Source organism: Puma concolor, chromosome D2 (genome assembly GCF_028749965.1).
Source record: "Puma concolor isolate L17-30 chromosome D2, mPumCon1.1.hap2, whole genome shotgun sequence".
Lineage (NCBI taxonomy): Eukaryota > Metazoa > Chordata > Mammalia > Carnivora > Felidae > Puma > Puma concolor.
The window spans coordinates 33,612,815-33,675,589 of NC_141677.1; the positions used below are offsets into that span (position 1 = coordinate 33,612,815).

A 62,775-nucleotide genomic window follows, 5' to 3' on the forward strand; every position below is an offset into this window, starting at 1 on the left:
AGGTTTTAGAGTTTGGATGTCATAGTTTTACATCGATGCTTTGAATGAAGGCTCCCAGGTTCCAGAAATACAGCAATAATGAGCAAAATATGTTGGTAAAAATTAAAAAGCTCCCTTTCCCAAAAAAAGACAAAGTCACAATCAAAAACATGATCAACGTTTGTGCGGTGCAGAAATGGAATGAAAACCCCAAGCTGTGAGAGGGGCAGAAGCCCTGGGGTCAGAGGCAGAAGCCAGCAAAGCTGGTGAGAAGCTGCACTTTGGGGGGCAGGACGCAATGGGGCACAGGCATGACTTTTCCTCCAGGACCCAAAGGAGAACCCTCTCTGCACAGGAACCTGTGTCTGACCTCCCCCATATAAGCTCGGAGCAGGCCCCCAAAATGCCCACCTAAGTTCCAGACTGTGGGCTCAGAGGGCAAAGCCTGAGACAGGCATGGTGAGCAGGAGAGATAGAAGAAAGAAAACAGAAACATGAACCAGCTTCTCACTTGCAATTGACCTCGAAACTAACCTTCCAAATCCTAGTCCATTGTGCTAACCATTATTCTATGGGACCCTAACATTCCAAATCAAGTGAAGACATTTAATGTTAAGAAAACGGACAAACTCAACAATAAGGAGTAAACTCACTGCAGACGAATTTGAAAAAATTCTTTAAAAGAAGTATGTTTAGGCTCCTTAGAGGTCAATGCAGGAATCAATTCTTAAAAAAGAATAAGCAATTATGAAGCCTAAGTGGGAAGAAATGAAACAAGAACAGTGAACATAAAAATATATATTTCTAAAAATCAACAAGTTACGGAGCACCTGGGTGGCTCAGTGAGTTAAGTATTCGACTTCGGCTCAGGTCATGATCTCACAGTTCCTGAGTTTGAGCCCTGCATCAGGCTCTCTGCTGTCAGTGCAGAGCCTGCTTGGGACTCTCTGTTCCCCCCTCTCTCTGCCTCTCTCTCTTAAAAAAAAATAAAACGTGGGCGCCTGGGTGGCGCAGTTGGTTAAGCGTCCGACTTCAGCCAGGTCACGATCTCGCGGTCCGTGAGTTCGAGCCCCGCATCGGGCTCTGGGCTGATGGCTCGGAGCCTGGAGCCTGTTTCCGATGCTGTGTCTCCCTCTCTCTCTGCCCCTCCCCCGTTCATGCTCTGTTTCTCTCTGTCCCAAAAATAAATAAAAAACATTGAAAATAAATAAATAAAACGTTAAAACAATTTTAAAAATCAACGAGTAGGACTACATCAAACTATCTCCACAGCAAAAAAAAAAAAAAGAAAAAAGAAAAAAGAAAAAAGAACAAAATTAAAAGGCAACCTATCAAATGGGAGACAATATTTGCAAACCCTATAAGGGGTTAACATTCAACATATGTAAAGAATTCATGCAACTCAATAGTAAAAAACCCAAACAATCCAATTAAAAAATAGGCAGAGGAACTGAATAGACATGTCTCCAAAAAAGACATCCAAATGGCCAACAGGTACATGAAAAGATGTTCAACATCACAGATCAGCAGGGAAATGAAAATCAAAACCACAGTGAGAATTCACCTCCCACCTGTTAGAATGGCTATCATCAAGAAGACAACGGGTCATTTGTTTTGTTTCTTAAATTCCACGAGTGAGATCATAGGGTATTTATCTTTCTCTAACTTATTTCACTTTGCACTGTATTCTCTAGATCCATCCATGTCATTGCAAATGGCAAGATTTCATTCTTTTTATGGTTGAGTAATATTCCATTGTATGGTCGTAGAGGGAAAAAGGAGAGAGGCAAACCAAGAAACAGACTGTTAATTCTCGAGAACAAACTGATGGTTACCAGAGAGGATGGAGGTGCGGGGGGAGGGGGGGGCAGGGGAATGGGTGAAACAGGTGATGGGGATTAAGGAGTGCAGTTGTGATGAGCACCAGGTGTTATATGGAAGTGTTGAATTACTAAATTGTGCACCTGAAACTGATATTACACTGTATGTTAGCTGGAATTTAAAATTTTTTTTTCAATGTTTTTATTTATTTTTGGGACAGGGAGAGACAGAGCATGAATGGGGGAGGGGCAGAGAGAGAGGGAGACACAGCATCGGAAACAGGCTCCAGGCTCCGAGCCATCAGCCCAGAGCCTGACGCGGGGCTCGAACTCACGGACCATGAGATCGTGACCTGGCTGAAGTCGGACGCTTAACCGACTGCGCCACCCAGGCGCCCCTGTTAGCTGGAATTTAAATAAAAATTAAAAAAAAAAAACAGAAAACAACAGATAACAGATATTGGTGATGATGTGGTCAAAAGGGAGCCCTGGTGCACTCTTGGTGGGAATGTAAATTGATTTGGCCACTATGGAAAACAGTATGGAGGTTCCTCAAAAAATTAAAAATAGAATTCCCATGTGACCCAGACATTCTTCTCCTGGGTATGTTTCTAAAGGAAATGAGAAGGGGATCTTGAAGAGATCTCTGCACGCCCACGTTCACTATTCACAATAGGCAAGATATGGAAACAATCTAAGTGTCTGTCACTGGACGAATGGATAAGGAAGAGATACAATTGAATATCATCTATATTATAATGCAATATATTATATATTATGATACAGCATATGTTTATATCCATAGGTATGCACACGATGGAATATTATTCAGCTATGAGAAAGTAGGAAGTCCTGCTCTTTGTAACAACACGGATGCAATTTGAAGATATGATGCTGAGCAAGACAAGTCAGACAGAGAGAGACAAATACTGTGTGATATTACTTATATGTGGAACCTAAAAAAGCCAAGCTTGTAAAACCGGAGAGTGGAATGGTAGTCACCAGGGGTTGGGGGGCAGGAATTGGGGAATTGTTGGTTGAGGGTACAAACTTGGAGCCAGTAGGTAAATAAGTCCTAGAGACCTAATGAACACCATAAGGATGAGAGTCAACAACACTGTATTATAAACTTCAAAGCTGCTAAGAGACTAGATCATAATTGTTTGCACCACAGAAAAGAAATGATAATTATGTGACATGATAGAAATGTTAGCTAACACTACAGTGGCAATCATATTGCAATGTATAAATGTATCAAATTAACACATTGTATACCTTAAACTTATACGTTATATGTCAATTATATCTCTATAAATTTTTTAAATATCTTTAAAGTAAAAAATACATCATTGAACTTAATAGAATGGATACACTCCTATGGGACACAGCTGTTTAGCTCAGAGAAACTCACCCTGAATGGAGCAGAGAGATAAGTAATATAAGCATCAACTTACTGGTTGCATAATATTCCATCATGTGTGAGTTCAGCAAATTTTCAGGATATAAGATCAACCCACAAAAATCAATAACATTTCTATACACTAACAATAAACATGCAGAAACCTAAAATTAAAAAACCCAATACCATTTACTGTAGCTTCAGGAAAATAAAACATTTAGGTATTCACTTAACAAAACACATGTAGGATCTTTATTGAAAATGACAAAATCCTGGTGAAAGAAATAAAAGATCTAAATAAATGAAAAACATACCATGTTCATGAATTGGAAGATTCACAGAGTAAAAATGTCAATTCTTCCCACACTGATCCGTAGGTTTACATTTCCTATCAAAATCCCAAACAAGATCTTTGTAGACATAGACAAACTTATTCTAACTTTATTTAGAATATATTTTATTTAGAATAAATTTATTTGGAATATATCTTTATTTAGAACTTTTTTCTAAACTTATATGCAAATACGCAGGTCCTAGAATAACTAAAACAATCTTTTTAAAAATATTTTTTTAATGTTTATTTATTTTTGACAGCGTGAGCAGGGGAGGGGCAGAGAGAAAGGGAGACACGGAATCCGAAGCAGGCTCCAGGCTCCGAGCTTTCAGCACAGAGCCCGATGCGGGGCTCGAACTCACAAACCGCGAGATCATGACCTGAACTGAAGTTGCAGGCTCAGCCGACTGAGCCACCCAGGCACCCCTAAAACAATCTTGACAAAGAAGAATGAAGTAGGAAGAATGGCTCTATCAAATATTAGGTCTACCTGTATAGCTTCAGCAATAAAGACTATGTGGTATTGGTGGAAGGAGAGATTCTTAGGTCAATGGAACAGAAGGGAGGACCCAGAAACAGACCTACACAAATACATCCAACTGATTTTTCACAAAGGCACAGAAGCAATTTGATGGAGGAAAGAAACTTTTCAACAGGTAGTGCTACAGCAATTGGACATCCGTATAGACAAAAATAGGAACCTCGACCTAAACCTTGCACCTTGTACAAAAATTAACTGAAGGGGCGTCTGGGTGGCTCAGTCAGTTGAGCATCTGACTCTTGATTTCAGCTTGGGTCACGATCCTAAGGTCACGGGATCGAGCCCCACGTCAGGCTCTACACTGAGTGGAGCCTGCTTAAGATTTTCTCTCTCTCCCTGCCTCTGTCCCTCTCTGCCCCCCGCCTCTAAAATAAACAAAAAGTGAAAAAATATTAAAAATTAACTCAAGGGCACCTGGGTGGCTCTTGATCTCAGGTCAGGTCATGATCTCACGGTTCCTGAGTTTGAGTCCCATATTAGGCTCTGCACTGACAGCACAGAGCCTGCTTGGGATTTTGTCTCTCCCTCTCTCTGCCCCTTCCCTGCTTGCACTCTCTCTCTCTCAAAATAAATAAATAAATGACATTAAGTCGAAACTGATCATAGACTTCGATGTAAAACATAAAACTCCAAAACTCTTAAGAAAAGCTTTAGGATCTGGGTCACCTCAGGTGGCTCAGTTAAGTGTTCAACTCTTGATTTCTGCTCAGGTCATGATCTCATGGTTTGTGGGATGGAGCCTCACATCAGGATCCATGCTAAAAGTGCAGAGCCTGCTTGGGATTCTCTCTCTCTCTCTCTCTCTCTCTCTCTCTCTCTCTCTCTCTGCTAGTCCCCTGCTTGCACACACATGCACACACACACTCACACATGCACTCTCTCAAAATAAATAAAGAAAAAAAAAGAGAAAAACTTCAGGATCTGTAAGTAGGCAAGGAGTTCTTAAACTTGACACCAAAATCATGAGCCATAAAAGGAAAAATTGACAAATTGGACCTCGTCAAAACAAACTGTGTGGACCTCCTTTGGATCTTGGTTTGAACAAACAGTAAACAATTATGAAAGAAGGGAGAAATTTGAACGCTGGTTTGATAGTTGATAATATTAAGGACACGGCTAAAAGGATATTTAGGATTTGGTTAAAATTCTGGGTGGGATATTAGAATAATGATTTTTTTTAAAAAGAGTTTTGATCTTTTTGAGGTGCATGATAAAATACCTGCCGATGAAATAATGTAAAGTCTGGGATTTTATTTTAAATAATTGGGGGAATGGAAAAGGGACAAGTTAAAAGCAGTTGGCCATGAGATGATAATTCTTGAGACTGAGTAATTGGTAGACTGTATATCATTCACTCTACGTCTATATACGTTAGTAATTTTCCATAATAAATAACGGAAATATTAAAAAAAATTATAGAAATGTTGTGGCGATAACCTTTCTCCCCTGCTTTCCTTGTAGCATAATTCCTAAGTTTTTTGAGGGACACATGGCCTCCTAGAAGTAAGGATTTTTCTTGTCTTTCCTGAAATCCCTTACAGCTAGGAATGCACTGCTGAGGGATGATTAAGCTCTAACCAATGGAAAGTAAGTGGATACGTGAGGTGTAAATTCACAGAGGAACTTTTTTGCTTCTTCTTCCTTCATGATAACTAGAATGCAGACATGATGGCTAGTCTCAAGCAGCCATATTGGAGCATGAGGTCAAAGCTACTCGATGAGAATAGCAGAACTGGATAGAAGTAGCCTAAATCCCTGATAATTACAGAGGTGTCACATTAGCCTAGACAGCTTGTCTCTGGACTTTGTTTATATAAGGTTTATGTATAAAACTTCTATCTGGCTGCTATAATTTTTGGTTTCTGTCACTCAAGGTTGCATCTAATGCTATTTGATTTAGTTATCACCCTCAAAGACAAAGTAAACGTGACACCTTTACTTAACTATTCGTTAAGTTGGGACATTCAGATGAACTTTCAAGTTTTTGCTATTCTAAATAGTGTAATGTGAAACTCTTTCTGCAAAAAACTCTAAGTCTATGTGTTTGTGCTCATATATTTTATTATTTTCCTGGGAAAGATTTCTGGTCTTGGAATTTTAGGGTCAAAGAATGTCAACATATTAATATCCCTCAATACACACTGCCAAGTCGCTTTCTGAAATTATATTCCTGCCAGTTGAGTATACGAATACCCATCTCATGGTCTCTGCACTTTCTCCAAAGCCCTCAAGCAGGTGAGGTATGGCCGGGAGTTAAGACTCTAAGGTGATGGGAAATGGTGAAACATATCTGGATGGCTTTCTTGTTTCTTGTTTAGGGTAAGAACTTATAAAAGAGGAAAAATTGAGTTAACGGTAGAACATATTTTTTTGAAGACAGGGATGAGGACCAAAGAATGAAACTAGCCATCATTTGTTTAACACCTACTATGTACCAGGTCCTGTTTGGGCCTTGACATAAAATAATCTCAAGACAGCTCTGCAAGGTAGATGTTTTATTATTTCCATTTCACAGAGGAAACAACTGAGGTTTGGAGCTGTTAAGTAAATTGCTCAGTGTCTTGTGGCTGCTAAGTAGAAAAACAGGGTTTCAAAAAAGCCTGTGCCCTGCCTCTTGGAGAGGCGCTGATCTCAGGGAAGGACAGACATTCCCAAATTAACCCCAGTTGCCCTCTGCAAAATATGAGAATATGAGGACTACCCTATTCAGGCCTGTTTCTCTTTGTCCCACCCACCCCAAGGTGTGAGCCTTCCCCACCCCTAAACCCACCCCCCACCCGCCCACTGTCCAAGGTTCTCAGGTGTGGGGGCCATGGTTTCTCGGAGGGTGGGAGGCTGCACCAATTGAGTGAAAGAGTGGCTTTGAGCAAATTACCCAACTTCCCTCTGCCTTCAAGCGGAGGATGAAGGTGTTGTCTTTGAAGGGGCTTGGGAAACCCATTTGGAAGCTATGATAACAGCTGACAGTTATTCAACACCTACCAAGTGCCTGGCACTTCGCCTAACCTGAGATTTTTTTTTTCCCCCTGAAAGGCCAGTAAAAGTACTGAGGATTCCCTCTGTCACCAAGGCGTGTGGGCCACCTGGGACCACCAGTGGTTAAGAACATAGTTCTGACCTCCCCTGAGCAGAACCTCAGTCCAGGCTCATGGTTCCCTGGTTGGGCGATCTGGGCTGGTTATTGTCCCTGTCTTAGCTTCAATGTTCTCATCTGCAGGGACTCTGAGGGCTGCACAGATACTGAGACGGTTAAGGAGATAACACAGGCAGAGAACTCAGAAGAGGGCTTGGCATATGGAAAGCCTGGGGAAGGTTAGCTTGCACGTATGGCAAGAATGCACTGCCAATCTCGTCTCCTCTGGGAGGTGGCAGAGGGTGGACGGTGACCCCCTGCCAGGTCCCGTAGGGCACCAGGGCCAGAGCTCCAGAGCAACGGGAGTCTCTGGGCCCCAGCCCCTATGCCCTGTCGTGAGGCAGGAGGCCGCTCACGCTGGTACCCCGAACAGCCTCCTGGTGACTTGACCCAGAGACGGGTTGGGGGTGGAGGGCTGGGGAGGCAAAGCCAGGAACCCAGAAATCTATCACCCTCAAAGACACAGAAACAGCCCTTTGCTGTTTTGATGGAAAAGAAAAGAAATCCTCCTTTGTCTATGCCTACCCCCTGCAGAGAGCTGCAGTCACAGACCCAGGGCTGGTCAGTTCCCTCCTGGTCTCTTGAGACCCTGTCCTGGGAGGAATGACCCTCCCCCCAGCCCCGCATCTCCTCTCAGGGCACTTTGCATCCCAGTAACAGAAACCTCCTCACCGTCCAGCAGCGATAGCCTACTAGGCTTTAACCGACTGCCAAACAACAAAAATAACCCCCAAACGAAAAGCACAACTGTTATGTATGAAGCCTTATCCTCGGATCCAGCTTTAAATAATAATCATAGTAATAACTACAGCTACTGTTTATTTTACTTGGTTAGAAGGACGTTCCACTAAATTCAATGCTCACAACAACCCTGGGGGGTAGGGTAATATTATTATCCCCATTTCACAGATGGGAAAGCTGAGTCACAGAGAAGTTAAGCCACTTGCCCAAGGTGACAGATCAGAGGGAGAATTGTATAAAGGCCCCTCCCCCACCCAGCAGGCCTCTCAGGATTGCTGAGGGTCTCTGTGTTCTCTCTGTCCTCCGGGTGCCGTGTGGCCGTCTTCGTGCCCACCCCTTGCCTGGGTGTCTCCACTCTCACGGGTGGGTCTGGGGGCCTTCCAGCTGGCCACAGGAAGCAGCATTCTGAGCGCATTTCTGACTTAGAAAATCCCACCTCACCTTTCGGGCACCCGGCTGGCTCAGTCGATAGAGCATGTGACTCTTGATCTCGGGTGGTGAGTTGAAGCCTTGTTGGGCATAGAGCGTACACACATACATACATACAGGTATTACCTAAGAAGGAATCTGACGTGGCACTCAGAGACTGTAGAGCTGGGCAGATCTCAGCCAGCCGAGGACACGGGATCTCATTGTCCTCCCTTCTCCTGCCGCCCCTCAATAAGATGATTTCAACAAGAAGATCCCAGGGCGCCTGGCTGACTCAGTCGGTTAAGTGTCCGACTTCAGCTCAGGTCATGATCTCACGGTTCGTGGGTTCAAGCCCCGCGTTGGGTTCTGTGCTGACAGCTCGGAGCCTGGAGCCCGCTTCGGATTCTGTGTCTCCCTCGCTCTCTGTCCTTCCCCCACTTGTGCTCTGTTTCTCTCTGTCTCAAAAATAAACAAACATACACTGGGTGTTGTACGGAAACCACTTTGACGATAGATTATATTAAATAAATTAAAAAACATAAAATTTTTTTTTAAAAAAGAAAGAAAATCCTGCCCTGCTTTTCAAATAAACATGGTGTAATATTGTTCTTCTGGGACTATTTCAGTGGCGTACATAATAAATATTTTTTCTTAAAACAATAACAACAAAAAAGAAAGAAAGAAGGAAAGAAAGGAAGGAAGGAAGGAAGGAAGGAAGGAAGGAAGGAAGAAAGAGAAAAAGAAAAAAAGAAAATCCTGTCCCAGACAGCGAGCCTGAACATCCGGCTCTGGTTACCTTTTCGTGTTTACCGTGAGGCCCAACAAAGGCTCCTTGTGCAGGTCCCCAGGTGGCAGGTCTGTAAGGACGCGGGTTAGGACCGTGGCTGTTTATTCCAGCACCGGGCTTCCTCTCTCGGAGGTGAGGAAGTTGCTGTCACAGACCTTGTGGAAACTGATGCCATCCCCCGCTTCTTCTCCCGTTCACTGGCCCTACTTTCAGCCAGGGTGCCCAGCTCTACCCGACAACTTGCGACCTACACACACACACACACACACACACACACACACACCTGCAGACCCCTCCCCACACACACATACACAGCCTTCCAGGAAAGCAGAGGAGTCTTTGAATAGCCTCATGGGGTTCCTGCACATCCAAGGTGGTTTGCAAAATTGTAGCGTGTGTGTAGAGTGCAAGTAATTGCGAGATGTAATTTGTGGGGCCCAGTGCAAAATGAAAATGTGGGACTCAGTGCTCAAAAAGTTTTATGCATTTCATGATGGCAACAGCAAAACATTAAGCGAAGCACAGGTCCCTTCTGAACACAGGTGCCGTCTGAACACAGGACACACACCCAGGAAGTGGGCCCTGTGCACACGGGTGCACTGTGTTTCTACTGCAGGCACTTTTCTGATCAGAAGGCTCAGGGCTTTCGTTACAATCTCGAAGGGGTCTGCGACTCTCTAGATGTTAAGAACTGTTTGGTAGCTAAGTGCCTGAGTTAGGCAGGCCTGGGATTGAGTCTCTGGTGCATCACTTACTAGCTGTGGGCCCTGGACCAAATTTCTTACCCTCACTAGACCTGTTTCCTCTTCTGTAAAAAGGGGGTTTTAAGAACACCTAGCTCACAGGGTTATTAGGAGGATAGGAGAGGCAGGATAAAGAGATTAGCACAGAGCCTGGCACGTTAGTATGCAGTCAACTAATTAACTACTAGTTAATTCTACTCTGCTCATTGTGTTCAATGTCACATTCTTCTAAGGCCCGACCTTAGCAAGCTGTGCCTTCCACGGTGTTCCCAGCAGGCCCGGCACAGAGCCTGGCAGGCACTCTCAGGGACTCGAGCTTGTGTTTCTGTCAACTGGCCTGGTGTCTTGGCTGGCCTTACCCCCAGGCCTTGCTCTATTGGCTGACCTGACTGGTTTGGTCTGCAGCGTCCAGGCGACATATTCTTGTAGCGAGCGGACAGATTCCAAGAGGATCTCATCGATTTTGAACACAGCGTCATGCTTGACAGAGCCTTCTCCCAAAGTGGGGTACCCGGGAGAGAGTTCTTAAGAAGTCTCTCCTGGCCCATGGTGGCCCATGTGTCCCCTCTGGCACCCATGACGTGGCTCCTTAGGGGCCTCCGTGCTGCCTAATCAGTTATCTCCATTGTGCCTGGCCAGTATCATAGGAAGAAGAGCCCCTGTGATCCAGTCGTCTCCTCCCTCCTTGCCCCGCAGCCTGATGGCCCAACCCCTCCTCACCTCTTTTGAGTGGAGAGGAAGCTGGGAACACAGCAGGGGCCGCGACTAGCTGCGTGGCACGGGGTGATCTCAGAGAAGTCTGGAACCTCTCCGGGTCTCTTTCCCCACATTTGTGATAGGAGGATGGAGCATCTTCATTCCTGCCCTGGAGGAGCCTCCCCCATACATCCAGGGAGGCTTTTCAGTGTGCACATGTGCATCTTTGCACTGATGAAAAGTGGAAACCCCCAAATGTCCATCTGGAGGGGGTGGTGAATAAGTGGTCGTTAAGTCATATTATGAATGTTATCCGGCTGCTCTTAAAAGCCACGTGGGTTGACACAGAAAGGTGTCCAGGATGTATTTTTAAGTGGAAAATGAACACTGCAAAATGATACAGACAGTGTAAATCATTTACGTAAAAATAAAGTATGCGTTCTCTAAACACACTTGTGCACCAAGGAAGGTGTAGAAAGATATATTTCAAATTAATCATAAAGGCTGCCTTTGAGGAGGGAGGCAACTGAACGTGTGGTCAAGAAAGACTTAAACTCCACCCCACTGGAGCCCTGGACCCAGGTCCTGCAAGCCCGTCCCAGCTGCCAGCCTCGCCCAGATAGGATGGAATTTCCAATCCCAGGGCCAAGGCCATGCTGCACTGCTGGCATCCTGGGTGGGAATTCTGAGTAGCTTGTGAGTAACCAACTTCCCACCATTGTTCCAACTAACATTTATTAACTCCCCAGCAAGGGCCAGGCACAGCCCGCACCCACCCTCCCGGCAATGGGGTGGATGTGAGAGCCAGGCAATCGACTGCCAAGGACCGTGTGGGGTCTGAGATTTTACTTGCAAGTCAGCAGTCCGTCGGCCAGTTCCATGAATGCTGGCAGAAGACACAAGACTTCTCGGACAGAGACAAAGGACTTATTACTACAGACAAACAGGTGACTGGAGTTCTGTGTTCTCATTGGTTCTTTCCGCCCCCTTGTCTCATGAGCCAATGGGGAGGTGAGCCCAGGTGAAGGCTGCACCCACAGTGGGTTTGGGTCACAGCTGAGGAACCCTGAGATTAGGAAACCCCCAGTTTTAGAAAGGGGCCTCTAGCAAAACTGCCCAATCTTTGCCCTTTCAGGAGACATTGTTTTTATTATCCTGGATGGCAAAGAAATCTTCCCCTTGCCCTAGAGGGAGACACTAGGTTTATCTCCCAAAGCTGTTTGCTAAATAACTTGAAAAAATAGTCCAAAGCAAAAGCTGTCACAAGACTTCCAGAAATTACAGAGGCTCTCTGGAGAATTGTCTCCCAATACTGACAGACTGGGTAAGTGTGGCTCTGAGAAGTTGAGTCACTTCCCCAGGGTCACACAGCTAGGATGTAGCAGAGCCTGGGTTATACCAGGTACTGACTGCAAAGCCCTTGCTTTTTCCTCTCTGCCTCCCAAATGGGCTGCTGGTGTAGGCTGGGAACCAAAGAACCACAGACAATATTGCTTCAGAGGGAAAATCCATTCTGAGTTCCCAACAAGCACCTCTAGGAGAATTGTGGGAACAGAGCCTGTCTGTGGCTCGAGGGCCAAGCACTGCCCAAAGGGGCCTGACCTGACTCCCACAAGGGATGAGAAGAGAAAATTCCTCCCATGCTGCCCCTGGGTGATGTCAGAGAGGAACTGGAAATAAGGAATGAGCTGGAGACAGGATAAATGGCCTTTTCTTTTGCAGATGGGAAAAATGTCATGTCATTCCCCGTTTACTTAAATGTGAAATTTATTTATGGAGCAAAAAGGTTGGTGTTGGCTTTCAGTGCCCAATCAGGAAATGGTCTGGGCCTGTTTTTGTCTCCTCCAGCACCTTGTCCCCCTGTGACCCAGTCTGATTTTTCAGAATTGAAGGCTGGTCCTGTTCCTGGTTCTCAGGCCTCCCTTGGCCCACCTTCTAGTCTCTGGAGCCCACTCCTCCTTGTCCGGAGAATGGGCAGAGGAGATGCCTCATATCTCCTTCATTGATAAAAAGGAACTAATAGTAATAATAATCATAATAGCTTCTTACTTGGTGAATTGCTCATATGTGCATCTCTGAGGTGTTAGGGTTCTTATTTACAGATAGGGAAACTGGGGTTCAAGGACATTAGTAAAGTCGGCCACCATAGACACCCTTGAAGAGTGTCTGCCTCCTGTCACAAAGCTCCTTCCGAATTCCTCCTGGCCACCAAGAAAGACATACGTCCAACAGCTGCTCCTTTGAGTTCTGTCTGAAGTTTTTTCACAGTTGCATGGGGTTTATAAAATGAGAGGCTTGGTCAGGGCTGAAGTTGGGGTCATTTCCTATAGATAGCAAACCTCCTTCCCCAGGAGCTGCTCTACGCGAGGGCTTTTCACAACACTGTTTGCCGCATTTTAACCTCACGGCACCCATGAGAGAAGAGAACTTTGTCTCCATTTTATAGATGGGGAAACTGAGGTACTGGGAGTCTTGCGTAGCCAGGCCTCATGGCTGGTGGGAATCAGAGATGGCACTAGGAGACAAGTTCCCCTCCAGGCCCAGCTTCTTGTCCCCACACCATAAAGCCTCTGAACCGGCACATTGTGATACGGCCTCAGTTTCCTCCTCTACAAGGACAATACTGGGCTCCTTGTCATCTGAGATTCTTAGGGGTTTTAAATTCCCTTCAACTGAACTCTGTGCTCCTAGTTTGGCAAGGCCCAGAGAGGACCAATGCTAAGTTGGGGTCACCAGTGAGCCTCGGAAGGGTCAGGAGAAGGTCTGAGCCCCGTGCCTACAGGCCAGTGCTCTGTCACCAGCCCCTTACGGCACAGGCCACTGCAGGGAGGTGGTGGTGGTGGGTAGGCTGAGGCCCTGTCTCAGGGAGGGGGCTGAGGACCGTGTTCTCCCCCTGAGCAAGTCCCAAATAAGCTCCTATGGCAGACAGGGAAATTACAGGGTGGGGTGGTGGTGGGGAGGCTGGGGCGGGGCTGGAGGGCAGAAGAACAGGGAGGAGCAGGCCTGACACCCACCCTTTCCTGCCAGGGGACAGCTGGAGCTGTGGAGACAAACACCAGGCAACAAGGTGTGCCTAGAGGACCTCAGGGAGGCCCGGGCCTTCACCTCAGGAAAATTCTACCTGAGCCGAAGCTGGGGAACGGCGGGATGAGAGTGACTCAGAGGCTGTCTCTCACCCCCCCCCACCCCACCGGCAGGGTGATGGCTGTTGTCTCCTCCTTCTAGAACTTTCCTGCCCCCTTTGGGTCTCAGTTGAAAGTCACCTTCTCAGGAAGGCCTGTGTAAAACAGCCCCCTCCCTACTCCTGCCCGCTGGGTGTTCTTCATGCCTAGTGACTAGTGGGTATCTGCTTTATTTCGGATTCATCATGTGAGCCCATAGAGTCTAGGCCTTGTTTGATTCCAGGCCCGCCACTCAGCCCACAGCACGGGCTGGCACGCAACGGGTTCTCGGTCCCTGTGAGTGGGCCCCAGAACCATCATCAGGGTTCACCTGCTCATTCGATGGCATAACAGGAGAGTGACAGGGACTGGTCCTGTGTTTCTGAAAGGCAGCAGAGAAGCAAAGCAAGGACTTCCAGAATGGGACCCGGGTTTAAAGAGAGCCCAGTTGGGACCAGACACCTCCCCACCCCCCGGGCCCACCAGGCTAGCCAAACTGACCCTAGCCTGACATCCCCTACCCTCACTCAATCACACCCAGAGCGGGGAGATAGTCTCTTGTAGGGAAAGCACACAGGTGATGAGCAACTATTTCCACCCCATGGTAGGAAGGTGGCTCGCCCTCGCCCCAGCCCAACTAAGGGCTGGAAGCGGGGAGGCTCTCGGAATCCCACACGGAGACTGGGAGTTACTGTGAGGAGGAGAGGCTGTCATTTGGTGACCCGGAAGCATAAGCGGAGTACTCGGGGGAGCTTGGCCTGTGTCCCTCTCAGCTGGAGGTGCTGGCAAAGGGAGACGCTGCTTCTGGAAGGCAGGAACCCCAGATTAGCTGTATCGGCAGGTCCTGAAGGATGTGCACTGCACGTTAGAGGCGGGGCCTGGTGCCACATGAAAATGCCTTGCTCAGAGATTATGAAGCAATGTTAGCATCAACATGCTAAGTCATGTTACCGTGTACCTTTAATATGATGTCATGGGAGGGGCATTTAAGACTATGGTCTGTCCCCATTCCACGAGGGACGGCTTCCCCAGAGGTATCTGTGAAGCAGGAATTGGGAAGAGAGAAGCCGGTGGCCAATAACAGTTGGAAATGACGTTTGGCTTTATCAGAGTTCCAAAAAATGCAAATGAAAGCAGCAATGAGATACTAATTTTTACCCACAAACAGAGCAGAATTTAAAACAAAGCCACAATAGCAGTGGCACTGAGGGGGTCTGGGACTTGGCAGCTGAACTTTGCCATGAGCGTGTTGCATCACCTTTGTGGAAAACAATCTGACATTTTCTTCTAAAATAAGAAAAACACAACGTATTTTATAGCCCCGCAGTGCCAACGCTGACAAGTTTCCTATGGGAAGAAAAGCAGCCACCGAAAGGGTACATGAAAAAGAGTGGTTTTACAATATTGTTTGAAACAATGAGACCACTGCCCCCCTAGGGGTCTGCGTGACCACTGGTAGACTCCTACAGTCGCGGATCGTGCAGGTGTTACAACAAACCGTGGATGGCAGCAGCCCTACTATCTGGAGGCCTGTGAGCATATTGCTAAATTTATTTTTATTTATTTATTTTTTTAAACTTTTTTTTAAAGTTTATTTCTTTAAAAAATTTTTTTTAACGTTTATTTATTTTTGAGAGACAGACAGAGACAGAGCACGAACGGGGGTGGGGGGCAAAGAGAGAGGGAGACACAGAATCTGAAGCAGGCTCCAGGCTCCGAGCTTCAGCACAGAGCCTGACGTGGGGCTCGAACTCATGAACCGTGAGATCATGACCTGAGCTGAAGTTGGACACTTGCCGACTGAGCCACCCAGGTGCCCCTAATGCTTATTTCTTTTTTGAGAGAGAGACAGAGAGAGTGACAGAGCGTGAGCAGGAGAGGGACAGAGAGAGCGAAACACAGAATCCAAAGCAGGCTCCAGGCTCCGAGCTGTCAGCACAGAGTCCTACGTGGGGCATGAACCCATGAACCATGAGATCATGACCTGAGCCAAAGTCGGATGCTCAACTGACTGAGCCACTCAGACGCCCTGAAAGTTTTCTATATTACAAATAAAGAAGAATCCCATCCCTGCTTGCCTCAGATAGCTAATATGAAAAAAAAAATGCTTTGAAAGATGAGAATTACCATATAAGCATTGTCCAACCTGTACTCTGATAGCACTTTGTGCCTTTCATCTGGGGACTTACTATCTCTTACGTGGAAAGCAGTGACAAAGTCTACAAACTTCTTAAAAAGTGGGGACCCTAAAGTAAACCTTTTTCTTCTATGCTTTCAATCATTGTACATGTCATGTTAACAGATTCTGAGGAAAAACTGATGAAAAAAATAGCCATTCCATGTGCTATTCAGTTTTTATTCTTTTTTTTTTTTTAAATGTTTTGATGTTTATTTATTTTTGAGAGAGACTGAGTAGGGGAAGGGCAGAGAGAGGGGGAGACACAGAATCTTTTTTTTTTTTTTAATTTTTTTGTTTATTTATTTTTTGAGAGAGAGAGACAGGGTGTGAGCAGGGGAGGGGCAGAGAGAGAGAGCAAGACGCAGAATCCGAAGCAGGCTCTGAGCTCTGAGCTGTCAGCACAGAGCCTGATGCAGGGCTCAAACTCACAAGCTGTGAGATCATGACCTGAGCCAAAGTCAGATGCTTAACCCACTGAGCCACCCAGGCACCCCTATTCAGTTTTTATTCTTGATTCGCTAAGTCCAAATATTTTTTTTTTAATTTTTAATGTTTTATTTATTTTTGAGAGAGTACGAGTGGGGGAGGGACAGAGAGAAGGAGACAGAATCCGAAGCAGGCTCCAGGCTCTGAGCTGTCAGCACAGAGCCCGACGCAGGGCCTGAAGCCACAAATCACAAGATCATGATCTGAGCCGAAGTCGGATGCTTAACCACCTGAGCCACCCAGGCGCCCCGGTTTTTTGTTTTTGTTTTTAAATTTATTGTCAAGTTAGCTCACGCACAGTGAAGTCTTGGCTTCAGGAGTAGATTCCCGTGATTCATCACTTACATAGAACACCCAGTGCTCACTCCAACAAGTGCCCTCCTCAATGCCCATCACCCACCTCCTCCACCCCCTCAACCCCTCACCCCCATCAAACCTCAGTTTGCATTTAAGAGTCTCTTGTGGTTTGCCTCCCTCCCTCTCTTTGTAACTTATTTTTCCTTCCCTTCCCCCATGGTCTTCTGTTAAGTTTCTCAAATACCACATACAAGTGAAATCACATGATAATCTCTCTTTCTCTGCCTGACTTATTTCACTTAGCATAATACCCTCCAGTTCCATCCGTTTGGTTGAAAATGGCAGCTACTCCCAGATGAAAAAGAGTGTCTTATTTTTTTTTTTTAAACAAACAATAGCAAGGCCCTAGCCGTGTAGATGTAAGGACCCCAGGGGGGTTTTGAGAGGGCCCCGGGGCTGATGTGGGAATTGGGGGGCAGGGGGAGTTCCTTATGCTCTTTTCTCCAGCTTTGCATGGACTCACCACATAAATGAGCAGATCACTCTTCTAATGACCAAAATTAATAAAGAGAAAAAACCTTTTTAAAGGAAAAATGATTAAAAAAAAAAAAGAAGGAAGCAAGTGCCTCAGAGACCGAAGGCCCCAGCCTCTAGCACTGCATGCTGCGACCCGTCCTGCCCCTCCGGGGGCTGCACTATCAGGCGACCTGGGAGCCGCACCTGCCGGCCACCTCCCTGGCCACACGGCCCTGGCATCCTCCCTCCAACTCCAGCAGCCGTGCTCCACTGGCCACAAAGGCCCCTTTCTCTGCTGGCTGTTTGGGTTGGTCCCTGCCCACCTCCACGGGCAGCCTCCGCACGCGGCTGGCCTGCTGTTGAAGGCTCGCTTTATGGACACAGAGATTCGCCAGCCTGTGTACCAGGTCCCTGGAAGCCAGCTGTTGCCACCCTCCTGCCATCTTCCCACCCCACAACCCCCGCCCGGGCTCTGCCGAGCCCCGGCTCCAGGAGGGAACACACGGCCCCTGTTCTTCCTCAGCCCAAGACATAAATCACTGCTCCTCAGGCTGGGCAGCGGAGGCCGGGTCCCCAGCAGCCTGCATCACAGGCGTCCTTGACACCCTGCTGGCTGGAACCCACACCAGCGCCTCCCCTCCACTTGGCCCCTCTCTGAGCCCTGAGTGACACTGGGCCAGGATCCCCCAGGCTACACCCTGGCCACGGCAGGGAGCCCTTCCAACTCTCGGATCTGCAGACACTGCGTGTATTTAAACATGCCCTGCCTTGTTCCAGAGAAGGTATAAAATCTCCACAGAGTCCTGGAACACGCAGCCAGCATAAATGAGGACGGGACCAAGATGCCCCTAATGATTTCGCTGCAGAGATTTTCAGAGTAGTTTGTAACAGTGGAACATTAGAAGACGCCTACATGCCCAACAATAGGGGATTAGTAAAATAAATTACGATATGGCCACACAGCTGAACGTTATGGACCCACAAAAATTAAAATTACACCTATAGAATCTAATTTGCTTACAAATAGTTTATTTATTGATAGAAACTAATGCCAAATTTGTAAGGATATGCCATATTGTTCTAATAAGGGGACTAGAAATCTCATGAGCTTCTTTTTTTTTTTTCTTCAAGGTTTTAGTTTTAAGTAATCTCTACGCCCAACATGGGGCTCAAACTCACAACCCTGAGATCAAGAGTAGCACGCTTTGCTGACTGAGCCAGCCAGACACTCCCTCATTAGCTTGTTGAAATGACTATGGTCTCTAAGAAAGAGTCACCGTCCCATTGAAGGGTATATAATGCCATGATTAGATATATACATTGTATGTAAACTGTGCAAGTTATAAAGTCCCACTTTTACACGTGTGTGTGTGTGTGTGTGTGTGTGTGTGTGTAATCTGGCAGGCTATACCACAAAATGCAGTTTCTTTATCTCCAGGTAATAGAGTTGTAACTGATTTTTTTCCCTTTGTTTTTCTACCAGCACGATCTATACTCTTGTCACGGTGAACCACAGCTTTGGCCATCCATTTTCTAGAAACCAAAGCGAAAACAGAAATGCGGTCAATTACTAATGGCTAGTGTCCACTGAAGAAAGCTCATGGCCGCTTTTGGCCTTAAAAAGGGTAGTGAGTTCTCTGGAGAGGTGGGATGGGTGTGGGGGGACGTCGGTTTATGAAGAGGGTGTGAGGTGTCCCCTCCTGCTCCTTGAGGACAGGATGCAGGTCAGTCTTGATGTGGGGCTAAGGGCCTGCGGGTACCAGGTGGTCTGTCCAGGGAAATTCCCCGCAGTCCTGCTCTGCAGGCCCCACTCAGGAAGGGAGCTGACATCTCCCCTTACAGAGCAGGAGGGAGACAGGGGGTCAGAAGCTCTCCCTGTTCTCTCACAAGAAAAAGCAGTGACACATCCCAAAGAGCCAGCAATGGTGACAAATAGACTGTGCAGGGGTTACTGCAATCAGAATGCACGGAAAGCCATTCCCTCGACCCAAGATGAGGCAGATCTTACTACCCACCCGGGGGGGACAGGGAGTGCCCTGCCAAGGGAGCAGAGATCGTTAGCAGACAAGAGGCTCCGGTTGTCAATAAATTTTAACGGTGAGGAGTTCCTAACATTGAGGAGCTCCTGACAGGCACTCCGAGGTTCCCAGCACATTCAGAGGGAGAGTCTGGTAGAGAGAGGGAGGCTGTCAGGCTGTCAGCTCCCGTCGAGGTTCTCCAGCGGAGGCAAAACTGAAATTACAATAACAAATAACAATAACAACAGCAGTAAAAACATGATACGCTACGGTAATCGTCACAAAACCAACAACATGGTTACCTATTGCTGAGTAACAACTCACCCCAGAACTCAGTGGCCTAAAGCAAAAACAATCATTATATTATCTGCCATGATTTCTGTGGGCCAGGAACTCAAGGAAGGTTCAGTTGGGTGATTCTGGCTCAGGCTCTCATGACTCTGTATTCAGGTGGAGGCTCATGTTGGAACAACATGTGACAGGGATGGCCAAGCCTCTCTCGCCATGTGGTCTTGGGCATCTACAAGTGATCTCTTCCAGTGTGATAGTTTGGGCATCCTGACAGCATGGTGGCCTCAGGATGGTGACCCTACTTACCTGGCGGCACAGGGCTTCAAGCCCGAGTGTTCTGGCTAGCCAGGTTGCACCTGTATCGTGTTTTACAGGCCAGTGTTGGAAGTCATCAGAATTGCTTCTATTGAATTCCATTGGTTATGAGCAAGTCAGAGACCCATCAGATTCAAGGAAAGGACAGAGACTTTATCTCTCAATGGGGGCAATGTCAAGGTGACCCAGTGGCATGTGGTTTGGGAGATGCGGTTGCAACCATCTTGGGAAGATAGAATCTTTCACACAGAGCCATCACCAATTTCTGGGGCAGGCAAGGACAGACTGAGGAAGATGGAAACCCTGTGACTTTCGGCCTTGGTACTTGTGACATTGATACTCCTAGACTACCTTTCATTTACACAGAATTCAGCCATTTCAGGCCTCAGTTGACCCACAAACACTTTGAGCTATGATGGCACAGGGGCACTGAGTGCCAGCCAGGAGATGGACTTTCGCAGTGGCCATCTTTGAGTTTTGGGTAATTATTTGAATACACTATTGAGTTTTACCCATATTGTCTGATTCTTGAAAAATGAGTGGAAAAGAGAAAAGTAAACCTGCCAATGGGAATGATGAAAAATGTGTGGGGTCCCACACTAGGACCATCTCATTGGCATGAGTTGGATGGAGATTGGTCTTAAGCCAGTTGACCATGAGTTTTCTCGTGAAGAAAGAGAACAACAGAAACAGAAGAACAAAATAAAAGAACATGTACTACTAAGGTGTTCTTGGATGAAATGACACAATGCCTAAGATTTGCTTTGAAATACTCCAGCAAACAAACAAAAAGGGCATATGGGGGTCAGGGGAAGATTAGTCGTGAGTTGCTAACTATTGAAGCATGGAGGTTCATTATACCATTTCCTCCATTTTTGTGAATCTTTGAATATTTCTTTTTTTTTTTTTAATTTGTTTAACATTTATTTATTTTTGAAAGACAGAGAGAGACAGAGTGAGCGGGGGAGGGGCAGAGAGAGAAGGAAACACAGAATCCGAACCAGGCTCCATGCCCTAAGCAAGCTGTCAGCACAGAGCCTGACACGGGGCTTGAACCCACAAACTGTAAGATCATGACCTGGGCCGAAGTTGGACGCTTAACCAACTGAGCCACCCAGGTGCCCCTGAATATTTCTTTTAAAAAAATTTTTTTTAATGTTTATTCATTTTTGAGAAAGAGAACAAGCCGGAGAGGGGCAGAGATAGAGGGAGACACAGAATCTGAAGCAGGCTCCAGGCTCCGAGCTGTCAGCATAGAGTCTGACATGGGGCTTGAACTCACAAACCGTGAGATCAGGACCCGAGTCAAAGTTGGACACTTAATCGACTGAGCCATAATAAAAAGTAAAAATAAATTTATATTAAATATCGGAAATGTATCATTATTGCATCTAAAAGTCAAACTCTAATTAGGTGTAATTAAATTCCTGGAAATGCCCCCTCTCCATAACCATTATACACTCACCTTGTGATTTTAATAAGGATTACCAGGGTCACATTTACAGACAAGTCAGTAACCATCTGGACTGATATACTTAATTCCATTGTACAAACAATGCAGAATTTTCCTTTCAAGCAAAGTGTATTACAGGGGCGCCTGGGTGGCTCAGTCGGTTGAGGGTCCGACTCGATTTCGGCTCAGGTCATGACCCCAGGGTCATGGAATTGAGCCCAGTGTCAGGCTACATGCTGGGCATAGGGCCTGTTTAAGATTCTCTCTCTCTCTCTCTCTCTGTGTCTCTCTCTCCCTCTGCCTGTCCCCTGCTTATGCACATGTGGTCTCTCTCTAAAAAATTTAAAAATGAAAAAAATAAGAATATATTATATATGTGCAACAACAGAAATAATCCTAACCCCTGAATTCAGAGCTCTTGAAGCAATGAGGACATGTTAGCAGAGACAGCAGGCATTGGCAGCGGGAGCAGGAATATTTTGTATGCTTTAGAATTTTTTTGCCATGTGCGTGTGTCAATTTTTTAAAGTTAATTGGTTTATTTAGAATAAAGAACAATTTAAAGTTAATTGGTTTATTTAGACTAAAGCTGTTGAACATGTACTATCTGGCTGTTCCTCTGTTTTTCCTATAGTATATCTTTGGATGTCCCTTTGAACTTGTTTTGTCTGCCAAGAGAGCAAATACAAGCAAGAGCTAGCAGGCGTCAAAGATGGAGATAAAGACGGAAGAGTACGTTTGCGATGCAGTGACCTCTGGCATCGAGCTTAATCTCACGCTACCCCCACCCTCACGTCTCCTCCCCCTGCCCACCCCTCCCCTTGATAACCCCCCATGGTTAGATTTCATCTCCTGGACGGTTCCCAGACCCGGCTGGAAGACGCAGGCCTAATGCAATGACTGGCACGCCATCTGGTGGCTTATTCAAGAAGTGCAACTAGACCCTGTTTTCTGAGCAAGCTCACAGAAGTCAAGTTGGAGTATACACCAGAGGTCACAGACGTGCTGCGGAGACCGAACCTGACTTACAGATGTGCTATGATTGTATACATGTGTGGGTCACGGTGCTTAAAAACATTTTAAGGGGCGCCTGGGTGGCTCACTCGGTTGAGCGTCCGGCTTCGTCTCCGGTAATCTCGCGGTTTGAGAGTTCAAGTCTCGCATCTGGCTCTCTGCTGTCAGCGCAGAGCCCCCTTCAGATCCTCTGTCCCCCTTTAGATCCTCTGTCCCTCCCTCCCTCTGCCCTTCCCCTGCTCGCACATTCTCTCTCTCAGAAATAAATTTTAAAACTTTCAAAAAAACCACATTTTGAATATGTTGCCAGCATTTAAAAATGTAGGGGCGCCTGGGTGGCTCAGTTGGTTGACTTCGGCTCTGGTCATGATCTCATAGTTTGTGAGTTCGAGCCCCACATCGGGCTTGCCACTGTCCGTGCAGAGCCCTCTTTGGATCCTCCGTCCCCCTTTCTCTGCCCCTTCCCTGCTCATGCTCTTTCTCAAAGATAAATAAACATTAAAAAAAAATCTAGATGTTTTACATAAAAAACCCAGATCTCTGGCTTCTTTTGAAAATTGGATCTGATGATGACCGGGGCTGAGGCCTGTGCTTTCCAGTTACCTGTCCAGCCTCTACTGCACCCACTTTGGCCTGTGCTGAGTTTGTCCTACACAGGATCCCTGCAGTGTGTCGACTAGTTCTGCCACGCATTTGTGTCCGCCCAGGACCTCGGAAGGTGACCTTATTTGGAAATAGATTCGTTGCAGATGTAATGAGTTAAGAGTCTTGAGATAAAATCATTCTGGATTTAGAGTGGGCTCTGGTGTCCTTGTAAGAGGAAGAGAGGACGCAAAGAGGCACAGAGGAGAACTCCACGCGGCAACGGAAGCAGAGGTGACAGTGAGGCACCTGTGAGCCCAGGAATGCCAGTCTTGCCGACGGCCCCTGGAAGCTAGGAGAGAGGCCTGGCCTGGCTTCCCTCAGGGCCTCCGGAAGTAAGTAGCCCCACCGACACCTTCATTTTGGACTTTTGGTCTCCAGAACTGTGGGAGAGTAAGTTTCTGTTGATTTAAGCTCCCCAGTTTGGGGTGATTTGTTACGGCAGCCCTGGGAGACTATACACCACGTCCCTGAGGTCCTCAGCTTTCCACAGTGTCCCCCCCCCCCCCCTTCCACAAACAGACCTGTGCTTGAAAGCTCCTGGGACGGAGAGCTCACGACGTCCCATCTATGTGATGGACTGCTTGTTGGAAACTCCTTTCTGGCGTTGTGGGATCTGGGGAGGCTTCATGGAAGAGGCAGCATGTGAACTGGGCCTTAAAGGATGAATATGATCAAAACAAGGGGAAACAGGTGCGGTGGCACGTGTTCCAGGTGGCGGGGACGCAGCAGGCCCAGGAGTATGGGCCGTATATGCAAACATTCACTCAAACTCTTCTAGGAGTATTTACTCGCTAAGCAGCGAGTAGTGGAATGGAGGTGAGTTGCAACGGGGACGTGTGGCTGGGTGAGGTCAGTAGGTTGGAATTGGTGGTGGGTCTGAATCCTTAAAAATCCTGGCCTCCTGGGGCACCCGGGTGGCTCAGTCTGTCAAGTGACCGACTCTTGGTTTGGGCTCAGGTCATGATCTCGTGGTTCGTGAGTTCGAGCTCTGCATCGGGCTCTGCACTGACAGTGTGGAGCGTGCGTGGGGTTCTCTCTCTCTCTCCTCTCTGTCCCTCCCCCGCTTGTGGTCTCTCTCTTTCTCTCTCTCAAAGTAAATAAATAAACAAACATTAAAAAAAAAATCCTGTCCTCCCAAGTGGAGGATGGGACATTTATCCACATCCCTAGGTTTTTCCTTCAAGCTAAACTACTCTCCCCTCCTCTTGCGTAAAAGACTGTTGGGTTGGCTCCTTTCCAGGAAGCTTCCCTGCGTCACTTCCTCTGGTAGTGGTAGAGCCGTGTGCCAGGCACAAGGGCGGTCATGTGATCCTGGCCCGGCCAATCACAGCACTCCAACCGCCTGGTAGGGTTAGGGATCCAGTGCAAGTCCTGTGCTGGGACTGCTGTATACAGTCTGGGAGTGGGCAGCTTTTTCTCTGCTCGAGCAGCACGTTCTCTGCCGCGTGGAGAATGCCCATCACGGGCCAGAGAGAATGAGGCCAACAGGTTGAAAAGAAACAGAGTGAACCGGGGGTGACAGATGACCAGTGTCCGGCGTTCGTTAACCTCACAGTTGCCATGCCCGGGCTCTGGTTCCTAGACATCTTCCTCCATTTCCAAGGGCTGTGCCAATATCCACCCCCTTCATGAGGACTAATCCGTTCCTTCTCTGTCTAGGTTAGTCTGCATTAGGTTTCTGTCACTTGCAACCAAATTGTCCTGGACGATATGGTTCTGTTTCCAAAACCCTGCTGCTGCTGGCCAAACAGCCAAAGAGAACTGAGGAAGATGGTGCCCCTCCAGAGCAGCGGCCCCATTGCAGTTCAGCGAGGTTGCCCCTGTGCACTTTCCCGTGGGCCTGTGAGCACTTGGTGCTGTTAGCGTTCAATTGACATTGAAAAGCACAGGGGTGTGGATCCAAGTAAAATACAGATAAGGGCAGGGAAGATAAGGAATGGAAGCCTCTCTGATATTTCTGCCCCCAAAGACACATTTGCACCCTTAGAGATTCATTCCTTTGAATGCATCTTTTGAAATATAAGTAGAAGCTGGGAGAGAAGTTTAGGAGGCAGAAAGTAGGCCAATTTGCCCAAAACTCAATATGCCTGAGATGAATGCACCAAATTTACTCAATTAAAGAAATTACCAAAGACTTGTTTCCTTTAACTAAATATAACGTTTTCAGCAATTCATGTAAAATGTTGACATTCTGGTTTCCAACAAGAAACAGTTGGGATACATTGGCTTGGAGTCAGTTTGCAGAATGGTTCTCCAGGGAAGGATAAAATTGTTCAAGCAAACAAAGGGAAGTGAATCCCCGATGGTGATGGGCAGGACCAGGAGTGATGATAAATATTTTGGACAATGGTGACGTCAGGGCTGAATTGGAACAAGATCATTCATCCAGTCGTTCATTTATTTAACACGTATGTCCCAGTTACCTGCCCTGTGCCAGGCCCAGGAGTCAGGATACAGCTGTGACAAGGCCTCCAGGGAATCATCAGGGTGATGCAGTGCCGTGTTCCAGGACAAGACATAGGCCTGCACAGGGCCAGGGAGGAACAGAGGTGGCTTACCCTCCATGTCTGAGGAGGTGGGAGGGAGACATGATGTCTGATCTGGGTTTTGAAGGATGTGTAGGGGCTTCGCAGGCAAAGAAGAACGGAGAACATTTTCAGGTTGGGGTGGAGCCTACACTGAGGCTCGGAGGCACAGGAGATGGGGAGGAAGGGGAAGAAGATGCTAGTGAGGAGTGTGGAGGCCAAATCACCAGGCTTTCAAAGAGCCAAATAGAAATGGACTCTTACCCTGTGGCCAATGAGGAGCCACTGAGGGTTTTATCAGAGGGAGGCAGTGATTCTGTCTCCATGGCAGCCATGACAAAGACGGACTGGGAGTGCCAGAAAGGAGGGGGCTAGAAGACAAAGCTGGAGGCTGCTGCAGGTGTCCCAGTGACAGAAGAACAGGGCTGAGGTGGAATTTATTCATTCAGCAAGTTATTTATCGGCCGTCATCTGGCGAGAGACAGGTGCTAGCCCAGGTGGTCCTTGCCGGGGGTCCGGCGGTGGTGAGGCAGGAGAAGAGCCTTCCAGACAGAGGGAACAGAACGTGGGGGGCCTGAAGTGGGGAAGATTTAGGCTCCATAAGTGTTTGTTGAATGAACGACTGTTTGGAAGGGGGGAAAAGGGTGGCACGAGGCGGGTGGTGCCGGGGATGGGTCGGGCGGCAGAGAAGCGGAAAAGCTGGTGGCTGAGGGGAGCAGAGCAGCGGAGACCATGGTCAAGACTGTTTTTCAGACAACAACTTAGTGAAGACGCACACGGCACTTTAAAAGAAATGAAACAGAGGCGCGCCTGGGTGACGCGGTCAGTTGAGCGTCCGACTCTTGGCTTCGGCTCAGGCCATGATCTCGCGGTTTGTGGGTTCGAGCCCCGCGTCGGGCTCTGGGCTGACAGCTCGGAGCCTGGAGCCTGCTTTGGATTCTGTGTCTCCCTCTCCCTCTCTCTCTGCCGCTCCCCTACGCATACTCTCTCTCTCAAAAATAAATAAACATTAAAAAAATTTTTTTTAAATGTTCTTTCTGTGGTTGAGGCCAAAAAGCTTGAAACCCTCAAAATTAGGATGTAGATTTGGCTCTTGTATCAGAGACCAAAAATAACTCTGGCTTAAACAAAATAAACAGTTACGTCTCTTTCCATAACAGTCAGGCCCCGGGCCGTCCCGGGCTGGACTGTGACTCCAGGGTGCCGGGGGGCCCCAGCTCCTGCCTCCTGGCTGCGGCCCAGACAAGATGGAGCCACCTCGTCCATGTTCCAGCCCGTGGGGAGAGGAAGGAGGAGAGGGGAGGGCGTGGCCTTGTCTCTTGAAGGCCACAACCAGGACGTGGCTCCGATCACTTCTGCTCACATCCCGCTGTTTACCATGGAGTCCCCTGGCCACGGGGAGCTGCAAGGGAGCTGCGAAGGGTGGTCTTCGTCTGGCACCTGGGCGCCCCGCTAGAAATGGAGGGTTGTGTTAGGAGAGAAAGGGAGAGGGGGCGTGGGGTCCTCCGGCAGCTTCCTCTCCAGCCTGTGTTTGAAGAACTGCCGGGGATCCGTGGGGTTTGGGGTCTGTTGCCTAGGCGGGAAGGCCCTCTTCCTCACCTTATGACACCCCCCTGGATGCCAGTGGCTCCCAGAGATGCCCAGGCTCTCCAGACCCTGCAGACGGAAGGAGAGGACTCAGGGCGTGCAGCCCACTGGGCGGGGCCTGGTGGCAAGCAAGCCCTCAGGGAACGAACAAACGAAAGTCATCTGCATCTCCCCTCCTGGCTTAGCCCCATTAACAGTGAGTGTCACGGTCCCCAGGAGCCCAGGCTAGGTAGGAGTTTACAAATACCCTTCACCCAGCAACCTCTCTCTTCTGCAGGATCCTGAGAAAGAAGAGATTAACTATGACACCGAGTGACCCGAGAAAGTCCCTGGGTCAGGGTCCCCAGGACCACTCCCGGTGTGATTTGCTAGGAGGACTCACAGCTAAGACCCGTCACGGTGCAAAGATACAGAGCAACATCGGCGCAGGACAAAGGCTACGGGAAACCAAGCAAAAGCTTCCCAGGGTCCTCGTCCCACTGAGTCACACAGGACACGCTTAACTCCTCCAGCGACGTGTCGCAACAGTGTGTGTGAAACATCGTCTGCTAGAGAAGCTCATTAGAGACCCAGAGCCCAGGGTGTTTCCTGGGGGCTGGTCACATAGGTAACCCCTGCCTAGATGTACCAGATTCTCCGCGGGAGAGCAGGGCTTTCGCATCAGCCATGTTGTTTGCACAAACGATTTAGGCGCAGCCAGCCCTTCTCAGAGAATCGTGGGAGCATTCCCAAAATCCAAGTTCCCAGACCCCAGCCAAGGGCCAGCCTCGTGAGCAGGCCTTTCAAAGGATGGCAGTCTCAGGCCTGCTGCACTAACCCTGTTCCACACACTTGCCAAAGAAGGTGGGATTTGACCTGGGGGAGTCAAGGGGCCACACAGAGAGGAGGAAACCCTGCCAGGTTGACCCCACCTACCTCTCCAGCCTTCCTCTGAACCTTTTCCTGAGCCCCGGTCATCCTACACAGATCTGAGCAGTGGCGACCCCCTTTGTACAGGCACGCGCCTGCCGTGATGCTATTGTCACACAGGCCCTGTCACCCTCTCACTGAGTCTGCAACCCCGGGACAGCACCTTCCTGCACCGCAAGAATCACATTCCGGCTGTATTCTTGTGTACGAGACTGCCTTCTCAGCTTACTTCTCTCTGTTTCTTCTTTCCCATCCCTCCCCACTCCCTCTCTCCACGCTGTGATAAACAGAGCCTTGCAAGCAGGGGCGGGGGTGGGGGGCGCTGATAAAGTCAGCTGCGTGGACTTCCCATCTCCATGGGTCAAGGATGGTGAGGCTCTGGGGCAGGAATAGACCAGATGAGCTCCGACATATCCTGGGGATTGATTGCAGGATTCTCTGAGCTGGAGAAACTCAAATTCAACGCGGCCACTGAAATCCCGAGCAAGGAAGGCTCTGGAGCCTGGCATGTGGGCGGAGAGAACAGATGAGGAGCAGAACCAAAGAGACCCAGTCAGGTGGAGTCCCGGCCATGCCGGGCGTCAGGTGGCAGGGAAGGGCGAGGGAGGAGCCCAGCACCTTTCTGGGGTGCCGGCTCACTGCTGAGGGACAGGACCTCAGCTGGTGTGCGAGTGAACAGGAGCCCTTAGCCCTGGCCTGGCTGATGTGGGCCCCTCCCAGCTAGTTCTGAGGGTCCTTGGGGAGACATACTCTATGTTGGCAGCTGGTTGCTTCCAAGCCCTGGGCTGGGCCCCCCCGGGCAAGGTAAATCCTGGAGGGGCCGGCTGGGGCTGGCTGCCTGGCACGGGTTAGGGTCAGAGGGGAGGCCCGGGGGAGGGGGGAGGGAAGGCTGTCCAGCTCGGGGTGGAGTTTCTGCTGGTGTCTGTCATTGACTATAAATGTATCTGAGAGGATTCGGTGCAGGGAGGGCTCCCCTCTCCCATAGGGCCAGGGAAGCAAATGTTCAGGGAAGCCTGGAAGGAGACTACCCACCTCTCATTGCACGGCAGGAATCAGGAAGGGATGGGAGGAGGGGGCAGACGCCCGGCCCCTTGGCTCAGTCCAGCCTTCCCTAGAGGCCAGTCCTCTCACAGGGAGAAGCATTGAGGCTGCCCAGCCTTCTAGAGAAGCGGCACAAAGAGTCACATCAGGTGACAGCCTAGAGCATGGCTGGCGGTGACAGGCGGCCTGGGTTCAAGTCCCGACTTGGCCACTCACTCAGCCTCAACTGGTGGCTGAGCCTCACCATCATTAAGGGGGGGGGGGGGGGGCAGCAGCGAGACGACTTGTCACAGATGGTCGTGTGACTGGTTTCCTCATCCATAAGACGATGAGGGATGTTGTAGGCTCAGGTGAAATCCTATACGTGGAGACTGTGGCCTGGCCCGGGCCTGAGGTTAACGTCTGTTCTGGCCACTTGCTGAGGTGCTGTCAGTGACTGAGTCCTGGCCTCGTCCCCCGTGGCTGTCGCGCGGCAGTGTGCTCAGGCCAAAGGGATGGTGCTCGGCTTTTCCAGCCTGTTTCCCCAACTATAGGGAGTGTCATGTCCCAAAGTCTGGCCATAGCCCTCCAAAATTCCAAGCAACATCCCCCTGCCTGGACATCAAGCACCTTCAGATATCACCAAAAGAAGCACTTCGTCATTTGAGCCCTAAAAAGATGGCTGCCATTCCTTATATTCCTCATTCCTTCTTCAGCGTTCTTTTTAAAGCGCAGTTAATTTTGCTTTGCAAATGTGTGAGCCCTCGGGGTTAATTACAGCAACCGTGGAATGTTCCAGAGAGAGAGAAAGAAAACGCTGAACCTTACAGAAACTGACTTTTGGATTCATGCCTTTGCATTCTTCCACAGAATCACAAGACTGGGAGATGTTGTCATCTTACAGATGGGGAAACTGAGGCTCAAAGGGAGGTGCTGGGAGGCAGAGCCAGGCAACATCCACGTGGCCTCACTTCTTCCGGACTTCTTCCCTGACACCCACGCTGCCACCCATATTCACCCAGGACACGGCTTGTTACAGTGACATGTGGGGGCTGTCAGCCGGGCCTGGGGTGACATCGTGACCCCATACACCAGGGTCACTCCCCAGAGGGGTAGTTGTTTGCTGTATAACATGGGGGTGGGTGTGTAACAATATCTACCTCTCAGGGTCGTGGGCAGGATTAGACATGATGGAAAAAGCATGTTGATGGGAACATAGAAACATTTGTGTTTTTTTCTCCTCTCCACCTGTTTTGCTCAAAATAAATTTAAAAAATTTTTAAAGTTAGGTTTTTGGGGTTTTTTTTAATCGTGTTTGTTTGCTTTTTTTTTTTTTTTTTTTGTCTCTGTGCCCCCGCAAAGGTGTGAGAGCAGCCGCTGGCTCAGGATCCAGTAGGCCGGTGGGGGAGGCTGCTTCTGCTCCTTGGTACCTGTATGGGATTGTGTGCAGTTTGTCTTTCCCCTTTTAGATTTGTTCTCAGGCCCAGGTCATGCACCAGAGAGCAGTAAATCCACAGTCCCTGTCCCCATTAGTACTGAGCCACGCGCCCTGGGGACCCGGGTTGCTGGGACATGGTGACAATGGATGTCAGAAGCTAGGGCCCTGGGCCTCTATTGCCCCATGGCCTGAATAAATGTGGTCATGAGTGCAGACACCAGTATTCCCCTGAAGGTTGAGGATAATCACTCGGGAGGCTTCCCACAGGAGGGACACAGCACCCTCGGCAGGCTGAGGGTTCCTCACGGACTCGGTACCAAGGCGTGGCTTGGGGATGACAAAATGTTGAATAAACCAATAAAACAGAAGGCCTTCTGCCCTTGAAGTGGCCCATAGGCCTCCCCCTGCCCCCGTCCAGAGATGGGGGCCCAGCTCTGGCTCCTCATAGGCTTATTTCCGTCCTGGCCTCCTGCACATCCTGTCTTCACCCAAGGGACATGCTTCTGTCTGCTTAGCCATCTGGCTGCACAGGAGCACCACCTGGGACTCTTAAAATACACTGACGCCCTAACCCAGAACAACAAAATCAGTCTTTGCAGGTGGGGCCTGGGAGCCTAGACTTCCCCCAAATGATTCTAATGTGCAGCCAGGAGTAAGCGACTAGATCATTCCCACCCATCTGGGGGCCTAGCCGAAGTCCCATTCCTCCAGGAAAGTCTTCCTGAACTTACCCCGTGCAGGTGACTCTCCTCTGAGCACCTCACTCACATGAGCAGTAGTCACCTGATGCTGGTGGCAGCCTGCTTTGCATCAGCGGGAGGTAGCAAACAGAATCCAAGCTTTGCCTGTCACTAGCTGTACGTTGGTTATTACCGAACCTCTCTGAGACTTACCTTCCTCATCTGCAAAATGGGCCTTAATAACAGTACCTACCTCATAGGCTGATAGGAGACGCTTCCACTGATGGATGCCAACCTCCGGCCCTCCCCCGCCCCATGGTTCCTCTATTTCTAAAAGAACAGGCACTCACAAGCCCAGCCAGTGAACCGTTCCCAGAGACCTCTGTCCCCATTCTCCATCCTGCATGCTGGGAGCGGCCCCTTGGCAAGACGCCTCCTTCCTTACATCCTTCCAGGAGGACTCCTGAGCCTCCAAGGCTGACCTTGCAGGTAGCTGTGAGAAACAACGAGAGGCATGGTCTCCCACCCCTAGAAGATAGTTCCCTTGCCTTAGGATCTGTTCCAGCCAGCCAGGCCGAGCCTGCCCCGGCTGTGGGCTGGCACTGGGCAGTGGGGGAGGTTAACTAGACCTCACGCAGGGTTTCCACTGGTTAGAAAGCACTTCCACAGGTTATGAAGAGTCATCCTTGTGAGACGAGCTCTTCTCTCTGTCTGCCAGACGACTTGCCGAAGGTCATGGTTAGCAAGTTCTAGGGCTAGACAGAGTTGAGAGTGTCAAGAGATTGGGAACAGTACAAATGTCCCAAAATAGGGAAATGATTAAATTCATCACGTACATCCATGTCATGGAACACCATGCCACTATTAAAGTCAGGTCTTCAAATAATTTCAATGATGTGGGGAAAGGTTCATAATAAGTTAATGGAAAATGCAGGACATAGGGTTTGGTCTCCACTCTGTGGTCTAGATGTGTTTATTGGCATATATACAAATATACTGCGTGGATATTTGCAACAAGACCAAAAATCCTTCTAAGTTGATCTCGGTTCTCCCCTCACATCAGGCCCCCCTCTCCTGGCCCCCCCTCTCTGGGGTCTCACACATGACGGTGAATAAGGGAAGCATGCTGACCGTCAGTCTGTAGGCTGCGACCGCATCTGTGAATGTCATTCTTGTGAAAAATGACGCCAAGGGGAAGAGTAATCAGAACATCGCCAGTGGGTGGTGTTTATAAAGTTTTTATTTTCTGTTTTCTTAAAAATAACATTTGATTTCCTTTATGCATGTGTGGGGTGTACTTGTTTCCTTAGGCTGAGTAATAGGCAGATAGAGACAACACGAGGCGGGGTCCCCAAGTGGAGGGGGTGCTGGGGGTGAGGGGCTGGGGACACAGGGGAAAGGGAGAGGGTGGGGTGACTCACGGGACGCTTGAGTGCCCATCAATGCACACACACGGTCTAACACTTTGTTTTTCGATTTTTTTAAGACATCTAAAATTACTGAAAGATACGATTTCAGCACTTAAATATACAGACGGAAATCCAAGCACTTGAACACAATTCTTAACTCTAAGCTCAGTTATTGCACATAACACAATTTAAGTAGGCTTCAGGCTATAAAGCAGTTTGCTCTGCTTGGGACTTCCTCGGGATGTCTCCCATCTCTTTTTGTGCCCCCAGTGTCTCTTCCCTGTGCCCCCCCCCCCACCCCGCCAGCCCACAGCCTCACAATGGTGCTGGGTGCCAGTACATTAGCCATTCGTCTTCCCCAAGGGCTGAGGTGAGGCTTTGGTGAAATGGAAGGTTCCGGCGTGGGTCCCATGGACTCCACCCACTCAGAGGTGAAGCTGGAAGCAGACAGAGCTCATGAAAGGTACGGGGGTGGCCACTGACACCAGGGGGACAGCGTGGGGAAGGAAGTGTGACCACTGACCACATGTTGGTCACAGCACCAGCAGGACAATCGGGGGCAGTCATGATGCCCCATGGTGCCCTCATCAACTTCACCTTCCTCTTCCTCCTTCCTGAGCTCGGACGCCATGCCTCCTTCCCCATCACCCTGAACCCTCTGAGTGGTCTCTCAAGGCACATTTGTTCTCTCCAACTCCAACTCCCCCATCTTAGGTGTTCCTATCTCTCCCAGCGCCCACGGGTGAGGACGCCTGGGGTGGCCAAGGGCAGCTCCAGGGCCAGGCAAGAAACTGCTCTTAAATTTTGACTGAGCTCTTTTCAACAGAGCCCTAACGCCACTGCCCGCCTAACCTAGGGGAGAGAGGATATCCCAGTAGAAGGACATGGGAGGGGCCGGTAGCAGGCAGCTCGGTCAAGGGCATGAGTCCGAGGAGCCAAGGAAGGGCCACCTTGCAACCTTGTTCACGAGAAGACCTACAGCTTGTGTGATAAGTCACTTGGAGGCTGTCGACCCACTGGGAACAAGCTGCTTTGTCTAGCTTTGGGGGGCCTCAGTCTCAGAGAGTGGGGTGAAAAGCAGTGTGGGGGCTTCAGAGACAGGGCAAGGCGGGACCCCTGAGTCCCACCAGGGTCTAGTTCAGCGCCTTTTGCTTTCTTTCTACAACATATTTACAAGGTCATAAGAAACGTGCACAATCAGAAGACCCAGAGACAGAGAGAGCACGTGCCCCGAGGAGGGGAGGGCAACAGTGAGACAGGGGTGCCCCTTCCTCCCCACCCGTCCCCACCGGGGAACGCCCCAGCCTCCTCAACAGCCACTCCCAGCAACAGTTCTGGAAGCCTCAGCTGGGGCAGAGGGAAGAGACAGACAGACTCCATGCCTAGCGAGAGCTCTGGGAAGCTTCAAGTAGCTCCGAGTGAGAGAGGGGTGGCCTGCTCAGAGGGCAGAGGGCAGTTCCCTGAACTGAGCCGGGGCCAGAGGGAGAAGGTGGGAGGACAGGGAGGGGGCTAGGGAGACGGGATGCGGGGCGGGGGTGGGGGTGGGGGCTGGCTCTGGAACAGCGTGACACCTTCACGACCAGAATCGTGCTGCTGTGCTGTGGAATGAGAAGCGGGGTTCATGGGGCTAACTGCAGTTTCACTATTTTCCCCAAGAGAAAACTTGGAAGATGTCGATTCCGGGGTGCAGTAAAAGGGGCAGACTAGGTGAGGTTCTTCCATGAGGTCCGACAGACACAGCAGATGCTGCAGAAGCTGGCAGGCACAGGCTGGAGCCTTGCCCAGGGAGCCATGCCGGGGGGACACCACACCTGCTGCCCGCCCAGCACACAGGCACCCCTCCTCACCTCCCAGGCCCCCAGGGACGGCCCCTAGACTCTCGTACACACACACACACACACACACACACACACACACTGTGCTCACTGCACACAGAAGGGCATGAGAGGCCCAGATCCAGGTTGGAAATTCTTCAACAAAGGTGTTAAGGAATTTGCTTCAACAGGGAGAACGGGACAGATTAGAACAAAACATGGTTTCATCATGCCATGGGGCATGGTTTCATCCATCCGGGCTCCCACCTGATACGGAGATTTGGGGGGACAGGGAGGCATGGCTTCAGATTCTGGTTGCCCCAGTCCTATCCCCTCTGACTTCACAACCTCTGAACACTTCAGAGCTCGGAGAAGCCCCTCCACTAGAGCAGCCTCAGGGGACCCTCAGAACGGTCAGAGGGTAACCCCTGGTGCTGGGAGGAGAGGGGATGGAAATGGGCCTGGCGCCTCTGTCTTAAGGAGAGATAGAGAAAAGTCATGGCAAGTGGAACTTTTCTCTGCTTCTCCTTCCCCAGGTCTCAGGAACGCCCTTTCCACTGGCCTGGATGGGAGAGGAGCATTTATTAAGGGGGCAGAGAGGAGGTGGGTGCACACCTGGCCAAGACCCGGCCTCTTCACCTGCTGCCTGATCCTCAGGCTCCCGGAGCGGACCGGGGGCACAACGCCAGGCGGAACCCACCTGCGTAACCACTGCCCACCGCCTCCAAGGGAGCAGCCCAGACCAGGCCCCCACCTGAGGCTCACGGAGAGGGGCCCAGCTGCTCCGGGGTTTGGCTCTCAGGGCTACCCTGCCTCCACTTCTCAGAGCTCCTGCCAGATCTGCAAAGGCAGACTCACCCTGGGCCCCTTTTCCTTCCTCCTCACTCTGCTCCCCGCCCAGCAGCTTGGCGAGGCCACCCCCTGCCCCTGCCTCTCCGCCTCAGCCACCCTCGGTCACTCAGGCTTGGATTAGGAGAGGGGAGTTTCTCCAGAGCCAGGGAACCCGGTGAAGAGAAAGGGCTCACTGTAGTAGGTGGCCCAGCCCACGTCATCTGAGGGTGGCGGGAGTGTCACAGCCAAACTGGCCCAGCCTTAGGAGGACTTCAGACAGCAGACAGCTCCCCGCCCTCCCTCCCCTCTGCAGTGGGGACCCCTAAAAAGCAGGGGGGGAGAGGGCAGGCAAGGGTAGGAGAAGGCAGGGCTGGTTGAGCCAAGATTAGCAATCAAGACAAGGAACCCCAGGTAGGGCAACCCAAGGGTGTCAGGACGGGCCCGAATGGGGCTTGGGACGCGGCAGGAAGCATCTCATTTCATCGATTTTGACCTTGTGGTATACGTGTGTGGATGTGTATTTAAAACCAACAGTAAATGGAAAGAAAACAGCTACAAGGAGGTCTTTGGAGCAGCGGGGACCAAGGACACGTTTGTCGGCGCATGCTACACGCACACACACACACATTCACACGTCCTGGCCATACGTGCCACACGCGTGCCATGCACACTCACACACACACCCAGTCCTCCCCGTTGGAGCCAGGGTCCTTCCACTGTATTTTCTGGATCCATTCATAAGCCGCCCGCTTCTGTCCAGGTCTCTGCTGGCCCGTCTCCCCCGGCCGTCGGCACCCTGGCCTGCCACGGCTCTACCAGATGTAGCCTCCATCGTCCGCCTCGCCCGCCTCGCCCTCCTCCTCCTCGGCCTCCTCGCCTGCTTCCTCTGTCTCCTTCTCCTCCTCGTCCTCCCAGCCGACACCACTCCCAAAGTCCCCTGAGAAGCTCAGGATCTCGTCTGTGAAGTGAACGAGCCGAGGGGCGGGTCAGGACCCCGCCGGCCAGCCCTCCTCCCTGCTGGCGGGCGCCCCACAAGCCCTCCCAGGTGCAGGTCAGAGGGTCCCATGCTGCCGCCCGGCCCTTACCGCAGGCGGGGGTGCCGTGGACGCGCGTGCCTGGCAGCTCCTGGCCCAGCTGGTCCGCACACCAGCATTCACCACTGCTCTGGTCACACTGCGTCTTCTCGTAGTAGCCGTCCTCATCACAGCTCGGGATGAAGACTCCTGAAGGTGACAGGGCCCGGCAGGGTCAGAGCAGACGCGCTGGGGTGTGAGCTCTTTGGAGAGGTGGCCCTGGAGCCCTGGGCGTGAGCGGCAAGGGTCCAGACCCCACCAGAGCCCAGCCGCCCCAGGTACCAGCCACCCGACAAGGCCGGACGTCCAGGGCGGGACGCCCAGCATTTCTTCTGGCTCGACTCACGGGGGCCGAGAAAATCCGCCTCCCTGATGTCACAGTGCTCAACACCCCCTATATCCTGCAGCAGCTCCTCTAGCCTGGCTGTCCTCTCCGGCAGTGCCCAGGCTTCTCCCCTCAGCCTCAGGGCCCACCCGTTTTCCCTCAGGCTCTAGAAGTGCGCCTCCTCTGTCCACTCAACAGACTTCTTCTTGAGAGCACCGACCCAGACAGAGACTCTGCCCCTTGGGGCATGCGGGTGAGACCCACGTAGAAATGACAATTCCAGGCACCACAGGATGGGCACCTGGAGGCCCAGCGAGCACGCTCGGGGAACACAGACCAGAATGGGGTGCTGCCAGCAGGAAAGAGCGTGGCTTCCTGGAGGAAGTAGCACTGACACCCGTCCCCAAAGGCCACTGGGCTCTCGGTCAACAAGGCTTCGTGGGGTGGTTCCAGCACTTGGTCCCATGGGCACTGATGCCATGGGCCCAATTAACTATGGGGCCCCAAGGGATCTGCCCCTGGGCCCTCTGTCCCCTCAGCCACCACCATCCGCCCGTGGGGGCGCCTTTCTCACTGTTTCCCAAGATCCTTGAGCTTTTCCCCACCCTGGGCTGGCTCATTCTCATCCCTCAGGTCTTCCTTTGAAGATCGGCTCCCCACAGAGGTCTTTGCAGATCCCCAGGCTAATTTCTACCCACTGTGCTCTCCCTTGGCACCATACTTCTGCAAGCTACAGTCGGTAGTGCTATCTTTTTGGTGTGTCAATTGTGTGTTGTTTTCCCAAGTAACCTGTGTGCTTTATGAGGCCAGGGACCAAGTCTGTTTTGCCCATCACCTGGGCCAGGTCTACTGCCGTCTCTCTAGGGCTGGCGCCTAAGTATTTGCTACCTACGTGAACATCTGCTATGGACGGGGCTCATCTGAGTTTTGCACATACCCCTGCTGAAATGAATTGAACCTTCTGTATCCCACCCTCCAGCTCCAGAATGTATGGGCACAAAATTAGTGCTTAAAACACACTTATTGAGGGGCTGGTTGGGAGACCCTGTCCCACCACGAGGATAAGAACAGGAAGGGAGTTCCCTTTCCTGTCTTCCTAGGCCAGGGCCTCCTCTGGGCTCAATGTCTTCCATAATGCCCAGGAGCCGGAGTCCCTGCACCTCAGGGGGTCCCCGGGGCGGCCCTCCCCTGCCTCCTTCTCTGAGCCCAGCTGAACCCCCTCACCTGGCTTCTTCCTGGAAGCTTCCTGGATCTGGATGCGCTCCAGCTCCTCCAGGCAGGGAGGCTCTGTGGGGAGAAAAGCAGCCTCTGCTGGGGGCCATCCCATGGTGCTCGTGGGACTCACGAGAGGCCCCCAAGGCTTAGAAGCCCAGGCAGGAGGCTCTACAAGATGAAAATACCCAGGCTTTGATTTGGGGAAGCCCCACAGTGGTAGTGGAATGCGCTGATCCCTCTAAGGTCCTGAAAACTGACAAAGGGGCTCTTCGGTATAAAAAAAAAAAGCATGGAGACTCCAACTGGGGGAGGCCATTCCCTGGCTGTGGCATGGGCCATGGTGCCCCAAGAGGCCCGGGGTTCTCTGAGGATGCTGGGAACTCATGGGATCAGGGTGCAGGATTCAGAAGAGGAGGTGGAAGGCACAGATTCCCCAAGGGGAAAGGCCCAAGGTTAAACAGAAGCCTGAGAATAACAGCAGCCAAGTCTAACTTGCCTGTGACATTGAGAAGTCCCTAGCCCTTCCCAACTAGAGGCCTGGCTGGTTGTAAAATGAGATCATTCTCTGCCTCCTACCCAAGGAGGCTGCTGTATAGGACCGACAGAGTGAGTTTCCCAGGCCTGGAAGGTGAATGTGCTGGGGCAAGGCAAAGAGCAGGAAGACTGGGCAGGAGGGCCACTAAAAGTGATCGAGGCACTTCACTCTGGCAGATGGATTTGTGATTTACACGGTGCTCTGCACGCAGATTTTCTCCATTCACCCTCACAACAGTCTCCTAGATCTGATGAAGAAACTGAATTTGGAAAGATTCAGTGACTGGCCCAGAGTCCCAAACCGGCCTATGGTGGAGCCCTAGTGGAAGGCTTGGCCTCAGGCCGTGGATGCTGAACTCCCACCAACCAGGCAGAACACCAGAGGCAGAGCACCAGGGCCTTCCCTACCTCCAGGCCAGCAGGTCAGCCAACCCGTTGGAACCTCAGTTTCCCCATTGGTGATGGTTGCCACTTGGCCTCGGTGACCTCTAAGCACATGTCCAGCTCTGGTTCCGAATATATAAACCTAGCAAATGATGTCCTATCTCTAAGGCTGATGGTCACCTACACGATCACAGACTGGGAGCAAATAATGTGAGACACTCCCAGAAGTGGAACCACTAAAGAAGCCAATATGGCTTCAGCTTTAGGATCCATCAGTTCCCTCCAAGGCCCCGAGGAGGCTTGGAAATTTGACATTTGTAGTTTTTACTTTCCCAAAGGGCATGTGCTCCAGGACCCACAAAATCCGGATCACCGAGGAGCTTGACAAGGAATGGAGTTAAAGCATTGGTTTCCCGGGCTCTGACAGACATGGCACTGGAGGGAGCAGGAGGCAGGTGAGCTGGAAGGGGGGCAGGGGGCCGGGGCCAGCGAGGCGCCACACTCACTCTCCCTCCAGAAGCAGAAGCACCACTCAGCGGTGGAGACACGGCCGTCCTTGTAGGTGTCGCAGGAATTGAAGAAGGGACGGATGCAGACCTCGTACTTGTCCAGGTTGATGGCCGCCAGCTCTGTCTGGTCCAGGAAGAGGTCTGCACTGGTGTCCAGCTTGGAGAACATCCAGCCAATGGAATCCTTGCAGCTGGCCCCCAGGCTCTTGTCCAGCCCTGGGGAGAAGGCCACGGTTAGGTCACGCTCAAGGTAAGCCATTTCATCCATCTGTCCACCCATCCCTTCTCCATCTATTCAGGGGAAGGGTCAGGGCAGCTCAGATTGTAACCGTGGGAGTGAGACACTCAAGAACGGCCGAAGGTCAGTCCCCCTGCCTCTACACAGGACTATACCTGAGCTATTCAAAACCCTGTTTGGGGAGCCCTTCAGGGAAGAGAATTTCCCGCCTTCCCGTGGCTACCCATTTCAGGGTTTGAGATCCTTCCACACTCGTTGAGAAGTTCTTCCTATTTGCTAACCTGAACCCCTCCTGCCAAGTTGCAGCCTACCTCCCCTTGTTCCAGGGTTAGGCCCTTTTTGAGGCTCAGGGTCTGGCAGGAGGTAGCACAAGGCAGGCTGGCTCAGTGCACCCCTGCCTCCCCACTGCCCTCCCCCCTCCCAGGCACAGCAAGAAGCTTCTGTACTACCGGCCAGGCTGGCCCCGCTGCTGGCAGAGCCATTTTGCTTGGCGTTCTCATGAAGGAGCTGGAACCAGTCCCGCAGCCGGTCCCCCAGGTCAGCCAGGTCTTGACCTGTGCAGGTCTCTGTAGTCGGTAGGAGGGGGAGAAACGGGCAGGGGTGAAGGTGGGGGCGAAGCACAGCACGATCTCACTTTGGGATGCTGCCCGACAGGCCAGAGGGTGCGCAGTGGTCAAGGGGGAAGGGGAGAAATCGCCCCTCATCTTCCTCCCCCCTGCAGTCCCTGGCACTGAGAACACACAGCACCTGCTCCCTATACCTGAGCCCCAAGCGCCCCAGCCCCGCAGGTCCCTGTTTTTGCCACTTCTCCCTTCCTGCTCTGGCCATCCCTGAGCCCTGAAGGAGACGTCCCAGGAGACGCTGGCAGTGAGGCCTCCCCCAGCCTGGCTGTGGCCCAGCACTCTTCATTACCTGGCTTGCCATCGGTGGTGGACGGGGAGGTCTGCTCTGTGGGGCAGGGGCAGGGGCCCTCGCATCTCACGGTCAGCTGCTTGCTGCTCAGGCAGGCCTGCTGCTCCAGCTTACACTGCACGGGAAGAAAGGTCAGGCTGCGTGATGGCAGGGCTCACCCGTGGGTCCTTGTAGCTGGGGGTCCTTCCAGCCTACCAGGCAGCCACAGCTGCCTTCCCCATTTTTGACAGGAGGGACAGTCCCCATGAATAGCCTGGAGGGCTAGCCCTGCTGGTCCCTCTGGGAAGCCACAGGTCCACAGTGTGAGGGGGCTGAAGGCCCTGGAAGGGGCCTCCCAGGGATTCAAAGGCTCCCATGAACGCTGGTCTGCACTAGCTTAATCTCTCTGCACAGTTATCTTTCCCAGGACACCAGTCTCCCCGTACCCCCAACCCCGTCCCCTCACACCCCTCTATTTAGCTGCCTGTTGCCACTGCCTCCTTGCCTTCTGGCCTATCTTCCTTCTCACCACAGTCCCTTAGTCCCTGGGGAACTGACTGCTGGCCCCTCCCTCAGTGGTCTTTGCACAGTTACCTCCGGGGGGCTTTGCTCAGCTCTGGACAAAAGCTGCCAGCTATCTGCTAACATCTGCTAATTCCCCCGGCCTTTACTAAAAACCCTCTGCCACAGCTGTTTGCTGAAGCCAGCCTCGGAGAGGGTCGCATCCACTCCTGGCCCTGAAAGTGTTTTCCTTTGTCGTGTCTGGCTTATCCCCGTGAGATGATGGCTACTAAGAAGCGGTCATAGTGTTTTAGATTCTCTCCCAGCTCCGCGAGGGAGGAATTCTGTCTCTCGTGCTCAGCAGAGAACATGGAAGCTCAGAGAGGCCCAGTAATGTGTCCAAGGCCGTGGGGCTGGGATGCAAGCCTGACGTCCTGATGATCTCTCCCTCCTTACTATTTACCGCCATGACCCTCAGACCACAGCTTCCTGCCCAAATCTTGCTCTGTCCTTGGGCTGTGCAACAGCACTCTTGTCCTCCACCCCCTCCCTCTGTCAGCTCACTGGGATCCTTTGTATCCCTCCCGCCTCCTCAGTGTACCTTCTGCCCTCAGCCTCTGGCTTATTCTCTCTCTCTTCCTTCTCCTCTCCCGGCGGCCTCACCCCTCCCCAGCTTCAATCAGCACCCATAGCGCATGACTCTTAAATCTGCATCTCACCCCAAAAGGGTTCCTAAGCCCAAGAACCCAACCCTGGCTGACAGTGCCCTCCAAAAACCAAGCAACTACCACCTCCTGGTCCCTAGCAGAAGCAGTCACAGCGAGCACCTGCATTTCTATGGTACTTTAAAGTTTATAAGATGCTTTCACAAAGGTCTCATTTAACCCACATAGAAATCCTGTAAGGTAGGGATCCATTCCCCCCCCCCCCCCCAACCGTCGCCACTCCCTCCCACAGGGTTGTCTCATGGAGGATTATTTCCTCCTGCCCCAGAGTGCCTGGTGCTTGCTAGTGAACACCATGCCCTCCAGGTGGGAATATGCCTGTGGAAAGATCTATCTGTCACCCCTGACGACTGGATGACACATCTCCTTCGTTCCAGAGCCCTGGGTACTTTCTTGAGGACCTCACCTCACTTACTCTGACTTGCAGTTACTTGACCACCTATGTCCTCCAAGCCCCACTGCCTACCTGCATCTGCCTAAGGCCAGGGGCAGGGTCTGGCTGGGACTCTCAGGCAGCCCTAGCCCAGGGCTCAGGTGACCCTTCTATGGTCAGCCACACTTAATGCACCAACCAAGCACTTCCGGCTCTGTTTCAGCACCGGGAGCCCCAGAGGAGGCCCTGGTCGAGTCGTCCTCTCTGCTCCCTGTGGCTTCAGGTGTAACCCCCCACCCCCACCCCCACACCCGGGGCCTGGGGTCCTCACCACTGAGCTGTAAGTGTGGCCGTCAGAGCCGCAGACGGAGGCGAGCGGGGCCATGTGACAGGGCTTACAGATGGTGTCTTTGTTTCCAGGGAGCTTCAGGGCAGGTTGCTTGATCCTACAGGAGGACAGGGGTGGGGAAGGCATAGGGATGGAGGCAAAAATGAGAGAGGGACACGCAAAGGGAAGGTTCGAGAGACCGGTTCTAACAAGAAGCTAGCCCTTGCAATCTGTAGCACATGTGGCCTCCTCCCTGCCCCGGCCCACCCTCCCCGTCACCCCCAGCTAGACCCTCCTCCCGCTTATAAGGGTGGAGCCAACCGGGCAGGGGACAGACCCCCGGCTTCCCCTTTCCTGTGGTCACTGAGTCCAACAGGGCCTTCAGGCAGCAACCCCAGGGCCGACTGCAAGATTTATCAGAGGTTGCAAACTGATGGCCCACAGGCCACATCTAGCCCATAGATTTGTTTTGTTTGGCCACCAAGGGTTCTGTCTTTGAGTTATTCACCAACATTTACAAACTCTTCTATGAAAGAGTTCACATAGAAACCGGGATTCCTGGAGAAAGGGGAGGGAAATGGGACCTTTTCCAGGGGTCTTGGATCCTGGCAGGTGTTGTCCTTGGGACAGAGCTAATACCTTTCCCTCCTCTGCAAGCCTCAGAAGCTACAACCGTAAATATTTCATTAAGTCATTGCATGTCAGAGCTGGAAGGAATCTTAAGCCATCTGGACCAACCTACTTGTCTTATGGATGTGGACACTGAGTCCCAGAGAAGAGATATGACTTTCCCTGAGTCCCACACCGCTTGGTGATTGATCTCATACAGTGTGGTGGTTTTAAAATATGTCCACAGGTTATTTGACACTCTCCCTTCAAAAGATGGAGTCTAATTCCCTTCCCCTAGAGACTCACTCCTGATAAAGAGAAGTAGCAGAAGTAACAGTGCATGATTTCTGAGACTAGATCATAAGTGACATTGTGGCTTCCTCCTTGTTCTCTCTCTCTTTTACATGCCTCACTTAGGGAAGCCGGCTGCCACGTTGTGAGAACACTCAAGCATCCTTATGGAGAGGTCCGTATGACTAGAACCAATAGGCACACGAGCAAGCTTGGAAGTGGATCCTCCAGCCCCAATCCAGCCTTCAGATGATGCAGCCCCAGCCAGCATCTTGACTGTACCTCATGACAGACCCTGAGCCAGAACCACCCAACAGAACCATTTTTAGATTCTTGACCCTAAGAAACCATGTGAGATAATACATTTGTTGTCTTAAGCACTAGGTTTTGGGGAAGTTTGTTTTGCAGCAATAGATAACTTACCACATAGGAGACAATCAGGCAAGCCCTTGCTATTTAAGCAATGCCCCAAGAACCGCCACCTCCCCAAGCCCCTCACCTGTGCTCCAGCTTCTTGCGGCTGATGCACATGGCCCGCTGGTAGCCCTGGGCAATGCACACCTTGTGACGGCTGCACTTGACCTTCTGGCAGGGGTCCTTGGTGGTGTCTAGGGCTGAAAGGACACAGGGCCAGAATATAGGTCACCTAGAAATCAATGCCAGAAAGCCCAGGGACCCCAGCCCCACTTCTGAGCTGGGAAGCTCCTCTCTCCAGTAGTCCTGATAACCAGAGCTCCTCAGCTCAACTGCCATCAGGGCCTGGATGCCACAGAACCCGCAAGGCCATGGTCGGGATGTGCCCTCTTATCTTCAGGAGTATCAGTCATATTCCCTCACCTGGGAAGGGCACATTACCTTCATCTCCTTGCTGATTGTCCTCCCAGCTCTTGATGTAGTCATCCTAAGGAAGGACACAGGGGTAAGGAAGAAGGGAAGGGCTAAAATTTACATCCTAGAGGCGAGGCTCAACTCCAGGGCCAAGAGGGAAGAGGGCTGGGACACTGCTCCCCCAAGCTAATTGCTGTCACCCCAGGGGCTGCCCAGACCCGGGCCCTGCTAGCTGCCTCTCCCAGAATTGTATCCCCCCAAACCCATTTCCAGAATCCCTCCGGCCTCTCCCTTATATTCTTTACCCCTCCATCCCATGCTGGGTGGTGCAGGGAGAGGGTGCAGAGGGAAAGGAGAGGAGGGTGGGGTGCAGGGCTGCAGAGAGACCACAGAGAGACCCTGGGGGGTACTTACCTCTACCTCCTGGGGATCCGGAAGCAGCAGCAGCAGATCACGGGAAATGGAGCAGGAGGAGAGAAGGGGAGATGGGGATTTTAGTGTGATGCCCACCCTTAGACCATGTGATCCCAGTGCGCTCAGGCCTCATCATGTGACCGTGGGTGCTGGGCAATGGTCTTTGATTACTATACAGTTCTCTAAGCTCTATGGCCTTCAATTGGAGGACAGTATTCCTATGTCTTCACTACAGGGAGCTTAAGGCCTGGGCCCACTCAGGGCTGCCTTTAGGACCACTAGAGGTGAGGCTTTGAAAGGGCAAGGCCCCATCTCTCCATTGCCCTGGCCTGACCATCAGACAGATGTCTAAGGGACCCATAGTGCCCAGGACCAGTGATTCTCACAACTGTGCCCTAAGTGTCCCAGAAATGCCACTCTCTCCCTCAGCCAGGGTCTTTCCCTTGGTAGTCCCCTCCCCTGCCACCAGCCACCATGTGAGTGGGGCAAGAGGGAGGGCCTCTCTTCCACTGCACAGAGACTGTTTTCACTCAAGTTCTGACTTTCCTGTAGTGTTTAGATGGTGCACTGAGAGAAAGGGGGGCTGTGGTCCTTCCTGATGTCAATGTTTTCCTTGGTTACCCTGGTCCAGCTGCAAATCCTCAGATTCCAGGGTCCTGAAAAAGCCCTCTGACGTCATCTGGCCGAGCCCCCTCTATTTGCAGGAGAGGTTGGACGGCCCAGAGACAGGACATGACCCATCCCAGATCCCACTGTCTTAGAATCAGGTCTCCTGCACCCAGCACAGACCTCTCTTTTGGCTACAGCACACAGTCTCCAAGACCTAAGGCACAGGGAGATAGCCCCTCACTCTGCTCCAGCCACAAGGGCCTCCCTGGGCCCACGGATCCTACTGTGGCCAAGGCAGAGCAGCTCCCGCCCGGCCTAAGCTCACTGGCACAAAATCCCCAACTCCTTTCGGTTTCCCCACTAGCCCCTGTGGGGCAGAGGCAGCTGCTGAAACCAGCAAACAGCTCCCAAGGCGCTCCTGGTGGAAGCTCCGGCAGGCAGGTGGGGAGACGGCTTCTTGGGACTGCAGGCTGGCAACATCACGGAGCCAGCTGCTGGCCTCCTCTGGATGGGGCTCTGGAGCTGGGGGGCGAAGGGGCATGAGAAGCCACGTGCAGCCGCACCCTTCCTCCTGAGTCCCATCCACCCAAAGATCAGAGCTGTGCAGGGATGGAAGACAGAGGCCACGCTGCGGGGTGGGGGTGCGGGTGGGGAGGGGCCAGACCCTTGGCAGGCCTGGAGAAGAGGGCATGGGGTTCCCGCACTAGAGGGCAGCTACATGGAGGCAGCAACAAGCACCCACAAGTGCTTTGAAAGCCCCAGGGCTTTGAGGCCACTGACTCTGGAAGCTGCCAAGCATCAGGGCACCGGGTAGGGGCGAGGGCCCTTACCGACACGGCCTCCTGGGCGAAGGCCAGGAAGGGGCCGGGGCCAAGTGTATGCCTGTGTATGTGCTTCTGCACACGCACGTGCATTCACGAGGGCCCTGGGTGCACGCGTGCGCACTCGCAGGCACACATTTGTAGCGTGTGTATGTGCTGGTGTGCAGGTCCCGTCTGTGAGCGTGTGTTCGCAGGCACACACGTGTAGGTAACAGCGCATGCTGGGTGTGCAAGGAAACAAGGACACTTCGAGGCAGCTCACCCCATGCCAGATGGTTTTTATCGAGAAACGAGGTTAACAAAGCCCACTTCTGTGAGCAGCCCCCAGTTTTCCCACTTGGGTGCCAAGGCCCTCCCTCGGGCTTGGCCCTCCTGCCTCTTCCACACAGACAGAGAAGGCGAGGGGGGGCTGGGGGGAAGGGGAGGGAGAGAGACCAGCAGACCTCTCCCCACCAGGGCCTGGCTGTGCTAGCTCTGTGCTACCTGTATTGCTTTCATGGGTGTTTCTGTGCATTTTTGTCCATCTCCTCTGTACCCTTCTCTCTCTCCGTACCCTTCACTCTGCCTGTTCCTGCCCGCCGCCCATGTCTAAGCAGCCTTCGCTCCCAGGAGAGTGGGAGCCGCCAGCCAGAGAGGGGGATGAGAAAGAGAGAGGGCCCCAGGGTCACACAGTCCCCATACTCCCCTTAGCAGCACACCCTGGGCAAGCGCCTTGACCTTTAGGAGCCCAGCACCCATCTCCTGGGACCACTCAGAGATTAAAGATGGTGTCTGAGGGGCGCTCGGTGTCCAGAAAGCACTCAACTAATAAAAGCTGTTACAGCAGAACAAGAGACCAAGGACTCTGGGCAGAGGAGCAGAAAAGGAGCAGGGAGAGGTCCCATGAGGAGCCCCTGCAAGTGAGGAGACAGAGCTCTCCCCCCAGCCCCCAGGGACAGCAGAGACCAGTGGAGTGTGAGGAGAATCACCCTGGGGCATCCCTTGGGGAAGGGTGATGGGGTCCTGTGGGTGGCACAGGGGCAGAGCCCAGGGATATACTCAGGGGACCCTGAGGTTGGGTGTGGGCTGGCACAATCTATACGCTGAAAAGGAGGTGTTTGTTGGTAAGTGTGAATAATGCCTTTCAGTGCAATGGTGTCTATTTATGGCACCCAAGTGGGCTTATTAGCAGTTGTGACAAATGGCCTCATAAAGGCACTAGGGTCGTCTCAGGAAACAGGGGGCCTGGTGCTGTCCCGGCTTTGCTGCTGATCTATCATGTCCTCCCCTGAGAAACAAGGATTCCGAAGAGCCCCTGCCCAGTGCTCTGGAGCGAGGGCCAGGCCAGAGGGAAGGTGGGTCCTGGGCTGAGATCCACATTTCTGGGCAAAGGAAGAGCACATCTATTTTACCCGGTTGATTTCAGCAGCCGTGACCACCCCTGCGCCCAGCGGTGCTCAGCACAGAGCAGGCCTGTGGAAGAACTTTTGGAATGTACAAGTGCACCACGACTTGTATTTCATGGTGCTTTCAAATTACGTCCTCTCCAAATAGTTTCATGTAACTGTCTTCCTTCTACCCTCACGATCCTGGGAAACCGGCAGGACCAATAGGATCAACCCCATTAAAAAGGAGGAAACTGAGGCCCAGGGAGGCAGGGCAGCCAGCCAAGGGCCAGAAGACAGAGGAACAGCCGAGTCAGGACCCCTCGGACGACCCGACGTGCGTAGGCGAGGCCTCGCTCACTGAGAGAGGAACAGTCTTGCACTGAGAAGGGGGTGCAGAAGAGGTGGGGAGGCCTTTGGGCTCGGAGACTGCTCTAAGCTTGGCTCCCTGAGCATCCTCGGGGTTAAGGGTCCTCCTCTGTGCCATGTGGGTCTCAGCAATGGCTGCGCATCAGAACCACCTTCCGAACATGTTAAAATGCCCGTATGGGTGGGCTGGCTCTGGTAGAGCCCTCACTGGTGCTGAGCAGCTCTCCGAGGTAGGGTCCTTCCAGCTCTGCACGTTGGGTCTAATGCTGTCCTCATCTCCTCTGGCGTTGTCGCCCGTAACGTAGGGCCTCGGGGAGGAAAAAGAGCAGCTACTCCCTCCCTCTGAAGGCGCCACACACAAAGCAGATGCTCAGTGCGCCAGGCACAGGCTGACTCACGGGAACCCGGGCTCTCCGCCTTCTCCCGTGGCGTGCACATCACGACACCCTCGCCAAGTTTACGAGAGCAAGGCAAAGGCCATGCTTATCATCTGCACATCCTGTCCACCCCACCCGCTGTCTCCAGCCTGCCTTCCTCCCCACCATGCCCCTGTCCCACCTTGCCAACCCCAGCCTCAGTCGCTGCCACGTCCCCGGCGGGTCTCCCACTGTTTGTCCTCGACACGGCCACAGCAACAGGGGTCCTTCCAGACACAATTCTGACCACATCTCTCCCTCCTTAAAACTCTTCACTGAATGTATACTTCGTTCTCATTTTGAAAAAAAATCCTAAAGGTTAGTAGGTAAAAAGGATTCGTAGCAAAACGTTAACATGGTTTGCTCTGGGGGATAGGAATACAAAGGATTTTGGCATCTTTCTGCTTTTTTCCAAGTTTCCAAAATTTCTACAATGTGAACATGTTTTACTTTTTTTTTTCTTTTTCACTTAAAAACATTAAAAACAATGTTTATTTATTTTTGAGACAGAGAGAGACAGGGCATGAGCGGGGAAGGGGCAGAGGGAGGGAGATACAGAATCTGAAACAGGCTCCAGGCTCTGAGCTGTCAGCACAGAGCCCGACGCGGGGCTCGAACCCACGAACCGTGAGATCATGACCTGAGCTGAAGTCAGACGCTCGACCGACTGAGCCACCCGGGCGCCCCAAAACATTTTTTTTAAGTAGGCTTCACACCCAGTTTGGGGCTTAAACTCATGACCCTGAGATTAAGACCTAAGCTGAGATCAAGAGATGGAATGCCTTGGGGCACCTGGGTGGCTCAGTTGGATAAGCGTCTGACTTCAGCTCAGGTCATGATTTGAGCCCCGTGTCAGGCTCTGTGCTGACAGCTCAGAGCCTGAAGCCTGCTTCAGATTCTGTGTCTCCCTTTCTCTCTCTCTCTTTCTCTGCTCCTCTCTCTTAAAAATAAATAAACATTTAAAAGTTTTTTTAATAAAAAAAGAGATGGAATGCTTAACTGACTTTGCCACCCAAGTGCCCCACTTTTTTCTTTTTAATTTAATTTTTTTTTTAATTTTTTACGTAAGCTCTATGCCCAATGTGGAGCTTGAACTCACAATCCCGAAATCAATAGTCACATGTTCAACCAACTGAGCCAGCCAGGCACCCCAGTGAACATGTTTTACTTTCTAATGAAGGGAAAAAACTACAATAAATACTGTATTTAAAAATCCTCACCGTTCCCGGTCACCTACAGAAGAAAGCCTTCTCTCGATCTGTTCCTGGCTACGCCAGCCCCATGTCCTTTCAGCCGATGCTTCAGCATGGCCCGACCTCGGCATAGCCTCCTTCCCCAAGTGGGATGTGTGTTTGCATCCGCCCCCAGGATTTCTATTCTTCTTTCAAAGCCCGACTCGGCCATCATCTTCCCTAACCTGGCCCCATAGCTAGTTTTCCTTCGGGCCAACTGCAGCTGGTACAGTTACACCAAGGGATGCCCTTGCTTCTGCTTTATTTAGATGGCCAGTTCCTTGAGGGCAGACACCTTATAAAAGTCATCTGTCTATGCCCAGCACCTAGCACATAGTAAAAATACTGCTAATAACAGCTAATATCTTTTCAGCAATTACCACTTGGCAGGCATTGTGCTAAGCACCTTATATCATCGGCTCAGGTACTTACTCGTTCCAACAACCCTGAGAGAAAATTACTATTATTATCCCTGTTTCCAGACGATAAAATCGAGGCTTGGAGAGGTTAAGTGACTTACGCAGGATCCCATATCAATTGCACAGCAGGGTACTGGCACCCCTCCCACCACCCCCCAGAACTGGGATTCCAGAATCCATGCCCCTAACCAGGACTCCATACGGCTCCGTAAACCCATAAACTTTAGCAGGTGAGGAAAGTCCCAGGCCAGGCCCAATCCCAGCTCATGGATGGTTCCTCCCACCACACCAGCTCCGCTTCAACCCCTAGACGGGGAGTCCTGTAGCCAGAGGAGGGGCTGGCAAGGGTGGGGAGAGACACCTGGACCCGGTCTTCTTCAGGCGCTTCCCACAAACCCCTTCATAAGCCCCCGGTTCTGCTGGTTTGGAGCTAACCCATCTCCTGCTTTGATCTCTGCGGCTCAGCTCGGTTGCCATGGAGACAGGGCCCACTGTGCCAAGCTGGGGGAGAGCTGGTGGTATGTGCGCAGGCCTAGCCGGGCTTAGGGGGCGCATGCTGGGTGTTTCCAAGCGCTGTTTACTTCCTGTCATTTTAATTAGCACCCAAATCACCCGCTCACTTCACAGCTTGAATTAACCCAATCTCTCCCAGCCTCTCCATCTGGTGAGGGAGACGGGACACAACAGTGAATGTAGCAGAAGAAGAGCAGCCCCCGGGGCCCCGATGTATTGGGCTAAAAAGCACCTGGGCAAATCTCCACCTGTCTCTTTGCATCAGAGTGTGATGGGGAGCCTGACGCCCCCCCCTCCCCCCAACGTGGAATCAGGGCACTGGGCTCCCGCCTGGCCTGGCCTCTGACTGCCAGCAAGACAGCCTGCTGGAATACTGCCCTCCCCGTAGCCCACCTCTGTGTCCGTAAAATGGGCAGGCTCCCTTGCCTTCCACCCTGAGCTGCAGGGGGACCCAGTGCAACGTCTCAGAGGACTTCAGAAACTGCGGAGCACTGCACTTTCAAAAGCCACGAAACAGGACCACTGAAGCCAGGGTTCCAGTGGGAGTGGAGGGGGGCAGAGGCGCTTTTGGGTCTCACGGTCACAGGGGGGGCCTCAAATATAGACTTTGGATATTGTCACCAAACGAGGCAGAGGCACAGAGGCACACGAACAGGACAGAAAGATGTTCATCGTGAGACTTTAAACACAGCACAACTTCTGTAACCTTGTTAGGGCATTTCTTCATTTTTTAATAGATCAAGAACCTCTAAAAATGTAAGTGGGCCAGGCCCCTCTCAACCTCCAAAAGGCCCGGTGCCCAGCACTATTTTTGCCTCATTCCTCAGGCAAGGGAGCCTCCGATGAAGCCCAGTCCCCAGGAGAAGGCCCGGGGTGGGGGTGGGGGGGGCACTTGTGGCTGGGGCCTCCTCCCACCGCCCCCCACCCCTACAAACAGCCAGAGGAGCACTGAGTGAGGGACCCAGAAAGGAGTGAGGAGGGGCCCAGTGCGGGCCACCTAGGCTCCTTCTCAGCCGAATACCGACTCCTGCGTCACATACCCAGGCAGGAGGCATCTTGAGGGGGCAGTGCCTGCCCTGTGGAGGCTGTGAAAACAGGAGCAGTCATTAAATATTTGTTCCTCTCTCAGAGGGAGTGGCAGGGGCTACGTATTCTGCCTGAGCAAACAGAAGGAGACAGGCATCTGTGAGACTCTCGGCCTCCACCCCTTCTCCCCTTGGAGGAATTTCCTTGCAGGGCCAAAATGTGCTTATCACTCCCAGCATGCCAAGGGCTCCACCTGGCCGCAGGTATGCAAGCACCCCTGCCCGCACTCCACGGGCTTGACCTCTCCACTGCTCTGGGCATCACAGCCACACCCCCGCCCTTGGGTTTCTGGTTCTAGGCGGCAGCCCCAGGGGTCCATAAAGGGCAGAGAGGACGGGGGCGGGGTGCAAGGGAGAGGGGGTTGGAAATTCTATTCTGAGCTGCCTCAAGACCTCGATTTCCCTTCTGGAACATGAGTGGAGACAGGATTTACTCCCCGAGGAAACACAGGCATGGTGTGAGGAAAGAACACGGGCTGAGAGGGGAGAGGGGTTCTCAGGTGCCTGCACCTCTCTGGGTCTGCGTCTCCATCTGTAAAATGTGGGAGCTTGTGCTTTAGAGCCACTGAGGCTCCATGGTTCTGCTCCCCCAGCTCTTCCAAGCTGAGAGCTCTGAGAATAGAGGGGAAAGAGCCTGAAGTTCAGACTCCTACAAGGGAACAAGGGAGCAGGGGAAGAGCCAGAGGGTGTCCTTCAGGTAGAGGTAAGACCCTGGCCAGGCCTGGCTTATCCTTCTAGCTGAGTGAAGCCTTGACATCTTTTCTGATGTCAGGGAAGAGAGCTGGGGGGGGCGGGGGGGCAGGAGGCCCTGCCGAGGGGAACCTGTGCCCTGCCTGCGAGAGTCCTGTGCTTAGCTGCTCCCGGGTCTGACAGGTGGATGGACTGCTCTGGAGGCATACTGAGGATGGGGAGGAGGCTGAAAGGGCGAGGCTGGCATCAGCCAGGTCCAGGCCCACAGACACAGGGGCTGAAGGACAATCTTCCTTCAAGGCATCATGCACTCCCTTCTCCTCCAAATGAATCATTGGAGAGTCAGGGTGCCAGGGTTCTAGTTGGACTGCCTCAACCTTCCAGGGTCCAGAAAGAGGAAGAGAGCTCCCCAGATAAGCAACATGGCTCAGCCCGGAGCCCCAGCACCCACCATGCTGCTACCCAGAGAGGACGGTGAGGAGGGTGGCTCACAGGACGAGTTAGCTGAGATCCTTTCTGGCACATTCCACAATGCATACATCTACACTGAGCACCTACTGTGTGCACAGCCCCCCGGAGGACAGGGGGGTAAGGTGTGCAAGTAGTCTGTCCCCAGATGCTGCCCTCAGGAGTTTAACCGTGAGAGGAACGTGATCAACACACATTAAAAAGGCTGGCGGGAGGACTTTTGAGATACAAGCCCACAGTGGAGGTGATATCGCGAGGCAGTGCCAACATGTGCCAAATGAATTTATGACCAATAAATACCGGGGGAAGCCTGAGGAAGGGGCTATGCCCACAAATGAACTCTGGCTGAGCCCTTAGGAGCTAAGAGGCTGTCGCATGTCGAGAACCACAGCACCCCACAGCCTGTAGGTGGGCCTAGGTCTGCCCACCAAGGTGAGGTACAGCGGTGTATCCAGGCCTAGGCCTAGGGATACAGTTTCCCTGTTTACAGCCCAAAGAAGACCCATGTTATACCTGCAGGGAAACATACACAGGGGCGTAGGACTACCTCCTGGTATTTGCCCCAAGATATCATTAAGGCCCCATTTCTCAGGTTTCTCTGTCTCTGGCTAATGCAAACCCTACCCTGCTCTGGTCACAGATACTTCCTCTGGAGCAAAGAGAAAATCCCTTCCCTCAACCCAAAGACTGTGCTGCCCAGCTAGTGGGAGAGGCGGAGGGGGGTGGGTGGGGTACGTCTTCGGGTGAAGGGGCTGTTGACTGACTCTGGTGCCACCCTCCTAGATTCAAAGAATGATAAGAGCTCTGTAGATGCTTCTGTTAGCCAGCCCATTAAACCAATGGGAAAATCAAGGGCTAGAAACGGGAAGGAGCTCTCGCAAGGTCACAAAGCTAGTTCTGTCCTCCCATGAGGAAGACAGGCTGAGTGTTCTCCCTGGGCCCTTGGGGCAGGATAGCACTCTTCTGCTCCTCTAGACAGACTTCTGACCTTCTGGAGAATGGGAGGGGGTGGTGTTGATCTTCCACCCTCTTTAGCCTCCCTGGAAGATGAGAGGACCATACGACAGCCTCTCCAGGCAAAGAGTGCTCTTCTCTCCCTCTCTTCCCAAGGCTTGGAGCCCCGCCGGGTGTTCAAGTGCCCCTCACCATGCTGACGCGGCTCTAGGAGATGCCAGCCCCTCCAGTTGGGAGAGGATTCAAAATCAGAATGCAGAAGGAGGCCAGGAAAGGACCTACCCTCCCATCCCCAAATCCCAATTATGGAATCCATTCTGACCCAGTTTGGGGTTCTTCTCACACACCCACACTTATTCACAAACACCTGTGCAGCTCATTCCCACACTTGCATCGATTTAGGTGTATGGAGTGGGGAGAGGAGAGGGGTGGTGATAAGGGAGCCCCTTTGTGGCTAAAACCTGTTACTGGCTTACTTGGTGGTCATAAAACTGTGAGAATCATGAGTAACCAGCAGGCATGACTTCCCCGAGCCAACTCCCAGGATCAGGTGAAGCCCCTGGCACAGGGTTGGTGCTCAGATCTGCAGCGAACGAGTGAGTGAGTGAGCATACATCAAAGTCTTTCTCATGGGGACGGGGGCACAGAAATGATGATCCATCTGGCAGTTTTCGACGGGGCTGGAGAGTGCCTGAAACAGGTGCCCTGCAGCCCTCTGACAAGATGCCTCCATGCTTACACATTCGTTTTAGCCTCCCAGCCTGAACCAAAGCTCAGAGAGGGGATGGGACGGACCTGGCATCATTTGGCCAGCCAGTGGCAGCGTCAGAACCTGAACCCGGGCTTTCCAACTCCCAGGCCAGAGCTCTCCTAGCATACTGCATTCCTGCCTCTCCTGGATAGAGAGCGGCCTTTCGGGTCTCACTAGGTCATGGGGTGGGGAGCAGGCTGGTGGCAGCCTACTGAAGACACTGAGGGCTTTGCCCCCCTCTTTCTAGGAGGAGCGGCTCCAGCCCAGGGCAACCTTGAAGGCTCACAGGGCACAAACTAGGGGAGACTTCTTTCTTCCCATTTTTCACTAAGGGTTAGGCCTAGAGTTTCCCTAAAAGCAGATTTTAATCAGATGACCTGGATTCAAATCCCAGCTCTACCACTTACCAGCTATTCAACCCCTGGGTAAGTTACATTCCTTAACTTCTCTGTGCAGGGGGCGTTTCTTCAACCATAGAATGGGTGCATCATAAAGAAATGATAAATAGCTCACGGGTTGTTGAGGGGCACGAGAGGCAATGCAGATCAAGTGTTTACTGCAGGGACTGGCAGATGTAAGCACTCACCACAATCGGTGATTCAAGGTATGTTAGTTAACTGCATGCCTCCTGGGGGCCGAGCACTGTGCTAGACGCCCATAAATATCATTAAAGTTTAATGGAGGTGGAGTACAAAGTAGAGAAGAGCCAAGAAGAAAAAGAACACTCAGTGCTGCCCAGCCAGGCTCTTGGAGCCCGCCGGGAAGAATGCTGTGTAATGGGCCTGCCTCCTCTCACGTGTCCATCTCTATCTATGAGGCCTTGGATGCTCTATTCCGAGACCTGTAGTCAAATCCCACCCAGTTCTGCAGGGAGGGAATCTGGAGATAATAGCACTGGGGAGCAAGCCTCTGAAAAGCCCAGGCCTGCCTAGGGTAGAGCACAGCTAGATCCCAACCTCCTCCTCTCCTCTGGCATGACGTTCTCTCCTCCCTGGCAGCAAGGCACTGGGCATTAGAGGAAATCTACCCAAGCACAGGATGCGAGAGCCCTGCACCCACTGGAGGCGAGGATTACTCTGCTGGTAAATCCTGCCTCCCTATAATCCTAGCGCTCAGAGAAAGAATGCGAAACTGAACTCCCTTCTAACCAGCTCAGGCCAATTCTATGTTGCAGCAACTGCCCACGCTTTCTTCCTCTTCTTCATCCTCCTGACCTCTTCCATGTGATTCCCTGAGTCTTCTCCCCTCAGTTCAGTCAACAGCATTTAATGAGACCTGTCCCTCACCTTCCGTACTGACTCCTCCATCCTATTCCCCAACAACATTCCACTCCTCCGGCTTGCTTCCCTTCTACTGAGGGAAAACGGGGCGGGGGGGGGGGGGCTGCGCCATTTTGTGGTTATGAACTAGGTTCTGGTTCGACCTGTCGATGCCAGGATCCTTTGAGGATCCAAGGGGCATATTTTCAGGAAAGCTGGCCTGATGAAAGGTATATAAAGCCCTATGTTACTGTGAACAACTAGAGGGCCTTCAGGCTTTAGAGTATGAAGCGGGGCCTCTACTAACAGAGGAGGGATGAGAAGAGTCTATAGTGGTGGCACAGTCCCTGTGGAAGGTCTGAGCACTGCACAACTCCAGGGGGAGCCATTCATACTGTGGCACCTCTAGAGTTGTGCAATGCAGTGGCTCTGAGCTAGCAGCCTCCTACCCTTCTGCAGAAGCTGCCAGTGGAACTCCAGAGCCAGACCCTCCTGCCCAGCTTTCTTTGTCCTCCTCTCCCTGATTCTGTCTTCCCAAAGCCAAGGCTACCTTAAAAGGTGTTTTAGAGGACACTATAAAAGCCTGAGGCCACCCAAATTAATACATGCCCTAAAGCTTTCCATGGACCCTATGGGGTCAGGTCCTGCAGAATTTCAAATCTGCTGCCTTTCCTGTGATAAGCATTGGAGGAAGGAGGAAGTGATTGGCACCAGTACAGGGAGACAGGTGGGCAGCCTTGTGTCAGGGGGCCAAGCAGTCAGTCATTTATCCTCACCTACAGAGTTGGCTATTGGAAGCAGGTGGAGGAAGGGAGATGGGGAGGCATCTTTATTTTTACACCTTTACTGTTCTGATTAAGCATTTCTTTTCCCTCTGACCTTCACCAGTCTCACTTTGGAAGATCAAACAGCCAGCGAGTCAGAGGGAGGCCTGGACCGGTGACACGTGGATTTGGGATGGACCAGCCTGCGGCCGCCCCCTCGCTGCTGCTGCCGCCGCTGTGGGGCTGCTTCCCAGGCAGCGGCAGGCGGTTGCAGCTAATCTGTGCTGGGCCTGCAGGGGCCTCGGAAAAGCCCTCGCTGAGGGTCCTGCCTCCCTTGGCTGGATCAGCCGTAGGAGGGGCAAACTGCCTGCTCTGGGGCCCCTGGCCACTCTGCCCCAGCACCTGGCTGAATGCGATTCTTTCTGATGAATTACAACCTACCCTAGACTTTGTAGAGAAACTGGCACTTCTCTCACCATAACAAAAAAATCCTTATCTCTGCCTCTTTCCATCATTTGGCTGGAGATCATATGAAGCATGTGTGTTTTAAACACATTTCTAAGGAACTTCTGGACATGCACAATTTAAGAGAAGATGAGAAAGGTCACCGGTGTGGTCAGTGTTGTACCAGGTGGGTCTGATGAGGGAATGTGGCAAATGAAAAGCAAGAACCGGGGTCATATTAGAGGCATCTGAGAGCACTAGGTGGCCAGGACCAGCGTTCTCCTCTGGTGCATCTGCATCCGGGCCCATCCTCCACCTCACACCCCGCCCCCCCTTCTCTGGGTCCCAGCCACGCCCTCTGCTCTCCGCCCCCGCCCCCCTCTCCCCAACTTCCCCCTTCTGGGAACGCAGCCTCTGGTTTCCCCTCCGATCTACAGGTGCCCGTAAACAAAGTGCTGCAGCAACGCCAGCGCCAGCGAGTCCGCAGCCGCCTCCCCAACCCCCACCAGGCTAAGTTCGGCCCAAGGTTAAGCCAGGGTTCGGGCAGGCGTCCGCGAAGAGACCCCAGACCCAGCTCTTGCGCCCTCCCCTCTGGTTTTTCAAGGCCACCGGGCTCCGCAGTCTTCCCTCTGGATGGGAGCCGCTACCTACTCTGGGCCCGGCTCCCCCACGAAAGGTTGGTCCTGGAAAACCAGCCTCCATGAGTTCGCGCCACCCTGCACATGGGGACCCCAGACCTGGCTCTGGTGGCCACCCAAAGGTGGGCTCGGCTGTTTTCGACTGCTGTCACCCGCCCCCAGTCATGGACACGCCTTTCACCATGTCGCCTAATGAGGATTGCTAGGACCCCCCCCGCCCCCCCCACCCCAACTCAAAGCCCCAACCAAGGTCTCTCTCCCCTCTGTCCTCCCTCCCCCAAAGCCCAAGGTGGGAACAGAGGGCACTCGCACAAGATGATGCTACCTTCCCGGCCGCACCCAGACCTGCCCCTTCTGCAGTGCCCCGTATGTGGAGCCTGCAGCATCCACCCGGCTGGGGGCAGGCCTGGGGGGCCTCCTTTTTTTTGCCACCAAAAAAAAAAAAAAAAAAAAGGGGAGCTGGTCGGGGGTTCAGCCGCAGCCGGGGCCCCCACCCTCCCGTCCTGCACCCCCATTGCATCCCGCGCCCCTCTCCGCGCCCGGCCTGCAGTGGAGACAGCGTCTGGAGCGCGGGCCCCTGGAGCAACTCCTTGCCCAGGACTCGCCCTGGGTGGTTGCCGGGCTTGGGGTCCTGGGCCCGGGGGCCTCTGGGAGGGGGCGCCGAGCCGTCCCGGCGACGGCCGGAGGGAGCCGGGTGGGTGCACGTTGTTTACTCTCGGTGCGGTCAGCCGCCCGGGCTGCGGAGCGGGTCGCTGCGACGTGCAGCCGCCGCTCCGGCGCCCGGGGCTCTGCTCCGAGCCTTCCTTCCCAGACCCGCGCCCCCGGCCCTCGCGGCCCTGCAGACTTACGTCTCGGAAGCGGTTCCAGTGCTTGATCTTGCCGCTGTACTGCGAGATGGACGACAGCCATTGCTCGTCCTCCATGAAATTGCCGGGGGTCTCGCCCTCCTTGAGCCCTTTGGCGTCGCCTTCCGCCAGGGCGGCCGCGGCGAGGAGCAGCAGCGGCAGCACCAGCCGCCCGCAGCCCGGGGCGCGCATCATGGTCAGGGTCGGACCTCGGGGCGGGGGGGGGGGGGGGGGGTCTTGACTTCTGCAGTATTTTAATGTCCTTCCTCCCACCCCGCGGTCGGAGAAGCAAACGCCGTCGTCTTCTTCCGCCCTCCTCCTGCGGTCTGACTCCGGTGACAGACGGATAGTGGGTCGCGGCTGAAATGTGACCTGGTTAGGAGATGCACTTGTCTGAAAAAGCCCAGCGCTGGACGCGGAGAGGGAGAGAAAATCAGAGAGGCTGCGCCAGCAGGGGCCGTGTCTGTAACTGTAGCATCAGCATCACGTTTGACATCATCATACCTGGTTTAAAAAAAAAAAAAAAAAGGAGGGGGTAGATTTCAAAGGGAAGCGCTAGATGAGAGCGCCAAACGCCAGCCAACCGAAGCAGAACCCAGCCCAGCTAAGCACTTGGGGAGTTGCAAACCAAGGAATCCAAAGCCCGAGATGTCCCCGATGTCTCTCCAAGGGTGGAGGGCAAGAGAAAGCGCCCCGTGGTCTCCCCAGGGAAGATGGGAGTGGGGAGGACACAAATCTCTCCAGTTACAAAGCCAGCCAGGTTCAGGTGTCTAAAAGGGAATTTGGCCACAGACACTCTGTCTCCCCTTGCCTGCCACCCAGAGGGGCCTGTGCCACAGCCCTGACAGCTGGCTTCCTGCAGACTTATGGCTCCAACAGTAATGGGTGACTTCGTTAAGACAAAAGCCATATAACAACTGGCTGCCCCAGAACTATTGCTTCCCAGCCCCGAGTGCTCTTTTCAAGGCAAGGCCTGAGCACTGAATGGCTGGTAAAAGAGGCAGATGTCCTTCTCCCCAAGCAGCTGTTTAAGGGCCGTCACCCCTTTTGTTAGCTCTTCCTAGGGCAACCCTAAAAGGCAAACACATTTGACCATTTCATCTGCCTTGAGGCTGCAAATTTGGAAAAGGCACATTTGTTCATGGTTTTGACTTCAAGTTGATTTTAATAAGCCACTGGGGAAGGGGGTTGCGGGGGGAGGCTGGTTTTGAGGTGTCCAGGTTTTTGTTAATATTGTGACCCTTATCATTACCTGTAGAAATGTGTTGACATACCAGTTGGAAAGGCTGGAGGCTGGGCAGTCCCAGGATCAGAGCAGAAATGGCGTGAGGCTTACATTACAGATAAATTGAAGAGGAAACAGAGAATCCGACAGGACAAAACATAAGGAACTTTTGGGACCCAAGCCCTAGATTGTATTTTTATAAAAAGACTTGGCTGCTGTGATATTTAAAAAAAAAAAAAAAGAAACAAAACAAAACAAAAAAAAACAAAGGCAATGAAACACATGATCTTAATCAGTAGGAAAAAAACACAGGTAATACGGTTCGTAGTCACCCTGAATCTGGCCTGCCTGGGAATTCTGATCGCATCAATGGCTTGGGTTGGGATCCCTTTGGGAAAACAGAAAACAATAGCTCCTTTTCCGTGTTTTCTTTTTGCTTTGCGGTTGGATTTAGAGGTGGTGCTGCAGTGAGGCCCTGGCCATTGATCTCTTCATCTCCCAGTAAATAAAGCTACCTGGCCGGGTTTTATAGCAGCATGGTATAGTGGAAGAACACAGTCTGTTGTCAGACTGGGGGTGATCCTGCTTGTTAGCTGTTATTGGGCAAGTTCCCTAATCTCGTTTCTATTACAGATTGCAGAAGATCTCAGAAGATTGCTGTGAAACTCATGCAAAATCACATATTAAGTGCTTGAGCACAGTGGGCATTTACAAAATGTTAGTTCTTCTCTCAGGTTGGGAAGAGAAGGCTCTGATGTACCATAGTTCTGAAGATGTACTAAAACTTGCCATTTCCCCGCATCATCTCAATCCTAGTCTTCTAGCAAAGCTAAGTGTGGACCACCAAGGCACTGAGGCAGTAGATTCTAGATATAGCTCTCCCTTTCCAGTACTATCTCATGAAGTCCCTTATCTTCTAGAATTACCAAAGTTGCCTGATAAAGAGTTTGGAAAGGCACTGACAAGATGCCCATCAATAAGACAATAGATGTTTCCAGACTTTTGAAGGTCAAAATGTTTCCCACACTCCTGGGCAGCTCCTCCAGAGAAACTGGTCTTGGGCCACACCTTCAAGCTGGGTCAGTTGATTTGCCCTGAAAGCAAACCCACAGGAGTCCAGGACTGTTAGTTAAGCTAATAATAGGAAAGCTAATTTAGGAGAGAGAATCCAATTTTCCAGATGACAGGTAAAAGAGCTGTAGAAAATGGACAGTTGAAATTTATAAAGAAGAAAAGTTTTTCCCAAACTATGAGAGAATTACTAGCAGGTCAGCCTTTTCAGACCAATGGGCCCCAAAGCTGCCGGGTGTATTTGTTAAATGGTACGTATGTTTTATGCATTTTTCTGTTTGTATTTAATATTTAGCAATACAAAATGGAAGAACCCTCGTTTCCAAATAAGAAATTTAAATCTAACCACATCTTTAAAACCATTTAATCTCATTTCTGCATGACTTCACAAGCATTAAAAAAATGCATATTCAATCCAGAATTGTTTATAATAGCCATACCTGGAAACCAACTCATTGTCCATTACTCAGGGACCAACTAGTTAAAGTACAATACATACACACAATGGACTAGTGCACAGACATTATAAATAATATAGGTAGGGGGCGCCTGGGTAGCTTAGTCGGTTGAGCGCCCCACTCTGATTTCAGCTAGGGTCATGATCCCAGGGTTGTGGGATCAAGCCCCTTGTCGGGCTCTATGATGAGCATGGAGGCTGCTTGGGATTTTCTCTCTCCCTCCCTCTGCCCCTCTCCCCTGTGCACATGTGCTTGCTCTAAAATAACAAAATAATTAATAATAATAATAATAATGTAACCTGTATTGACAACTAATGTCCCACTATATATTGCCGGATGAGAAGAGCTTGTTACAGAAGCTCATGTGTAATATGATCCTATTTGGAAGAAGTATAGTGTAGTATAGCAGTTCTCAAACTTTTTGGTCTCAGGAGTCCTTTACACTAAAAGTGTATTGAGGAATCCTCAATAGAACTTTGGTTTATGTAACTTTGGTTTATGTAAGATATATAGATATAGATATCATCTATTGTACTTGAAAATAAAACTAAGCCTGCCTCTAAATTTTGCTCTGAACTTAAAACTGCTCTTTAAAAAGAATCAGATCTTTAAAGAAACCCCTGAGAATCGGGGAAAAAAATGCTTATTTAAAAAGAAGAGTAATGAACCCATTGCATATTAACAAAATAACGTATTTTGTGAAACACAACTATATTCCCCCCCCCAAAAAAATCTAGAAGAGGGCACCTACATTTTTGCAAGTTTCTTTAATGTCTGGCTCAAGACACACAGATTAGCTCCTGCGTTAGAATAAGCATATTACTGGGGTGCCTGGGGGGCTCAGTTAAGTGTCCAACTTAATTTCAGCTCAGGTCACAATCTCATGGTTCGGGGTTCAAGCCCCACATCAGGCTCCACGCTTAGGAGTGTGGAGCCTGCATAGGATTCTCTCTCTCCCTTTCTCTCTTTCTGCCCCTCCTCCACTCATGCTCTCTCTCAAAATAAATAAACTTAAAAAAAAAAAAAAAAAGCACAGGCATATTAGTTTGTTAGGACTGCCATAACAAAATACCACAAACTGGGTGGCTTAAACAATAGAAATGCATTTTCTCAAAGTTCTGGAGAGTACAAGTCCAACATGAAGGTCTTGGTAGGCTTGGTTTGTCCTGAGGTCTTTCTTCCTAGCTTGCAGATAGCTAGCTGCCTTCTTGCTGTGTCACACATGGTCTTTCCTCTGTGCATGCACAGATTTTTTTTTTCCTTTGGTTGTCAAACAATCCTTTATTGAAATATTTTCTTCTCTAGTTCTTAACTGGACATTTCTCCACATCACTGTTCATGTCAGGAAGTTAGCAGCCATCAGCATTGCAGCCCCTGGATCAGGGCAAGGCAGAAGGAACTACCTCAATTGGGGCGTGTCTGTGCTAGAAGGTCAGTTTCACTGTAATCCTCAGACCCTTGCAATCACCCGTTGCCTTGGTGATGTCATCGCCAACCCTTTTTGAAGACAGACCCAGGGGGTGGACCTTGGAGGCCAGGGATCTGATGCTTCTTTGTGTGTCCAAAGTTCCTCTTCTTATAAGGACATCAGTCAGACTGGATTAGGGCTCACCCTAAAAGCCTCAGCCTCATTTTTACTTAATCACCTCTTTAAAGGCCCTGTCCCCAAACACAGTTGCAATTCTGAGCTACTGAGGGGTTAGGGCTTCAACATATAAATTCTCAGGCATGTAATTCAGCCTGTAACAGCAGATAAAACTGAAAACAGGTAGCTGGAGAACAGAAGTACTGAGAGCAAAATGAGTTAAAGTCTAAAAACATAATGTAAACCTGCCAACTTTACAAAATTCTAGAAAACACAAAACGTACAAGCACATATTCCATTAACCATCAGTGATGATCTCACCATGTCCCATAGCCTCTGGAAAACTCCACTGTACACTCATGAGAGAATGAATGAAAAAGGCAAA

General features: G+C 51.5%; 1 protein-coding gene and 1 long non-coding RNA gene across 2 annotated transcripts; both read right to left on the reverse strand.

The window, feature by feature from the left end:
* Window positions 1-8,001: 8,001 nt before the first annotated feature.
* On the reverse strand, window positions 8,002-9,432 carry LOC147575980 (uncharacterized). The gene is made up of 2 exons (XR_015241992.1): window positions 9,169-9,432; window positions 8,002-8,811 (listed from the first exon to the last, which is right to left on the reverse strand). It is a non-coding gene; the product is annotated as an uncharacterized LOC147575980 (long non-coding RNA).
* Window positions 9,433-32,340: 22,908 nt separating this feature from the next.
* Window positions 32,341-58,554, reverse strand: SPOCK2 (SPARC (osteonectin), cwcv and kazal like domains proteoglycan 2). Its single transcript, XM_086679938.1, has 11 exons — window positions 58,055-58,554; window positions 44,411-44,419; window positions 44,024-44,069; window positions 43,668-43,782; window positions 42,272-42,386; window positions 40,363-40,477; window positions 39,900-40,016; window positions 39,210-39,428; window positions 37,795-37,857; window positions 36,258-36,395; window positions 32,341-36,130 (listed from the first exon to the last, which is right to left on the reverse strand). The coding sequence occupies exons 1-11, from the start codon at window positions 58,244-58,246 to the stop codon at window positions 35,985-35,987; spliced, it is 1,275 nt and encodes a 424-aa protein (XP_086536064.1). The 5' UTR covers window positions 58,247-58,554; the 3' UTR covers window positions 32,341-35,984.
* Window positions 58,555-62,775: the final 4,221 nt, after the last annotated feature.

Excerpts from the sequence above, each read along its gene's own strand:
- SPOCK2 (XM_086679938.1), bottom strand. The coding sequence starts at position 58,246 with ATGATGCGCGCCCCGGGCTGCGGGCGGCTGGTGCTGCCGCTGCTGCTC. Across the intron at positions 40,478-42,271 it reads GCCACACTTACAGCTCAGTG|TGTAAGCTGGAGCAGCAGGC; the intron begins GTGAGGACCCCA and ends CTTCCCGTGCAG. Across the intron at positions 40,017-40,362 it reads CACCACCGATGGCAAGCCAG|AGACCTGCACAGGTCAAGAC; the intron begins GTAATGAAGAGT and ends TACCGACTACAG.